The sequence below is a fragment of the Caloenas nicobarica genome, chromosome 17 (genome assembly GCF_036013445.1).
Source record: "Caloenas nicobarica isolate bCalNic1 chromosome 17, bCalNic1.hap1, whole genome shotgun sequence".
Lineage (NCBI taxonomy): Eukaryota > Metazoa > Chordata > Aves > Columbiformes > Columbidae > Caloenas > Caloenas nicobarica.
This window is the reverse complement of record NC_088261.1, coordinates 12241476-12311988: the sequence shown is the minus strand read 5'-3', so window position 1 is coordinate 12311988 and position 70513 is coordinate 12241476. Positions and strand designations below refer to the sequence as shown.

Below are 70513 nucleotides of genomic sequence, written 5' to 3'. Positions count from 1 at the left end.
TTTTATGTAATGTTTTTAGGTTTTCTTTTTTAAGATGGATTGGGTCGGTTTAGCTTTCTGGTTTAGTTTGGTTTAGGGTTGTTTAGGTGGTTTGTTATAGGAAGGTTGGCTTTAGGTTCTTTGGTTTGGGCAGGGTTTTTTGTTTGACGTTGGTTGTTTTGTTTTAGGCAGGTTGTGCGGGGCACGAGGGCCCTTCGTGGAGCAGGAGCAGCAGCCGGCAGCCAAAACAGCCCAAAGCAGCCCTGGCAAGGGGCCGTGCTTGGTGCTGCTGAGGAAGCCAAAACCCCCAGAGACACTTGCTGGCCCACATGGGGGACAAAAGCCTTCCTGCCCCAGCTGCAGGGCCCGAGAGGCCATCTCGGTGGTGCTGGAGCAGCAGGCAGGAACCGAGCCCAGAGGGACCAGAGGAGCCCTGACAAGCGGTCCTGCTCAGTGCTGCAGAGGAAGGAAAAAAGCCCCCAGGGACCAGCGCCAATCTGCCCTGGGGGAAGATTCCTTCCTGATCCCAGCACTGGCCATCGGCTATTGACTGTTCGCTGAGCATGTGAGCAAGACCTGGCTCCTCGTCCTACCAGCTGGTCATGCCTCCCAGGAGATTCCCAAGCTCTATTCTCCCTTGACCTGGAGCCATCTCAGGGGCTTCCAAGAGTGCCCATGGCCTGATCAACCTTCTGGGCAAGACTCCTTCCCAGGCCTGTGAGGACCCCGGGGGCACCAGAGCACTGGGACCCCTTGCAACATCTCTGCATCCTATTGCTTATGGCTGCTGCCACGGGCTCTGCAGTGGATGAAGACAGCGAGCTCTGCAGCGCTCCTCAAGAAGTCATTGCCCTGGTCCTGCCTCTGCTGTCCAGCTGAAAAGGGCTTCCATCCGTGAGATGAGCCTCGCAACAGAGAAGTTCCAGCAGCCTGCTCCAGCCTCTGCCCTTGGTCCTTTGGCCCCACCAAGTGATGCCACTGGCTCCTCCAGGGCTTCTCTGGGATGTCCTGGGGCTGCCCCAGGCCAGCTCTGGCTGTGGGCATGGGAGGACGCTGCAGTTTCTCCTGTCCCGGGGCCTTGTGACTGCTGTGATGCCAGGTGGTGGCCCTGTGACGTGGGGGTGACAGGGCCTCCAGGTGCAGCCCCCCCCACCTCCCTGCTCCCCAGCACCCTTTGGAGGAGCCCCTGGGGTGCTGTCCCCACGGGTCCCTGGGCCTCCTGGGCACTGTCCCTGCCCTTGGTGGCCAGGCGCTGGGCACAGCTGCTGAGTGTCCCTGACGCCTCCTTTGCCATTCTCATTATTGGTAAGTTCTTTGTAGATTGTTTCACATTGGTTGGTTTAGTTTGGTTGGTTCACATTGGCTCTTTCAGGTTGGTTGGTTCCAACTGCTTTGGTTTAGGTTGGTTGAGGTTATTTGTTTGAGGTTGGCTTAGGTCAATTGGTTTAGATTGTCTGAGGCTGGTTGGTTGCTTGAGGTCCATTGTTTAGAGTCAGTTGGTTTTGGATGCTTTTTTAATGCTTTTTTAGGTTGTTTGTAAGTAGTTTGTTTCTAGCTTCTTTGGTTCTGGCTTCTTTGTATCTTCTTAGTTTGTAGCTGCTTTGTTTCTACTTTCTTTTGAGTCAGCTTTTGTGTTTCTACCTTCTTTATTTCTACACTGTTTGAATGTTCATTTCAGTTGTTTGTTTTAGCTCAGTATATATTAGTTGTTTTCAGGTGGGTTTTTCTTTAGGCTGGTTGTTTGAGGGGTGAATTTTCAGTTGTTTGTTTCATGCTGAATTTGTTTATAGGTGATTTCTATGTTGTTTGTAGGGTGTGTGTTTGTAGGTCATCTAAGGTTGGTTGGTTTCTGTTGTTGAAGGTTGGTGATGTTTGGTCTAGGTTACTTTTCTTAGGCTGGTTGGTTTAGGTGATACAGGGAATTAACTAACACTTAAAGAACTAACACTTAAAGAGCTAAGGAGCTAACACTTAGAGAGCTAACCCTTAACCCACATCACAATTGCCTAGCCTTGCTTAGCTTTGTGTAACCTATCGTATGAGAAACGGGAGGTTGCTGACGACTTCACAGGCCTTGCAAAGATAAAAAACCTTGGGTGCATCCTTGGTGCATCTTTGGGTGAACTAGATAACAGAAGCTTGGGCACAGGACAGGAGATACGCCAGTTCTAACCAACTCATCAGTTTGAGTCCCAGACAGCTCAGCACACCAAGCCAGAGGTGAACGTGTACAGCAAAGAAGATCCCGGTTCACGAAGAAGACCCCGGTTCACGAAGAAGACCCGCGTTCACGACCACTGCACAGGCGCAACCAGGAGGGGCCGGAGGTGGAGACTATGGAAATGATTTCCTGGAACTCATTGTAATAAGAACCGCCTTCTCGGGGACAGGTTATGAATATGTATAGGCGTTCCTAGAACTTTCATGAATATGTAACACTTTACAGCATTTATCCAAGCTCACAGCTACTGGAAATTTACACAGGTCTTAGGCGGAATTATTCCCCCATGTGTCCAGCATTCTAAATAAACATATCTCTTCACAACCTCGCAGGTTGTAAGGTCATTTCCGTGCCTCATAGGTTTGTTGGGTTAGCTCGGTTTAGGTTCCTTAGTTTAGGTTGCTGGCTTTAGGCTGTTTTATGTCATTTTGTGAAGGTTGATTTGTGTTGTTTTGTGTAGGCTGTTTTTTCTTTTTTTTTCTTAGGTTGTTTGGTCTATGCTGTTTAAGGAAGGTTCTTTCGGTTTGGTTAGTTAGCATGTTAGTTTGGTTTAGGTTTTTGGTTTAGATAGGTTCAGGTTGTTCAGGTTGTTTCAGATTGTTTTTCTGAAGGGTTTTTGACTGTGGTTGTTATGAAGTCATTAGCACTTAAAAGAATGAATCCTGGTAGCAAATCCTAACCCAAGGATATGTAAATAGGTGGAAGAGTTTCTGGTCAGTCTAGTCTTTTAAGAAAGAGAAGAACGATTTGAAGAACCCTTGATCAGGAGTTCTTGCAGCTTATACCTTCTGGCACGTGCACAGTTAGTTGAGTCTTCTTTAACATCTATCTTGAGACTGATGTGTACAGCGTCCTTTAGCAGAACTTTGCTCATTATACACTCATTATTATACTAAACATGACACCCCCAGGAGGGAAGAGCCAGGCCCAGCCTGAGACCCCTCCTCAGGGAGCCCGCCTAGTGCTAAAATGGTTGTGTCACCGATATGCAAATGTGTCGCCAATTGGCTCTTTAGGACTGGCCTGAGGGTGTGAATGTAGTGATGAGATTTTGTCTATAATGGCTGTTCCTCTTCCTGCTGGCGTGCCGGCTTTGTTCCAGCATGCAGACGTGCACGACTCTGCAATGAAGGACATCTCGTCTTTGTGTGTAAAACTGGGCTCAGTCGCAGCCCGGGAAAGACCCCTGGGTTTGGGACAACACGGGGCCTTCCCCGCTGCCCCAGGGCCGGGCCCGGCACCGCCGGGGGGAAACGCGTTCGGCCGCGGCCGAGGGACGGTCCCCGCGCCCGCCCGGCCCCGCGGGAGGTGCCCGGGGCGGGGGAGGCGGAGGCGGGACCCGCCGGACCCGCCACCAACCGCACCGCGCCGGGTCGCCCCGTCCGGGCGGACTGCGCGGGACCCCCCGCTCACCCGTTTGCCTTTCCCGGTTTCACGGCCTCTTGAGCGCTCTCTTCGAAGTCCTTCTCAGCTTTCCCTTGCGGTCCGTGTTGGCGATCGGTCCCGTGCCGGTATTCAGCCCTTGCTGGAGTTTACCGCCCGCTCTGGGCTGCGTTCCCAAGCAACCCGACGGCGGACGGGGGGAGGGGGAGGGAAGGACGAGGGGGCGACGCGGATGAGCCCGGCCCCGCAGGCAGGAGCGGCAGCACGGCGCGGTGCCGCCCGGTGCCACCCGCATCGAGCCGCCCGAGTCTTTCATGCTCCGCCCGGCTTCACGGCCTCCGGCCCCCGGGCTCGCCGACGGAGGGGCCGCGGAAGCGCGGACGCGGGGTACCTGGCCCTGGGGCGACGGAAACGACCCGCGGGCGTCCCGGAGGCGCCTCCCCCGCTGCCGCCCTCGGAAGAGCCTCCGCCCGCGGGGCCGCGCCCGAACACCCGCCGCCACCAGCCGGGGTTTCCCTCAGCAGCCCGGCACCGAACCCGCGAGCACAGCCGGGCCGGCCGCTGCCGCGGACACGACCCACCAAAGGCGGCATCGGCGGCGGAGCCCTCCCGTCCGCGGTCCCTCGGGGGCAGCTGCGGGGGGAGCGGAGCCGCCGCCGCGCACCAGCCCCGAACGCCCGGAGCCCTTTCCGTGCGGGGCTGCTCTGCCGAGCGAGCTGCTCCGCGACAGCAAAGAGGTGCCGGGTGGGTCCCTCGGGGGAGCCGCCCCCCCGTGTCCGGAGGCCTCTGCTCTCGCCGCTCGCACCTGCCGCCCCGTCGCGGCTGCTCACGGCTTCCTCCTCCGGGCTGAGCGGCCTCGGCCGGCGGGGGTCGGTCCCACCGCTGCCGCCAGCGCTGCCCGAGGACGCTTCTTTGCCTCGGGGTCGCGCCGTCCTCGTCCGCCCTCCCCGTCGGTGACAGCGGACCGCCGTGGGGGCGGGCGCAGTGCGGGGAGAGGCGGGTGGTGGCGGCGGGGACGCGGCGGTTCCGGCACCGGGCAGCGCGTCCGGCCGAGAGAAGCGGCGGAGGCGGCGACCTCGGGCGGGGCGGGGGGGACGCGGCGCTGCCGGGGCCGCCCGCGGGGTCACCTCGCCGTGCCCGGGGGCAGCGACGGTGGCGGGAGCGGGGCGGAGCGGTCAGCACTTGTGTTTTACTGCCCTGCGTTTTCGAGATTGAAGCGAATCTGATCCGAGGGCCGCCCTGTCCCGCTTCTCCTGGCCGGGGGGTGGGTGATTTATTTTCACTCCCTGCTTTAGTTTAAAACCTCTTTTCAAGATGACATGCCTAATGCCTTACAAAGATTGGAACCTTCTCTATGGGTTTTGTCTAAATAGCATCTACTTGGAGCCTAAATGCAGAGCAGCTGCTAAGACTTGAGTAACAATGAAATTTTGTTTAGGCCTTGAGAATGAGTCGACCAAAGAAACATGCGAGATGCCACAAGGATGAGAAGCTCTCTCATCAGCTCAAAATGTGACTGGAGTTTGATAACAGCAGTCTTAGAGCTACTTGGAGGACATCCTGGGTATTTCTTGAAACATCACCAAGACTGGTCAGCAGAATGATGTCCTGAGATGACTCAATACTGAGTATGGACAATGGGAGTCAGGGGCTTTCACCCCCAAACCACCACCAGAGACTTAGCGCCTGCACAGAAATAACAACGGGACGCAGGGAAGTTACAGTGCGTGCTTCAGCATGATGTTGTGAATACACGTTAGGGAGGTTAAGCTTTGTATGAGATGAGTTTTGGTTCCTTCTGACATCTAAGAATCCCCGGCAAATTCCTTTTGGGTGTGCTGGTTTAATCCAGCATCCAGACTTGCTCAACTCTGTGAGAAAACAATATCTCATCTGTGAGCGCTATTTGGTGGTTTTTGCACTCCGGTAATGGACTCGCAGCTTTAGCGACAACATTTCTGAGATTTCAGAGTATAAATGTTCCGTCTCGTGCAAGAGTTCCTTTATTCTCATTGGTTTCGACAGGAAGAAAGGGAGAACAATTTTCTGTCGGGGTTTGTTTTTCCATCCCCAACGCCCTCACGTGCACACACGTCTGTGCCGCGACCTGGTGGGCGCCCCGGCCCCCCTGCCCCGGCCCCCCCGCCGGCTCCGCCGCCCGGGGGTTGTTCCCCCGGCTGGTGGGGACCGTGTGGAGGCGACGGCCCCAGCGCGACCCACCCGGCTCCTGGTACGAGTTCGCGGCCCCAGAGGCTTTGGGCCCGGGCGGCCTCGCTGGGTCTGGGTGCTCGACGGCTCCCGGGATTGCAGTGCAGGGGGCGTTTGGGGTTTGGGGTGGTTTTTGGTACTTTGAGGGGTGGGAGTGCGGGCTCGAGGCAGTGAGCAAAAGAGATAAAAAAGGTAAATGAAAAGAAGGACAAAGAATACGAATAAATGAATCGAAAGCTAAAGACACCGTAGTAAGAAAGAAAGGGGGCGCGGGTGGGGCGGGTGTTTCACGGAACTCTCGGGGGGCCATGCTCAGGATGACTGTTAATCTGTGGCTCTCTGTTAATTGTTGGCAGAATGATGAGCACATACATCAACCCACGGATAGGGCATATGAGGAATCATTTCAGAACCTGTAATTAGGATACAAATGGATAATTGGCGGTAGAGTCATACAGATTAATTTTCACTGGCATTAATTAACATCTACGGGGTAAAGGTTTTGCATTAAGATAATTAATTTAGCAGAAGTTCAGCGAGGTGGCTGGTCAAATAACCTGAGGTCAGCACTAGAAGTCTAATTGTGCTCAACGGCCAGTCTGGCGCACCGATTCACAAATAGTATAATATCTACTATAGGTCTGGGCACATTAACATTGATTTCGCACAATTAGAGCAGGCCAGTCATGATCATTGAATCTTCATGCTGCACAGATCCACAAATAGCATAATATATACTATAGGTGTGGTCACAATCAATGAGAAATTCTCACGACTAGATCTACAGATAATGAGGTTTATTAAAGCAACGGGTGCAAGTTCTTTGAGATGCTGTTAAATACACTGTCTGCAAAAACACACTTGAGATGCAAAAATACGCTTTAGTTGAAATCAGATGTTAGTTGCAAGAAATAAGTATTGGTACCATACATACATATACAAATTCTGAGATGACTATAAAATGCTGTTAATGTGATTCCAAAATACAAGCTCGAAGTCCAAACTTGGTATAACTAAGTGCACAAATCTTACCCAAGAGCATCCTTCTGAGGGCAGGGAAGATGGGCTCGGCCTATCCGATCCCAGGCTCAGCCTGTCAACTGCTCCCACAAGTTCTTTATGCTGTTCCCTTAACTTCTCTGTGATGGTGCCTTCCCCCACCCTTCCTCTATTCTTAGGGAATTTTATACCATTTGCTACGTTTAGGTGGAGCTTGAGTGACTCAAGACATACATACCTTTGTTATGGATTGGTTTAGAAATCCTCGCTTCCATTGTTAAGGTAAAAACCTCCCTGCACATGCTTCAAGGTGGGTTGGGGGTGGGTGCTCTTGGAGATGGAGATGTGTGTTGGGATTATAATGAGATTATAATGAGCAACCATTATCCATTGGACAAATTTCTGGTTCAGTAACTAGCATTTTCAGACAGAAATTAACATTTATCCTTTTTAATGGACAGCAGCTGTACCTCATCTGCAAACCTGACAGCAGCTCCACCATCTGGTGACAGCACCCGTGCGTTGTTACAACAGGCCCAGCCACGACACCTTCACCTCACTCCGACCCCCATGTCTTTTATCTGATCCCACACTGAGCTTCCTCAGGCGCCACCAATGGAGAACGCAGGCCGGGGCTGTGGGGTGGAATCACAGAGAACAGATTTCTTCAACCCTGCACAGCTGCCTTTGATGCTGAAGGTGTGGATATAGCTTTGTTCTCAGTAAGTGTATCCTTGGTATTTAGTTCCAATAACTCGCCCTCTCAGTAATTCTTCCACAGAAGGTCACATTAATAAACACTTACTTACCTGAGAACAAGCTCCAGGTGGGGAACAGAACCATCCTATTGAACATGATGAACAGTAACTAACTAAGACTTCCCTCTCGACTGAGAACAAAGAATTAGAGTAGTAAACAACGGTGACGATAAACGAAAACAATCAACAACGTGGGACGATGGATTAATTGGATAAGAATAACATCAGTGCAGGGAATTGTGAAATGCTACGGAATGAAATAATCGAACCTCACCGAGCGAAAGTTAATATCAGATCTAACAATCCAAAGGCAATTAATTACTGACGATGCCGGCACCGGTTCGGTCACCGCAAGCGCCGCGGGGGGTCACGGTGCGCTCGGCAGCCGGGTGCCTGCCCAGGGGTGCCCGGGCCAGCTCAGGCCGCAGCCCGGCCCCGCTCCCCAGGGCTGTGCTGCGCCCTCGCGGGGGCCCCGGCCCCGGCCCACGGACACGGCGGCGCCGGGGCCGGTCCCGGGTTCCTCAGGGCGGCCGAACCGGCGCTGCCGCCGGGCTCAAAGCAGCGCCCGCGGCCCGCCCCGCGGCCCAGCGCCGGCCAATGAGCGCCGGCAGCGGCGCAGGCCCTCGGCGGGGATTGGTCAGCGCCGCTGCAGGGCTCGGCCTGTCAGGGAGCGGCCGGAATCGGCCCCTCAGCCCCGGGCCGGGAAGCGGCGGCCCATGGAGAGCACGGGGAGGGGGCGGCGTGGGCCGGGGCGGCTCCGCTCCCCGCGCCGGGCCCGGGCCGTGCGGCCCGCGGGTCCCCGGGCCCCGCTCCCCGGTGCCCCACCCCGCGCTGCCCCCCCCGGGCCAGGGTGCGTGTCCGTGTCCCGGCCTGGCCCCCCGGGCAGCGCCCCCCGGCAGTGGCTTCGTGCAGCACCGGGCGCCCCCGGCCGACACGAGCGACTCGGCCCCGCCCTCGCCGCAGCCTCGAGTGGGCGCCGGAGCAGGACGGGGGCGTTGGGGGGCGGCCCCCAGAGCCCCCCCAGCCGGGCCCTGCGGCCCTTCCCGGCCCAGCCCGAGGGCCCCGGGCCGGGGCAGCCGGGGCCAAGGCCGGCGGGGCAGCGGGCAGGGCCGCAGCCGGGCAGAGGCCCCGGGAGGGGACAGCGCCGGGGACACGGGTGTCCGCACAGCGGCCGCAGCCGGTGCCGCTGCCGTGGGGCACGCACACAAACCAGCCCAGGCAGGTGGCGCCTGCACGGGGACTGCCGTGTCCTCTTCCAGCCTGATCGGAGGCACAAACATCTTTTAGAAACCCCTAAGCACAGCGTAACAAGGGATATATAATATATTCTATTATAATATATATAATATAACAGAAACCTCAGAGAGCTCTACAGAGACCGGGCACGAGGCAAAGCGGGATGTCCTTGGCTTGCAAGCTGGGAAAGCGGAATGTTCCAGTAGATGAAGAAAGAGCTGCGGGACTTTTGCTGAGTAGCAGCACAAAATAACAAAATGCACGCTCAAGAAATTAAGTCAAGAAGCCGACACCGGGAGCACCAGAGACCACAGATGGACTGCCGGCAAAGGGCGGGGTTATGGAAATAGTTTATGTATCATGCATTGACTAAGTGGTAGAAACAAACGAACATGCAATAGGTATATGTAATAAATACCAAGAAGTGTGAATCACACATGCTCGAAGCGGCAAAAGGGGGGGCTTTGTCCCCCCCGCCACAGCGATAGTGCTGTTAGAGCTGTCACACTGCATGAAGGAGACTGAGGGAATCTAAAGGCATCGCCAGTGGATCCATAGTTCTAATGAAGCTGGGAAATTAAACCACAATTTTTTTTAATAGACTTATCCTGTAGTAAAGAGTTCTAAGAGACTTCTTAGTAAATTTACCGTGCTAGTTTTCGAGGTCATGGGAGAGAAAGAAAGGAAGGCCGTTTTTTGAAACCAGTGGAATGCCAAATTTGGAACAAAGTTTTAATAACTGAATTCTCGTATTTGCCAGAAAGCCCTATACCTCTCTTAGGTCAATATTTGTTAAGTAAATTGTAAGCTCAAATAACATTTTCTGAGAGTTCTGTTTAGTTGCATGTCCTCCAAGAAGCTGCTTGGATGGTGCAGATGTGCTTGCTACAAGTGAGAAATCACCAAGGAAATTTCGAATGCTGTATTTCCGTTAGTATTGGCAGCCAATGTTTCAGTAAAGCCAACACTGCACTGATAGAACTGAAATAGGACTTCGAGCCGGTAAGGAAAAGCAATATCCAATAAACATGAAAGCAAAAATGGAGTGAGAGAGTTTGATTAACAAGTTTATGACAACCTTACAGGCTGACTGCATTCGATTGGACTTGAATATTTGTCTATTTATAGCTACAACATAGAAACAACCTGTGACTATTGTGGGACAATATGATGAGAAAGCAAACAGATTGATATATTTGGAATGGATTTCTCCCCACACTCTTTCTGTAAAACTATTACTCAGCCTCTATAATTGATTATTGCTCTGATCAAAAAAGGCAGAGAGCGGATTCAGGTTTTAAGAGGCCATGACCCATCTGTCATATATGTACCATTTGTGAAATCTGATTTTGATTTTTTTTATTCGCAATCTATGTCCTTGGAAATTGCACAAGCTGATTTTTTTAACAGCACAGCTTTTGGCATGCCTAAATGTAAATTGCTACAGAATCTGCATGTCTTTGACATCTGGCCACAGACCATAATTGTATTTGGTCCGATCCCACATGCTCACACAGTTTTGTTGATGGTTCAGGGAAGTCTCATAAAGCTGTAGTGGTCTGGCGTGAAGATAACGATTGGCATCATTCCGTTAAAATTATTGATGGTTCAACTCAATTAGTAGAACTTGGCACAGCTTTAGATTCCTTAGAGCTTTTTAAGGAGGAACATCTGAATCTGATTTGTGATTCTGAATACGTAGCCAAGGTCCTCCAGTGCATCCCTGTGGGGGACTACGGTGGGTCCCTGGATTCCCTGACGGAGGGCATGGGAACAGGGATCAGCCTTGAAGATATTAAGGCCTACCCGTGAGAAAGATGGGAGTAAAGGAGTATCCGGAGATATTAAGGTGTACCCGTGAGAGAGAAGGGATGTACCCGTGAGAGGGAAGGGAGTAGAAGAGTAACACTGATGATAGCAAAATTAGCCAATGAGATGTTACTGCTGTAACATGTAACCAATAGTGAAGAGACACATGAATTGGTAAAACTGTATAAAAATGCACTTGTGGCAATAAATGGCACCTACTACTTTCATCCTGGAAGAACTTGGTCTATGTCATTTGTCCATCTCAACCGCGTCACATCCCTTCTGCTTTTCTTAAAGAAATGTCGCAACAGCAGCTCTTTGAAATGTTTATATCATTGCAAACTGTACTACAGCTTCGCAGACACCCGCTGTTTGTTACTCATATACGCTCTCACACAACTTTAGCAGGTCCCATAACAGAAGGAAATGCAGTTGCGGACTCTTGCACTGTAGCTACAGTCTGCTTGCAGTCTGCCAGGGCTCCACATGCTTTTTTCCATCAAAATGCTGCTGCTTTAAAAAAGGATGTTTGATCAGCCCCTCTAACAAGCGAAGGACATAGTTCGCTCTTGCCTGGAATGTCAAGGCCTTATTATAAATTCACCGTCCCTTGGAGTTGACCCTCACGGGCTCACAGCTGATGCCATTTGACAGACTGAGGTTACGTCTCATCTTTTGACCATTTGAAACATGTACCCGTTTCTATAGATACGTTTTCAGGTATGCTTTGTGCATCTGCTCACACTAGTGAGAAAAGCAAGGGTGCTCAGTGCCACTGGACCCGCTGCTTTGCTGTGCTGGGTGTGCCACAACAGATTAAACTGATAACGGTCCTGGCTACGCTGCCAAATCCATGCAAGATTTTTTACAGCAACAGGTGTTTCACATGTCACAGGTATTCCACATTCTCCCACTGGACAGGCTATTGTTGAACGGGCGCATTCTACTCTGAAACATCTGTTATTAAAACACCTTTACATGTATGCACCCAACTAAACGCCCATGTGTCTGCAAACGCAGACATGAAGGCATATGCGGGTACAAACATGCGTACGTCTACAAGGACGACCCTCGTGTTTATGCGTGTGAAGGCACGCACATCTGTGTGCACAACCGCAAACTGACAGGTGTGGGCTGGCGGCGGCTTTTTCTTAACCGGCGGCAGCACCGAGCGCGGTGCGATCGCCCCACGGGGCAGCACCAGCGCGGAGCGGCCGCGGCAGCTGCAGTACCGGGCTCGGGCCACCAGGTGGCAGCAGCGAGAGCAACGAGGGAGACCCATCGCGCATGCGCAGTTCCAGCGCGGCTGTACCGGGTTTTCCGCGCGGGGCAGCGCAGAGCGCGTTCACACGGGGCCGGTTTTGAGATGCGGTGGCGAATTGTTCTCACCATGGGGCAGCACAAACGATGTTTACAGAGCGCCACTGCGCACGGGCCGGTTTCCAGCTGTAGTACTGAATTGTAGGCAGCAGACGACAACAGACACCATGGCAAATGGGAGCCAGCGCGCATCGCCCCCTGCGAGCTGCAGTACGAACTTTTTGCAACAGGTGGCAGAACAAGCCGTGTTCGAAGGGTGCCACTGAGCATGCGCAGACCGTGAGCGGCTGCACTGCAGCTCACTGAGCAGGCGGCAGCAGAGAACGTGCTCCCTTGGCGTGACTTGAGCAGCTGCAGGGTCCCTGGAGCTGCAGGCACCGTGGCTCTGTGAACCCTAAATCTAAACGTAACTGTATACCCTATTGGCAGCCTGGTCCTTGGGCTCAAATGCCCACATGCGTGGGTGGCTGAGATCAGAAAGGTGTCCCTGGAGCTGTAGGATTTGTGGCTCTTAGAACCCTAACACTAGCCCTTATTGCACCCAGCGACTGGGGCTCAGCACACAGAATCACAGAATAGTTAGTGCTGGAAGGGACCTCTGCAGATCATCCAGTCCAACCCACCTGCTAAAGCAGGGTCACCAGAGCACATCACACAGGGTCGGTCCAGGCAGGTTTTGAGTGTCTCCAGAGAAGGAGACTTCACAACCTCTCTGGCAGCCTGTTCCAGGCTCTGGCACCTCAAATTAAAAAGTTTCTCCTCACATTTAGATGGAACCTCCTATGCTTCACTCTGTGCCCATTGCCCCATATCCTATCATTGTGCACCACTGAAAATAGTCTCGTCCCATCCTTTCGACATCCACCTTTCAGATATCTGTAAGCATTCCCCTCTCAGCCTTCTCTTCTCTGGGCTGAACAGACCCAGCTCGCCTCATAAGAAAGATGCTCCAGGCCCCTAATCACCTATGCAGCCCACTCTGGAACTCCCTACAGTTATTCCTTGTCCTTGTTAAACTGGGGAGCCCAGAACTGGATGCAGTGTGCCAGATGTGGCCTCACCAGGGCAGAGTAGAGGGGAAGGACAATGTCCCTCGACTTGCTGGTCACACTTTTCCTAATGCACCCCAGGATACCGTGGTCCTTCTTGGCCACAAGGGCACACTGTTGACTCATGGTCAACCTGTTGTTGACCCACACTCCCAGGTCCTTCTCTGCAGAGCTGCTTTCCAGAAGGCCCACCCCTAACCTGTACTGGTGCCTGGGGTTGTTCCTCACCAGGGGCAGGACGCTACACTTGCCCTTGTTGAACTTCATTAGGTTCTTCTCTGCCCAGTCCTCCAGCCTGCCCAGGTCTCGCTGGATGGCAGCACAGCCTCTGGTGTGTCAGCCCTTCCTCCCAGTTTGGTATCATCAGCAAACTTGCTGGGGGTGCACTCAGCCTCTTCCTCCAGGTCATTGATGAACAGGTTGAACAGGACTGGACCTAATACTGATGCCCAGGGAACCCCACTAATGCATGGGTCCTCACGTGTGTGGGCTGCCCACATGAGAAAAGTGTGGCATTCCATCTAAAGCCACACTTTCCCTGGAGCTGTAGGATTTGTGGCTCTTGGAACTCTAAACCTAACACTACCCCTGTGCCTAATTGAACCCAGAGATGGGTCACAGGTCTGCACATGCATGGGTAGCCCAGATGAGAAAGGTGCCTTGGGAGCAATGTTGGTGCAGTTCTGTGTTCTCCTTGGCAAGCCTTTTGTAGCCCCAGTGTCCCTGGAGCTGTAGGATTTGTGGATCTTGGAACCCTAACCATACCTCTACCCCTAATTGCACCCAGAGACTGGGACTCAGGTCCCCATATGCATGGGTGGCCCAGATGAGAAAAGTGTGCAAGGAGCAACATTGGTGGCAGTACTGTGCTCTCCTTGGCATGCCTTTTGCAGATGCAGTTTCCCTGGAGCTGCAGGATTTCTGGCTCTCAAAGCTCTTCAACTAACTCTAACCCTACCCCTCATTGTAGCCAGCAACTGGGGCTCTGGTCCCCATGGGCGTGGGTTGCCCAGATGAGAAAGGTGTGCAGTGAGTAATGCTGGTGCAGTGCTGTGCTCTCCTTGGCATGCCTTTTGCAGCCCCAGTGTCACTGGAGCTGTGGATTTGTGGCTCTCAGAACCCTAACCCTACCCCTAACTGCACACAGCGACTACAGCTCATGTCACCATGGGTCACAGAGTTTATAAAGCTGTGCAGGGAGAAATGCTGGTGCAATGCCATGCGCTCCTTGGCATACCTCTTGTAGCCCCAGTGTCCCTGGAGCTACGTGCTTTGTGCCATTCAGAACGCTAACTCTACCCCTAACGGCACCCAGTGGCTGGGGTTCAGGTCACCACATGCGTGGGTGATGCAGACGAGAAAGATGTGCAGGGAGCAATTTTGGTGCAGTGCAATGCTCTCCTTTTGCACTCCTATCTTGTTCTTGCTGTCAGGCTCTTGGGGATAGGAGTTTCAGCTGCAGAGTCACACACTGATCTTGTGTGTCCTTTCCTGCCGGTGTGTCCACGGGAACAGGTGTCCCAGCTTTCCTCTGACCTGGGGGGCTGTGGGTAATGAAGTCTGTGCAGCCGGGGAATGAGCTGAATCTCCCTAAATCAAATGCCATCATCAGGACACTTGGGTATCTCCTTGAGGTTTCCTTCCAAACTCTGAGCTTCTGTCCAGGATGCAGACCTGTCCTATGTCATCTTCGTGTTATCTGAAAGCCCCATGGAGAAGTGCAAAGATGCTACAACAGAGAAATCCTTTTGGCTTTGTGAAATGAGCCGTGTGTGTCCTGGGCTGCAAGTGTGGTGCAGAGACCTTAGGAAAGGCGAGACATGTTGTGGTCTGATGTGCATCCCTCCGCAATCAGCAGTGCCTGGTGGCTTTTCGGGGTAACATGGGAGTGTCATCAGCCTCCACCTCAGAAAGGTGCCAGCCCAGGGCAGCTGGAGCAAGACGGAGGGACAGACCAGCTGCCCTCACTCTGCACCAACCCACAGGCCCCCTCTGGTCTCGCAGGACTCGCTCTGTTCTCCCTGAGTGCAGCAGAAATGCTGAGGGTTCCTGACATCCGAGAACTAAGCCACAGGGTGGGAGGGGAGAAGCAGTTGTAAAAACCCAAACCTCATTCTGCAGTCCTGGTTCCTTATCACTGGCAGTGCAGATGCTGACAGGCCCTTCTGCACCAGGAGCGGTTCCATCAGACACAGCTGGACCCCAGGACTGGCCCCTGTCCCCGTTCCCATGGCCCCTGCTGCAGAGCCGGGCCGACTCCTCGGCAGCCAGCGGGCACAGGGCTGTGGCTGTGTGAATGAGGAGTCATGCCCTCTGTGTGTTTGAACAAAAAGAAAGCCCCCCCAGGGATTCTTTTTTTTTTTCCCTGAGTTCCTTCCTCCAAGGCCCTTTTGGAGCTGCAGGGGCAGCTCCTGCGTGCACGGGTGGAGGGGAAAACAGTCCCAGCAAGGCAGCAGTGCGAGGGACCACCAGTGCTTGGTCTTCTGGAGCTTCTTCTCTTTCCACTTCCACACTCTGCTTCTGTATTTGTGCAAGGCCTGAGTGCTCCGGCAGCCTGGTCACCATCCTGCTGTGTGGCAGAGCTGTGAGCGCAGGCAGGGACAGGCAATGGGCACTGCTGTGACAGAGCTGGACTCAGAACAGCCTTTCCAGAAAGAAAGCTGATCTTGTCAGGGCAGGGCCTGAAGGTTTAGGTCTGTCCCCATTTGCCAAAGCTGGTGGGGAAGAAGACTGGCCTGGCTGAACAGAGAGCTTCAGCTGCAACCCAGGAAACAAAGGGCAATATATAACGTGTGGAAGAAGGGGCAGGCAACTCAGGACTACAAGGATGCCATGAAGCTGCACAGGGAAAAAATTAGAAGGGCCAAAGCACAACTAGAGCTGAGCCTGGCTACTGCTGTAGTAGGGAACAAAAGATGTTTCTATAAATACATCAGCAACGAAAGAAGGGCAAGAATCTCCACCCTCTGATGGATGCGGGGGAAACACAGTGACAGAGGACAAGGGAATGGCTGAGGTACTAAACGCTTTCTTGGCCTCAGTCTTCAACAATAAGACCAGTTGTGCTCCAGGTACACAGCCCCCGAGACAGAAGACAGGGACAGCGAGCAAAATGAAGCCCCCATAATACAAGGGGAAATGTTTGGTGACCTGCTCCACCATTTGGACACACACAAGTCTATGGGGCCAGATGGGATCCATCCAGGATACTGAGGGAGCTGGGGTAGGTGCTCACTAAGCTCACCATCATTCATCCTTACCTTTATTACTTTTACAGCTACTGGAGAGTGTCCAGAGGAGGACCACAAAGTTAATGAAGGGTTTAGAGGGGAAGCTGTATGAGGAGCAGCTAAAGTCACCTGGTTTGTTCAGCTGGAGCAGAGACTCAGGGGAGACCTCATCACAGTCCACAGCTTCGTCACCAGGGGAGGAGCGGCAGGGCTGAGCTCTTCTCTCTGTGACAGGGACAGACCCCAGGGAATGGCAGGAAGATGTGCCAGGGGAGGGGCAGTTGGACACAAGGAAAAGGTTCTTCACCCAGAGGTGCTGGACACTGGAACAGGCTCCCCAGGGAGGTGTCCCGGCCCCAACCTGACAGTGCTCAAGAAGAGACTGGACAACGTCCTCAGACACACGGGGTGACCTGTGGGGTGTCCTGTGCAGGGACAGGAGTTGGACTCCATTATCTTTGTGGGTCTCTTCCAACTCAAGATATTCTATGATTCTGTGGTTCTATGATCATGTGCTATCTGCTCTGGTGAACTTGCTTTAACAGAGGGATGGGAGTAGATGATCTCCAGAGGTCCCATCCTACCCCAAGCATTCTGTTACCTCACACCCTCTAGCACTTTCGGGCCATGACACCCACCTCCAGGGTCATGTCCCCACTTCCCTCCCTTCCCAAACTCACTTCAAGGGTGAGAATCCACCTCCACTCCCCCAAAAAATGAGGTTTGGCCCCTTCTTTCTTCCCAATAGACACTAGAATGCTTCTGGTGACACTGGTTTGCACTGGGACAACCCTAAGGTAGATTTGGGAAGGGAGCAAGAGGCTGTTACTGCCGCTTCTGCAGCCCTTTTTAGGGGTTACACCCCCCGGCAACTGCCTAGGATCCCCACCCTGCTGCCCATGGGGGACCCTCCTACCGCACACCAGGACCTATCAGCTAGGACTGGGGCCGCACCTGCCCACACCCCTGGGGTATTTTCACACCTCCAAGATGCCAGGTAAGGTTAAAAAAAAAACCAACAACAAAGTTAATTTTAGCACTCAGGGACAGGGTGGGGTGTGACTTGTCTGGGGACCCAAGTGGTGACACATGAGCTTGGGGATGCTTCTACGTTCCCCACCCACCACGGGAACCGCAGCAGCCCCAGGATGACACCCCCAAGCACACCTGCATGAGGTGGAGGTGATGCTCAGATGGGTGGTCCTGGACCCTCACATGTGTCCCCACATCCCCCCCTCCATGGGTGGTACCACCTTGGGGCCCCCTCAGTGTCTCCCCCACCAAAGCCACCACACCTGCTCTCCACCCCACCGCCCTTTGTCCCCTTTCCCATGAGGAGGGTTGGAAGGAGGCATGGATGAACCTCCGTGCTGATATTTTACCCCGGGGGTGGGGACAAGGACAAATTCTCCCACATGCATCACCCATCGGACTTGCACCCTTGGGGTGATCCGATGGCAGTTCCTAATTGCTCACTCAGCAATTAACTCATCTTGAAAGTTTCCCTTTCTGTTTTGAGGGTGTTTTTGGAGTGATTTGCATCCTGCCACCAGCTCTGTCCCTCAGCCAAGCCCACATCTCCCCAGCGGGGCACTGGACCACTTTGTGTGTCTCCAGCAGTCTGTGGAAACAGGCAAGTGACAATAAAATTAGTGTTTTATTCAACTGTTAAAAGTGCTGTTGCAAACAGCCATGCAGGGAGGAAGAAGATGGTAGATATCCTGGTGTCTGCCACCCCCAGAACCCCACCCATGCCCGTGTCCTCCCCCACTCGCTGCTGGCTCTTGGGTGGATCCACTCAGGTGTTGACAATGTGGGTCAGTAGCTGGATGTGGATCCGGGGAGGAAGGAGAGATGGCAGTGAGATGGAGGGGTTGTCCCCACTGCAGTGGGTGGGGGGACACAGCGTCAGGGTCCTGGAGATGTGGCACCCACCTCCTGCGAGGTGTTCACCTTCTCCAGGTTGACGTTAGTCCTGGGGGTCTCCAAGGCTGTGGGGGTGGAAGGAGAGGTGGCGTGGACACCCAGAAGTTCCACTGGTGCCACAGCCCACCCATCCAGCTGCCATCCACCTCCCCCTGCCCCGTTACTTTCCCACGTAGCTCCAGGGTTGCTGGCGGTGAAGCCGTGGTAGTCATGCCAGTTTTCATCTACATTGCAATACGGGTCTAAGTAGGAGGTCCACTTATTTCTCCGTGGTGGGACAGGGATGGATGAGAACAGGTGTGGTCCCCATAATGATGCATTTGCCTGTACTTTTCCTTCGGCCTCTGAGCCCACACCATGAAGATGGTGAAGATGGTGATGGTCATGACCAACCTGGCCACTGGCACTCCTACTGCCACCCTCATCTTGCTGAACTGTGAGCTGTAGGCGCTGTCTTGGTACCAGAATGCCACCTGATCTGAGCACCTGGTGGGGACACACAGGAGGTGAAGGTGATGCTGGCTTCACCCCAGATCTAGAGGGGACACAAGGTCTGGGGAGTGGATGCACAGTGGGGTGCTTACCGCCATTCTAGTCCCAAGTGTGCCAATGTTCATGTACCATGGATGCAGAGGTAAGGGTGAGCAGATCATTTGTCACATCTGGTGATGCAGATGACACCAGTGACGGTGACATGTGGGGATTAGTAGGACTCGCAAAGCTCCAGGATGTAGCTGTTGCACAGACCTAAGGGTGGAGACACATGGCTCAAGGTGTGCAGGGATGTGGCTTGCGGGGTTCTGGGGTGGGGACAAATGTCCTGTGGGGTCCCTTATTCTTCCAACCTCTTGCACACCATGGTTGGCAACATTGGTAAATGTAGGCTTGAAACAAAGTATCTGGGATGGAGAGAGCAGCTGCTGGTGGGAACCCTTGAACTCAGGTCCCTCCCAGAAAGGACGTTGCCCTGGTGCCAACTGACATGTGGGGACTCACCACCAGCATCACTCAGTTTTTTCCTTGACAGTTTTCATTGCAGCTGGTGTAGTTGTCAAAGCCGCTGGCAACGTTCTTGAAGATACTCTCCACCATCTTGTTGGCTGTGGTGCTGGTGGGCACCTTCAGGATGACCATGTATTCCAGCACAATGCTGCCCTGGCTGCAAGGAGAAGGGGCACCAGTGACTCAGTCATCCCACACTGCAGGGAACCCAACTGGGACCATTTTGGGGTTCCCAGTGTGGAGGGACAGTGTGGCCACCATTACATGGGGCTGGACCATCCTGGAGGAGACCTAGGGACGTGATATGGCTTGTAGGGCTGTGGATGCCCCACCCTTGGAGAGCATCACCTTTAATTGACCCTCCATGGGTGCCTTCACCCCAAATCACCCTGCCAGAGCAGATGGAGGGGGTCAGCACCCCATGAGGACACACCACCCAGCCCCAGGTGGGCACTCACATCAGTTTGTGGATGACCACATCTTGGTAGCCCTCTGTGTGCTTGTAAACCTCCCTCATCTGGAAGACAAAGAGAAACCACGGGGAGACCTGGGCATCAGCCCCATCTTGCCCTGAATGTCCCCCCAACATGTCCCCCAGCATGGGGGGCATCGCTGTGCCCTGACCCGCTCCGTGGAGTCCTTCTTGAAATCCTTGAAAGCTGCAAAGGACTTCTCTGCTAGGTCATCTGTGAAATTCCTGTTTTCAACCTTCACCTTCACCTCCACCATCGCATTCACTGTCACTTCTTCAAGCAGAAGGAGACCCGTAAGTGATAGACCCAGGTGTCCCCATCCCACTCCCTGTGCCCTTGGTCATGGGACCAGGTCAATCCCTCCATGGTGACCCCATTCCCAGGTTGGTCCCTCTGAGGTGACCCAACCCCCTTCCCAGGTGAGTCCCTCAGTGTGGCCCCATTCCCACATTGGTCTCTCAATGGTGGCCCCGTTCCTGGATCTGTCCCTCTGTGGTGACCCCAACCCCATTCCAGGGTCAGTCCCTCCATGGTGGCCCCATTCCCAGGCTGGTCCCTCTGTGGTGGCCCCATTCCCAGGCTGGTCCTTCTGAGGTGACCTCAGACCAGATCCTGAGTTGGTGACCCCCAAAGCAGGCCCAGTGTGGTACAGCACACCATGGGATGGCTCCCTACCATCTTGGACCCCGATGATCTCCTTGGCAAACTGGCACTCAAGGCCCTGGAAATTTTCAGGGCATTGGCATCCACTGTTGACCCAGGTGCCACCATTTTGGCAAATAGCTGTCTCACAATAGGTGCTGTAGTACACGCCAGGACACCAGCACTTGATGCTGTCCCACATGGCCCCATTCTGGCATTGACGTGGAAGAGGTACCCCAGGACATGCATGCTGTAACACAGCCCAGAGAAACCCCAGAGGTGCAAGAGAATGCTTGGGGCATGGTGAGAGGTCAAGGAGTAGGGACATGGCCAGGTGGTGCCACCAAGAAGGAGGACTCACCTGGACTGGTGGTGGTTGCTGCAGTGGTGGTGGTTGTAGTAGTGGTGATGGTCATAGTAATTGAGGTGGGAATCGTGGTCGTAGTAACAGGGACAGTGGTGGTGGTGGTCATAGTGGTAGGTACAGTGGTGGTGGTTGTAATGGTGGGGCTGGGGGTGCTGGTTATAGTGGTAGGGATGGTGTGGGGTATGGTCACAGTGGCAGGGATGGTGGTGGTGGTGGTCACAGTGGTGGTGATCACAGAGACACGCTGTGTCAAGGAATGCCCAACACTCACTTCCAAGGTCCATGAGACTCCTCTGGGCATGTCCCAGCACCTCCAAGACCCTGTCCTATCCCCACCAGCCCTGGCCGTGGCTTGTCCCCACTGTGGAGTGAGACCGGGAACAGAAGCAGGGTGGGGACAGGGGAATGGGGACGTAGGATGGGGACACACGATGAGGACATGGGATGAGGACATGAGACGAGGATATGGGACATGGGATGGGGATGTGGGATACAGGATTAGGATGTGGAACATGGGATGGGGACATGGGACATGATGTGGGGATGTGGGACAAGGGATTAGGACACGGGATGAAGATTTTGGACTTGGGATGGGGATGTGGGACATGGGACGAGGACATGGGACATGGGATGGAGACGTGGGACATGGGATGAGGATATGGGACAGACCTGGGAGGTAGCACCAGGCCAGGGACATCAGATGACACCCATATATCCCCTGCCACAACCAGTCTCCTACAGAGTACTTGGGGACCCGACCAATCCCGTGTAGCCCCTGTCTGCTCCGCATCCTGATGCCACCACAGAGGGGACACAGAGAAGGGACATTTTGGCCACATTTGGGGCCATGGTGGCTGAGGGTCATGGTGGTGACAATCTATGGGGTGCTGGTGTACTCACAATATCCTCACCCAGGGCTGGGAGCAGTTCCTGGTAGGAAGCCATCCATTGCCCAGATGTCATTGAGGTCACCTGGGGGTGTCACCAAGCAAGGGACACAGACAGACAATTCCTTGAGCAGGTGTCACACTCCCCATGTCAGGCGATGTGGCCCAGCAGGTGACAAAGGGTCCCATATGGGGACACAGGGGTGGGAAGGGATGAGCTCAGGTGGTCCCTAAGTGTGAGGGGACACTGGGACACCCTCATGGGGTGGCAGTGCTGTGTGGGGAGGCTGCAATGTCATGGAGTAATGCTGCTGTGGGGTGGCCCTGCCATGGGTGACAGTGTCACGGGGTGACAGGGCCGGGGGCTGTGCAAGATTTTGGGGTGGATCCATGCAGTTTTGGGGACAATCCATGTGAGTTTGGGTCTGTGTGAGATTTTGGGGTGAATCTCTTCAGGCTTGGGGCACAAGGACAGTTGGGGTGAAATCCATATGAATTTGGGGGTGAATCCATGTGAATTTGGGGGTCAATCCACAGGGATTTGGGAGTCATGTCACTTTTGGAGTGGATCCACATGGTTTTGGGGTGGATTCATGTGGTTTTGGGGTACAGTGACACTTGGGGGTGGCTCCATGGGTTTCTGGGGTGCAGCACCCATTTTGCAGTGAATCCGTGCAGGATTGGGGGCTGAGCTGGATGTTCCCCCCACTCAAGACCCCTCCGGGCCCCACAGGAAGGTGCTGAGACCCAAATGAGTCACCCCCGCCTGAGTCACTCCCCCCTGGGGCTGGGGGGTTTGGGGAGCGGGGGCAGATGCCGGGGGGGTCGTGCTGGGGTCCACAATAAGGACTCGTTTTTGGGGTGCAGTGGGACACGCACGTGCATGGCTGGGGGGGGGTGAGTGCACCCCTGTGTCTCACACTCGTGTCCGTGCCCGTGACGGGATGTGTGGCCCCCCAACCCCGGCGTCCCACTGTCTGCTCCAGCCCCGCCCGTGAATAATCCCCTTCCCGACGCCTTGTTTGGGTGGAAAAGCAGTAAATTTGGGTTTCTGAGGAAATTCCTCTCCCCTTACTCCTTTCACTGCTCCCCCCGCCCCCGCTGACACAATGGCCAATTTTGGGCAAAATAACGCCGGAAAAAGGTTATTTTCCAGTATATTTCTGGGCTGCAGGTTTGGGGTGGCACAACTCATGGTCCGCGACCCGCCCCCCCAGTTCCCCTCAACCCCTTTACGAGCCCCTGGGGAATCCCCATAAGGGTGGGTACCAGTGGGTCTCTGCGGGATCTATGGGACACTGGGAGCATGGGTGGGCGTTGGGCCCGATCCTGGCGCCGTTTCAGCCCGGGTTATTTTTACCCCGGGGTGGTTTGGCCACCGTCCCCGCCCCCTCGCCCCCTCCGTCCGGAATCGTCTCTCGGAAGGACCCAGGCGTCCGGGCAGCGCACCCAGTGTCCCGCCCCGCCCTCCTCTCTGGCCAAGAGAACCCAGGCGTCCGGACACCCGCCGCCGCCGCCGCCGCGGGTTCGGGCTCACTCAGCGCCCTGGGAAGGGACCCAGGCGTCCGGGCAGCCCCCGCCCCCGCCCGTGTCGGCTCCACGCGCCTGAGCCTCACTCAGCCCTGGGAAAAGAACCCAGGCGTCCGGGCACCGCGGGGTTTCCCAGCCCCCCCGCGGTGTCACCGCAGCCACCGCGTCACCCCGCAGGAAGGGGCTCTGGCGTCGCCCTGGGGAGAAACCCGGGTTCGAGGAGGCGGTGACACCCTGATCGGATGCCTGGGTCCTCTGAGATCTGTGACACCCCGTCAGGTCACCCGCCCCCCCATAACGCCACCAAAGGGCCACCCGTGGGGATGGGGGGATGTGGGGGACGTGGGGGACACTAGATGCCACTGAGGACATGGGACACATGTGGAGACACAGAGGGGACGCAGGAGACGTGAGGGGGACACACTGGGGACATGGGGGAGCACAGGAGACAAAGGAGGCCACTGGGGACATGAGGGAGGCACTGGGAACACGGCACACAGGGAGGGGCATGGGGACACGAGTTGGTGACACACACACCCCCTCCCCTGGCCCCTCCCTCTGCCCTTTAAAGCCGCTGCCAGGGCCGGATGCCGCCCAGAGCCAGGAGCAGCAGCACTGAGTGGGACTGGGGACACTGGGACGCAGGTACAATAGGGACACTGGGACGCAGGTACAATACCGGGACCGACACTGGGAGACTGGGAATGACACTGGGACCAAGACCGAGACATTGGGACTGAAACTGGGGACCAAGGCTAAAACCAGGATACTGGAACCGACACTGGGACCAACACCAGGACCAATATCGGGATACTGGTACCGACACCAGGGTTGATACTGGGGGAGCGGAACCAACACTGGGCCTGAGACTGGGACACTGGGATTGAGACCAACAGGTAAAGGAGCAATAGGACTAGGACTGGAACCAGCACCGGGATTGGGACTGGGGCCAGCACTGTAACTGGTATTGGAATGAGCACTAGAACTGGGATTAGGATGAGCACCAGGATTGGGAGCAGCATTGGGACTGGAATCAGTACTGGGGTCACCATTGGGGTCACGTTGGTGAACTCAGTGACCTCCAGATACCTGGGTCCACTGGGAGGGACTTGGGTCATCAAGGTCACACCAGTGACCCCCAGACGCTTGGATCCCTCCAGGATGCGGGTGGTCCCGGCGGCTCTGGTGGCCCTGGCCTGGGTGGCCCTGGTGGGTGCCAGGATACCAGCGACAGGACGGGTGGCCCAGCTGGTGGCTGATTTCGGGCTGAGGCTCTTCCGGGAGGCAGTGGGACACCGAGGGGACACCAACGTCATCTTCGCCCCTCACGGGGCCACCACTGTTCTGCTGGCCCTTCAGCTGGCCACCGGCAGGCATGGCCGTCACCAGCTTGAGGGTGCCATGGGCTTCAGTATCAATGGTGAGGGTTCTCAGGGTCCTTGTCCCCATGGTGGGGTCCCCACCGCCATGTAGGACACTTTGGGATCCTTGTGCCCATTGTGGGGACCCCATCCCCACACCAGCTCACCCATGGGTGTCCCAATCCCGATCCTGGATCTCCCACAGGTGTCCCCACACTAGGTCACCTGTGGGTGTCCCCATGCCAGGTCGCCCATGGGTGCCCCCATCCCCACATTTTGACTCAGTTTCCCTGAACCCACAGATCCAGGGGTGGTGGCAGAGCTCTGGGTGCTGCGCCGGGCACTGAGGGGACCCGGACATCTCCTGGCTGTGGCCGAGGGGCTTTTTGTGGGGCAGGGGCTGACGCTGACCCCTGGCTTCGTCCCCCTCTTCACCCGCACCCTCGGCCCCCGGCGCCTGGCCAGGGTCAACTTCCAACGCGGAGAGGGGGCCCGTGCCCTCCTCAACGCCTGGGTGCAGGAGCGGACGCAGGGTGAGACCCTGGGGGGCTCGGGGTGGGGGTGCCTGGACTCCTGGGTTCCTTGGGAATGGGGGTGCTGGGTGCCTGGACGCCTGGGTCCCCCTCCACCACAGAAGGGGACTCCAGGAGCACCCTTGTCCCCTCAGGGCGGATCCGGGGGCTGCTGCCCCCTGGTGCGGTCGGTGCCAGCACCCGCCTGGTCCTGGCTAGCGCCCTCTACTTCAGGGGGGCCTGGAGGAGCCCCTTCCCCACCCTCGCCACCCGCCCCCGCCCCTTCCACAGACCAGATGGCACCACAGTGACTGTCCCCATGATGGAGAAGACAGCCAAGTTCAACTACGGTGAGACCCCTGGCCCCCAGACGCCTGGGTCCCCTGTGTCACCCCAGCCTCCGCATGTCACCTTGAAGTCCCTTATGTCACCCTGCTTGAACCCCCCACCCCATCTCCCGGATGCCTGGATCCCCCCATGTCACGCTGGTTCCCCTGTGTCACCCTGCTTGACCCTCACACCCCATCTCCCAAATGCCTGGGTCCCATCATGTCACCCTGGGTCCCCAATGTCACCTTACTGACCCTCCTGCCCTCCCACCTCCTGGACACCTGGGTCCCCTCTGATGCCACCGTGTCTCCGCAGGGGACTTCGAGACGCTGGGAGGGGTCCCCTATGAGGTGGTGGAGGTCCCCTGCGCTGGGGGGGAGGTGGCCATGCTTCTGGTGGCCCTGACCTGGCGGGATGTCCCCATTGTCACCCTCACCCGCCTCCTTGATGCCCAACTTGTCACCACCTGGGTCACCAACATGACCCCTGTGACCCGTGTCCTCATCCTGCCCCGGTGAGTCTGGACGCTGGGGTCCCCTTTGGTGTGGGGAGGGGGAATTCTTGTGTCCCTGGGTGGGGGAGATGGGTGAGTCCCTTATGGATGTGGGGGGGACCCCTGGATTCCTGCATCCCCCTAGGGATATAGGGGGGCCCCCCAGATCCCTGGATGCCCTTGAGCGGCGATGATGGATGGGTCCCCTTGGAGATGTGGGGTGGGTGGCTCCAAAAGCCTGGGTCCCCTATGGATGTGGGGAGGGTCCCCCAGATGCCTGGGTCCCCTTGGGGGGCAGAGGGGATTCCTGGGTGGGGGAGGGGATGGGTGGGTCCCCCTTGAGATGTGGGGGGGGTCCCCCAGATGCCTGGGTCCCCTGTGAACTCCACCGCCCCTCAGCTTCTCCCTAGAGACCAGCTGGGACCTCAAGGCACCACTAAAGTCCTTGGGGGTCCATGCTCCTTTTGACCCCAACGCTGCTGATTTCACCCCACTCTCAGGTAAAAGTTGAGGGTCCCTGGGTGGGTGGTGGGGGGAGCCAGGCGTCCAAGGACCCCCCTCACTCACCTCTCACCCCTGGATCAGCTGAGGAGCCCCTCGTCCTGGGCCAAGTCCTGCAGAAGGTGAGGATGGAGGTGACAGAGAATGGCACCGAGGTGACATCGGCCACTGGTGAGTGACACGGGGGGGCCAAGATGCCTGGGTCCCTGCAATGGGGAGGGCCAGACACCTGGGTCCCTTTGGGAGGGGAGTGCCTGGACACCTGGGTCCCTTGGGGCTGGGGGTGCCTGGAGGGAGGGGTCTCACTGCTCACGCCCTCCCCTCCAGCTGCCATCATATATTCCCGCATGGCGCCCCTGGAAATCCTCCTGGATCGGCCCTTCCTCTTCCTCGTGCGCCACAACCCCACTGGTATGGGGGGACATGGGGAGGGTGGGAGTTGAGGGGCTGGGGGGAGGTGCCTGGGACACATGGATGTGGGGCTGGGGGAGTTTCGTGTCCCCTAGATCTGGGTTTGGGGGTCCATCCCCTTGGATGTGGGTCTTGGGAGGCTTCACACCCATGGATGTGCGTCTTGGGGGGCTTCATGTCCCATGGATCTGGGTTGAGGAGCTTCATACCTTATCGATGTGGGTCTTGGGGGACTCCATGCCCCACGTCTGGGAGGCTCTGTCCCCCCTTGCTTTGGGTCTGGGCGGCTCCCTGACCCCTCTCTCCCCCACAGGCACCATCCTCTTCGTGGGGCAGGTGACAGAGCCTTGAGTGCCCCAAGGCAGGGTCAGCTCCACGGCGATGTCACCCCCATAGTGGGACCAGCCCCACGGCAGGGTCAGCCCTACAGCGGGGTCAGCCCCATGGCATGATGGGCCCCCCCATGGGGGGATGTGGGGTTGGGAGAGCTGTAATTTATTGGGGAGAGTATTACATTGGGGGGAGCCAATCCCCACGTCCCGGTGTTGGGGCCCACCATGACATCCCAGTACTGGGGTCAACCACCACATCCTGATATTGGGGTCAACCCCCCATCAGGACGTTGGGGGTCAACCATCATGTCCCAGTGTCGGGGTCAATCATCACATCCTGGTGTTGAGGTCAACAACCTGTCACGGTGTTGGGGTCAGCCCTCCATCATGTCATGGAGTTGGGGTCAACCACCACATCCCCATGTTGGAGTCCACCATCACATTCTGATTTTGGGGTCAGCCCCTCATCACAGTGTTGGGGTCAACACCCCTGTCCCAACACGGTGGTCCCAATGTCGGGGTCAGGTTTGGGCATTCAGGGGGTTCGGGGTGTTTGGTTTGGGTCAAAATAAAGAGATTCTGGTAACAATGTGGGCTGAGCTGGGGTGGGGGACCCCAAATTGTGCCTGTCATCCCCAAATCTGTCCCCAAGGATCACTAACTGCCCCAGTCACCCTCAAAACTACCCCCAGGGACCCCAGATTACCCCCATGACAACCCCAAATCTGCTCCCCCCACCATGGTGACGGACACTGGGGTGCCCCTCTCTTGCTGTCGCCGTGTAAACTCACCATCATCGCCATGGAAACAGCCCCTCGTCGGTTGTCCTGTTGCCATGGTGACCGGAGTTCCCCTGCCCCCCATCGCCACCCTGTTGCTATGGTGACAGGAAGACACGCCCCCATCCCACCCCCCACCCCGTCACCAGGGAGGGAACCCCCGGGCTCCCCGCCCCCCACTGCCAAGGGACCCCCCCCGTTGCCATGGAAACACCACCCCCGCGACCGCGTCCCGCGCGTCCCGCCCGCTGCCCTCTCCCGTTGCCCGGGCAACAGCCCCGCCCTGACCCCGCCCCCCGGCAGCCCCGCCCTCCGGGAAGCTGCGGCGCATGCGCAGTGAGGCCGGTGCTGGAACAGCGCGAGTCTGACCCCACTGGCCCCAGGGCCTGCCCTGGGCTGGGCCCCAGCGGCCCCCGTTTGTGAGGGAAAGGCTGAGGGTGTTGTGTGCCTAGGCTTTAGGAAAGCCTTTGACACTGTGTCCCACGGCATTCTCCTGGAGAAACTGGCAGCTCATGGCTTGGATGGGCGTATTCCTCCCTGGGTAAAGAACCGGCTGGAGGGCCGGGCCCAGAGAGCTGTGAATGGAGCTGGAGCCAGTTGGGGGCCGGTCATGAGTGCTGTTTGCCAGGGCCCAGTTCTGGGGCCAGTTCTGTTTAACATCTTGATCAATTATGTGGATCAGGGATCGAGTGCACCCTCAGTAAGTTCAGAGATGCCACCAGGTTGGGTGGAGTTGTGATAAATACAAGGAATTTGTTCATTAAAGTGCCTTTGTTGGATCTTGGGAACAATTTCTTCCCCAAAGGGCTGTGGGGCATTGGAACAGGCTGCCCAGGGCAGTGGTGGAGTCACCATCCCTGGAGGGGTTGGACAGACGGAGATGAGGTTCTCAGGGACATGGGGCAGTGCCAGGGGTGGGGGAACGGTTGGACTTGATGATCTTGAGGGTCTTTTCCAACCAAAATTATCCTATGATGCTCTAAAACGAACATTGCAAACATGCCTGTCATCATTTTTTTTAATCTTTCTTTGGATTTTCTTAGTGGGAGAACACATTTCTGCATGTATGTTCTCTTGAGGGCTGGAGGGAATATAATTAAAACTGATTCTGAGATTTTATTCCAATATCTTTCATATTTCAGTAACTAGACTTGCCGAAAACCAGAGGGGGATGTACTGTTCACATTTTGTCCTTCAAGAATTCAGGGAGATACTTTGCATTTTTTGGTGCTGCTTCTTGATTTTTGGACTTGATTATCCTACTATTTTAAAATTGCATGCTACCTGAGGATTTCCTATCAAAAGGCAAGTAAGAATAAATGGTCAGTATGAAATCATAAGATCTAAATCTATACAGTTAAAACAGAAAACATTACTGTGCGCACATTTTCCTATGGGGATAGAAGAAAAGCTATAGAAATAATGTACTGCAATAGCCATTTGAAATGCTGAGAAACACTCCAGTGACACCTAAATATATTCCCTGTTTTCATTGTAATACTCCAGCTCTGAATGGAGCAAGCAGAATATGGAGATCCAGTAATACCACACTAGACCATGCTGAATTCTCAATAAAACCTACTAAACTCATTAAAATATCCACTTCCCATACAGCATTTTTGTCAGTATGTAAGATACAGGAGCATACAAACCACATCAACTGTGTCTCACCTCAGCTGAAAAACATTTGACAAAGTGAGTGCAAGATTGCAGTGGCCAAGCAATATTATTACAGACAAGGGCAAGACCTCAATTGTAAGAAAATCAAGAGCTCGGTGTAATAGGAAGCTGCAAATACAGTGTTCTTCACTTACAGTAGCTGCAAGATTTTATTAATTTCTTTTTTTTTTTTTTTAATCCATTGCTGGGTTGGGGTTGTTTTTTGTTTGGGGTTTTTTTGTTTTGTTTTCCCTGCATTTGAGTTGTATTAAACCACTTGGCCTACCTGGTGTTGAACTGTGCTTGTATTCTAGCTTGTGCTGTGGATTCTTCCTGCAAAGAAGAAAACAGTAAAAGCCCAATTCACCACTGTGTTCCACAGTTAAGAAGCTCTGAACTCCCTGGTATTTTATGTTTGTTTTCTTTTTTTTTTAATAAAATTCTGTGACCAGTGCCTCAGCGCAGTCTCTCAGCTTATAGAATGTGAAAAAAAAAAAAAAAAGGTTAAAAAAGAGTTCCTATTCATTCGGCATTAAAAAAATACAGATGGCTGATCAAAAGAGATGAGAGAGTTTCCAAAGTTGTGAGATGCATTTGTTGAGCATGATAAGAACCCATCCAATTATTTAGTCTCATTAAAAATGAATCCAGAACATAGCTCCTGGTGCATTAAGCACGATGCATGCACAGTGCATCACAGGTCAGACACACCCAGATGAAGCTTCCCTGTTCTGCAACATAAAGCTACAAATTAAATAGTTTTGAAAATCAAATAATTTGGAAAGAACTGCTTTTCTCAAAGAATCACAGGGAGAGGCCCCAGAAAGATTCTTCAGAGGGACCACTCATTTCTGCAGTATGCTGCTGCAGTCTAGCAAATTCAATTTACAAGCATGTAGGACTTCTATAAAAACATAGCATGAAAGCAATGAAAGAAAATATGAAGTCCATGTACTCTTGGATTTGCAATACATGTTCCTCTCGTGATCCAGGTCATTAACACACCTATTAATCCTCCCCCCGTTATCCAGTGCTGCTCTACTGCTTTAACGTAGTCCAACTTGCATTGTGCTAATAGGCCTTGTTAGTATATCAGAGGCTTTTCTCAGAGCCGCATGTTAAAATAATCTCAACCTGATGTATTCTTGTGCAGAAAATTTAAGAAATTTCTAACTTTGGAAGAAAACCCGTTCAGTTGCTCTGATTAGGTTTTATCAAGCTCTTCTGCTGTGCCACTTCTTGGAGCTGAGCTCACGGCTTGGCCACAGCAACAGCTGCTCTGCTACCGCCCACAGGGCAGCGTGGCAGGGACATCGGGGCCACAGGGCAGGGGGAGTCAACTAATATCCTGACAAAAACCTCCTCTTGTAAGGAAATGGTGTGGTGACGAGCAAAGCCAGGAGCGTCCACCTGTATTGCTCGGTGGGTATGCATCAGCTGCTGGTAAGCCTTGTGCTGAAATGGCCACAGATGAGTCTTATGAGACTTTATTAGAGGGGAGAAAAATGATTCCTGAAGGAGAGACTTGTACAGCTCTTGGAGGCAAACTCTGTGGTGTTGCCAAAGGGGGATTTTTTTGTGCTCTTGTGAAGTTGTTCCATCTCCGCACCCTCACGTGAGCACACAGCTACTCTGCATCGATGCCCAGCTGGGGTGAAGGCTCCTTAGAAACGCGGGATTTCTGCCGAGATTGCTACGCAGTCTGACTGCCCTGGCAACTGCTCTCTCACATGGCAGCAGCAGGTCAATAAGGTAAGCACTTCCCTGGAAGTCTTTAAAAGACGTATAGATTCTTAGGGACATGGTTTGATGCCAGAGTTAGGTTAATGGTTGGATTTGAGGATTTTGAAGGTCTCTTCCAACCAAAACAATTCTATGGTTCTATATTGCCTAGTGAAAGGCAGCTGTTGGTGTTCCACTCAGCCACTGTGTAAAGCAGCACTGCATAGGTTGTTTAGTGCCTCCATGTCACAGAGGAGTGATTTAGGATTCTGCTCACTGCAGAACAATGTTTAGATTTCTCAAAGAAAAATGTGACTCAAAAAGAGTTCGGTGGCGGGTTCACTCTATTATTTACTGCATGGGGGAAATATGCCAAGCCGAATGCTGCTGGCCTTCTCTCCAGAAGCCTGTACCCGTTCACAAAGCAAACGCTCAGGCGTCTTCCCTCCCTGATAACTGTTCACTCCGGAGTCTGTATTTTAGAATTCCAGAGGCAAACTTTCAGGTGAGGCCTAATAACTGTATGCAAAGCGGACTTTCAGGAAACAAAATTCTCAGAAATAAAAAACAAAAAAAGGAATAGAATAGCAGGAGGGCTGGCTCAAGCTGGGTACCTGCGCAGAGGTCCAACCTAAGCAGAGGAAACCATTGACTTTTATCTCTTTACGGACCATTCACACCATGATTCAGTCCAACAGCAATGTTTCACTTTGGGGTCTCCTTGCTTCTCATTGGATCTTTTTCACTGATCTCACATGTGCCTTTGTTTAGTTCAGCTGTAGACACTGTTTATAGCCCATGGTCTTCCAGGTACTGTTTGTCTGAATAAATCCTTTTCTTCTCAGCAAAGTGCAAAACAGGCCCCGTTCTGCAGATGTCTGTAATGTCTCCATGTTAGCCTTGTATTGTTATTTTTTTCCCCAGTCAGTTCCATTCTTTCCAGCAAAGTGTGAACTAGACCTTATCTTGAAAGTGTTCGGTGTAGTTTGCAGTTGCTTTCGGTAAATATGAGCAGAATTTTACAGCTTAAGATTTTAGCAAAGATTATTTACAAAGTTTTCTTTTACAGCAAAGATTTTAGCTGACTAAGTAACATGAAGCAGAAAGTATATTAAAAATCACACAACCTTATACTTCTAGATGATTCATTATATCTAGTATGCATTTACTTAAGCTAAATGATTGATATGAAACATAAATTGGGCTCATCCACTGATGTGTGAGTAGTAAAACCATCGCCATACAGCTGGTTATTTAGCAGAGCAAGCTCAAAGCGGCCTCACCCGGGGTGTCATATTTATAAAATAAAGTGGTTGGCTCGCAGTCAAATTGCAGACAGTGGGAAAGGTCTGCACGAGACTCCCTGCGCCCACAACCCATCGGCGTTCAGTGCGCTGTTCTGCTTCCCTGTGGGTCTCCTGAAAGGAGCTCTTGGCCTGGCTGCAGCCCAGGCCTTTCCCCGCTCTGGAGTCTGAACCAAACTGCTGCTGCTCTGGCTGGGGAGGGTGGAGGGAGTGCATCCAGCACACTCCAGTTCCTCCAAAACCTTCTCAGCTCTCACAGGCATCAAAGCAAACATAGTGAAAGACAGTGGCTTTGTTGGGGGTAACTCTATTCTCCACCGAGTTTGATGGGTTTGGGTAACTGCCTTCAGACAAAGCCGTGCCAAGAGCCCATAACTTAAATAACCTCATTTGGTGCTTCCAGAAGGTGTTGGCCTTGACCACTTGCATCTCAGGTAGACACCGGTTCTGCATCAGGGTCACACACCCCATTGCTGGGCTTATGCTGCAGTGTGCTCAGCTGGTGTTCACTGTTCCAGGGGCGGCCAAGAGTCAATCTACAGGGAAATAAAAAGCAGGAAACTATCACTGGCTGATTGACGGAAGGGGACCATGACTGTATTTTTAAGTCTGAATTTTCTACTGAAATCTGGCATCTCTGGCTGGTTTGGATCCTGCCACCTCTGGCTTTGGAGTCCAGCATGGTCTGGAGCACAGTTGGCTTCGTTCCAGCCAAGGGACCACTACAGTTTTTTAATTAATCAAGAGATGTGTGAACTGTAGCAGGCAAGAAAGAATTTCACTTTTCCTGCTGTTGGAGTGTTGGCTCTTGGGCCCACCCAAAGACTGGACTATACCTGACTGCTATATAGCGTGTCCCACCTGGGAGCCTGGGGCTGGGCTTGGTTGGTGGTGAGTGATTTAACAAGTGAAAGGAAACAATTCACTGGTGCAGCATCACTAAAATGACCAAAAACCAACAGAAGAGGGAGAAAAGTCACCTAGTCCCGCTCCTTGTGTTGCCAAACCTAATGGGTTTCTCCAGCCTGCTTTAAAACCAGCCAAACCCTCCTCGACCTTGCCTGTCAGAAAGACCTTCTGGGCTTCCATCTGACCCTCCATGGCCGCACTACAAGCCAAGGCCATGAGTTCCACATTAACCATGCGAGGTACAAAACGTGCTCCTGCCACCCTCTTCCTGGCATGCAGACTGTCACCGTACTGTCCCCGTATTTCCTTCAGGCCAAGCAGCCCCCAGTGCTGCGAGCCGGGGCGGCTGTGGGGCCGCCGGCTCCCTCCTAATGCTTCCCCCGGGCCGTGGGCGCTGAATCACTCACGGGGCGTTTGGGCTACAGGTTTTCCTCCCACATGGTGCCGGTGCAGACACTGTGACCGCCCCACAGCGATGCTCCTCTGCCCATCAGCCCTTCCCGGAGCGGCGGCGCGGTTTTCTGCTGGCACCGGAGGAGCGAGAGCGGCGCTGCCGTAATTCCTCCCACCGATGGTCCCTCAGGGCCTCACCTCACGGTGACACAGGCGGTTAGTGGCTCAGCAGTCCCGCGGGGACACGTTGAAATTTACCCCCGGGCGTACGAACAGACCCCGGAGCCCCCGGACCCTCCTCCGGCGGCGCCGCAGGCGGCACTGAGCCCCGCGGCCCCGGCCCGCCCGCTGCCAGCAGAACCGCCCCCGGGGAGGAGCCGGGGCGGGGCGGGCCGGGCCCGGGGCGGGGCGGGCCGGGCCCGGGGCGGGGCGGGCCGGGCCCGGGGCGGGGCGGGCCGGGCCCGGGGCGGGGCGGGCCGGGCCCGGGGCGGGGCGGGCCGGGCCCGGGGCGGGGCGGGCCGGGCCCGGGGCGGGGCGGGCCGGGCCCGGGGCGGGGCGGGCCGGAGCGGGTCCCCCGGCTGGGCGGGGAACGCGGGCTCGGCCGGGCCGCAGCCCGGAGCCGGGCGGCCGCGGTGTGGGCTGCGCTGCCGCCTGCGTGCGGCCCGGCGGGTCAGGTCTGGGTCGGAAGGGACTGTTCCTGAAGGGACAACCCCCGCTTGCGGTTTGTGTCTGGAAATAAAGGTCTGGCTCTGGCTGCATCCCTCGGGTCATCCCCTCCCTTGGCTCACAGGCCGCCTGTGCAGAAACGAGCAGCCCCGGTTCAAGTCCTGGTTGTAAAGTTACTGTTAGATGTATTTTATTTATGTACTAACAGCTGTACATCTAATTGACTAATTGAATTCTGATTGAATAATCAATTCTGAAGTATTTTTCACCCAGGTATATCTTCAATGCTCTGGTTTGGGGAGTTTTTGTGGTGGGGTTTTTTTTTGTGCTGAAAAATTGCTTTAAAATGGTTTTAAATAGGTGTCTTGCTAGCTTGTGTTCTGCTGGCATGTGTATGTGTAACACCACCACCCCCTCCCAAAAAAATCCAGATCCACCTCACCCTGAAACTGAAGTCTAGTTCTGGACCCCTTGAATCCCTTTGAATGACGAGTCATTTTCTTGTGGGCAAAGTGGATCCAGACGTGTATCTTGTGTACTGAACTGGCCAGTACACACATTTCTTGTAAATCTCAGCTACCCAGGTCACATTCTCTGTCAGTGTTGGAATAAGAATTTCATGTAAGATGGATTGATATCTGCATGCTGGTGGGATTTTATTTGGGAGATCACAGATGGCCTTCAGCTTGGAGGATCAAATTTAACCACAATTCTAAAACAGAAAATGAGAACTAGAAATATATATATATATATCATTTTTTTTTTCCCCATTGACCAGCTTCAAGGTTTCTAAGTGAATTGGCCTCTGTGTTCCTTGTGCCTCTCTTGTCACAGCAAAGTCAGGACTACCCACATGTATAAGTTTAGGCATGTGTCAGAGACTTTGCAGGACTGGAGGCAGGTTGATGAATAGCAAGGAGAGATTTTCCTTCTAAAAGAATAAACTTGTGGCTTTTATTCTTTTATTCATGTTCCTGTCTGTCTTTCAATCCTGGAAGGTGTCCCACATCTCTTAATCGTGGACCAAGTGCTTTCCTGGAGAGGACGGCACGGCAGGCTGGCCCTCTGTCCCTGGGAGTGACCCTCAGAGCTGGTCTGGTTTTCTCGAGCAACTGCATTCTTCTGCAGAATTTAAGCCCTTCCATGATTTAATGTTGGTTCTGCAGAGCTTGTAATCAGGGGGGTGCCCAGGGCTGCGCTGGTGGGGTGTGCGGGTGTTGAGAGCTCGGCTGTGCCTGTGCTGCCCGCTGCAGCCATGGCTCCTCCGTTCACACACGAATGAAATCTGAGCACAGTCCCCGTTAATAGCTGTTCTCGAGCCATAGGAAAGTGAATGCTGAGACTGAGCTACTTAATCTGAAACTGCTTTTTCTTCCAGAGAAAATGCTGCATGAGATTAAAAGCCTTGTCATCGAGGAACCAAAGTACTGTCTGGATGTTACCTCTACTTAGAGGAATTTTCACAGGAGTGAGGGGGAAAAAGACAATGTCTCTCAAGAAAACTAATTGCCTCTCAAGAGAAAATCTGAAGAAGATACTAATATTGTAACTAGAAGGCAGAAAACAGAACAAGTGAGAAAGACTGTGTCTGAGGAATGTCAGGCAGAAGCTGGAGAGGGGTGTGTGGTACCAGAAAGAGTGACCAGTCTGAAAGCAAGACTTAGAAGACCCTTCCAAAAGCAGTGGAGAGAAATCTGTTGCAAATGAGCAGGTTGGCTTCGGTTTCAGAGTTTCTTGTTGCAGTGGAGCAATTGCCGAAATACTTCCTTCAAAGGTATGCCGAAGTATCTGTGTTTTAAAATAATTTAGCAAAGGCAAAGGGAGATGTGTAGTTTATTAGTAATTTCAATCATGAGTTGTGTGTTTTAGAAAAACAAATCGATTGAAGCTTTTTCTGTATTTTCTTAAAACCCCCCTTAACCTGCATTTACCTTAAACAAGTGGCAATACAAGGGCTGTTGTTAATTTCTGGGCACTGTTACCCTGAGTATTTTGGATGTGAGTGTTCATATCCCACTGAAAGAGGAAAAACTAACATTAGAAACCCTCAACCTGATACAATAGCTTTAAGTCATTTAAACCAGACGCAAAAGATGTTTCCATGATCCTATTTTTTAAGAACAAAAATACATGCTTTAGACAATTATGATTAATTGGAAGAAAACACACTACCTAATCTGAACATTACTTTAAAGAGGATTTAATATTTAAGCAAGCTGGGAAGGGGTTTTGTTGGCCAGAAATCCATCAGCACTTGAGTCTTTAAGGGAACCCATTTTTGTAACACTGAATGGGTATTTTTAATTATAACACCATTTCCTCTAAGCAGGAGAAGATTATTCTCTGTATGCTAGCACTCAGCTATTCACACCCACACAGACGTAGGCAATTACTGGTTGGCCGGTGGCCTCTGAAGACATGTATCTCCTTTTGTTCAGAGATTCTCCAGCTTCAGCAAGCGCCCAGATGTCACAGCAGAAATGTAGGATCCTGAAAAGAAGTCAGGAAGTTACAAAGGATGAGTGGGCAAGTAAGAGGCGAAAGCCTGCATCCCATCTGTCCTAAATGAACTGCTCAGCTCCAGGCTGATGGCACAGGCCAGCTGCAGTTCAGGGTCTCGGGCACAAATCTTCTGCAGTAAGGTATTTATCCCTCGCAGGGAAATGAATGAGAGGAGGTCTCTGTTACTTAGTTCAGTAAAGGGAAAAGAAACTTCTCTTGAGATCTGTTTGCCTTTTCTGGAGGATGGACTTGAGCAGAAAGGCGAAGAGTGCACTAATAGGCTGAGGGGATGAGGGAATCGGTTCCACTTTGTTTAACTCAGTAACTGTTTTGTTGGGGGTTTGAAGCCTTGTTCCCAGCGGGCATGCCGTAATTCCTTCCCCTCTCTCTCTCTGGCCTGTTAATTGTGCCGATGTTGCTCCAGATTTACAGAAGGTGGAACATCCACCATTAAGGGGAGGTTCTCGCCTTAGGATGCCCGCAGCCTCTAGCTTGGCCTTGCCCTTGGTCCGTGAGAGCCACGGCTCCGACCGCAAACCTGAGTGAGCAGGGGATGCGGATATAGGACTTTTGCAGGGAGCACCCGAGCCGCTGGGCTGCCGGACAGGGTGAGACCCACGTCAGCCAATTCCTCTTTTAGCTCCAAGTGCTTTTTGATAGAGATGCAGGTCTCCTGGGAACTGTGGGAATGTGCTCCTGTGTCTGGAAAAGATGCCCGAGTTCCTGGCGTAAGAAGGGCACTGGGATTTCGAGGTCAGAGTTGAGGCAGGTATGGAAGATGGCAGTAGCTGTGATCTAGTAGAAAAATGTCTTTTTGTATATTCAAGCAGATTTTTTTTCTCCTCTGCTAATCCAGTGTGGAATATGAGTCAAAATCTGCTTGTCATCCTAGGACTGCAGGATTGTTTGGTTAGTTACCTCCCAGATATTTCTCATTCCAGTGTTTTTCTATTCCCTGTTGAAAACATGTCAAGCTGATTCAAAATGTTTAATGCAAATTATAATGAAAACCATATGTCTTATGTTAAGGGTGACTGTGCAAAAGCTTTCAGCTGAGTCAAGGTTAGCACGCGATTGCACGCATGTGCGTGTATGCTGTGCACGCGGCCGGCACAGGTCACTGAGCTGCACCAGGCAGCATCCCTCCTCCTTCTGCATTAGAACCAGATTTAGGAGATGCGTTGAAAGGGCCTCTGAAAGCCCTTTGTTAAATGTCTGCCACCAGTGTGATGGGAGGCCTGGGGTGTTTTCCTAGTTCATTATGGAGTTTGCTCCTTTTCTATGTATTGCGGTGTTATCCCTGCCAGAGATGATGTTTTCCAACTCCTAAAAGTACTTCTGACCAGCCTATCCATTTCCCTTCAAGCAGGCTGAAGAGTACTGCCAGGTATATGAAAAATCTCCTGAGGTGACACTACGTGCTTCCTTATAGAAGGTACTAGTCCACAGGTGGATTTACACATACATTTTATAAAATTGTCATGTGCAAATTGAGTATCATATTATACAACTATCTGTATTTTTTGAACATCCAGTCTCAGTGTTTCTAATGAGCCTGGTGTAGCAAAGTAGCATCCTTCAGACTCTGATTGAAAACCTTTTTGTTTGAAGAGGAAGATAAGTTGCCCAGACTGTTCCCTTCTGCTCCAGGAACATATGTTCCTCCTAACAAAGGTAATTTCAGGCTGAGAAGATAAAAGTGGTAGGAGCCATTTTTAAGGTATTGTTAGAACAGTTCAAACTGCATATACAAGCACAAAAAATAATTAGGTCAGCCTGCTTTCTGTATGAAGAATCTCCTTTAAGATATAAAAAGCAGGAAAAGAAAAACAAAGAACTTGCAATGCTCTTTGTCTGTTCCAACATCCGTTTGTGTCTGCTCTGCAAATGAATTAAAAACAATTAAGAAAAACACAAACTGAGATGATAGTGATATGCAGGATCTACATGATGGCTCTCAGACAATCTCAGTAATTAGTCCGTAGTGATTGTGTGTTTAGAGACACAGCATACACCAGTCATGCTTCATATTTATTTTGAGATCTGCAGTGCTTATAGTTTGCATTACTGCAATTCAGATTACTGCCAAAACTATAGTATTTAGATGAGATCGGACAACTGCTGAACATGATAAATTTTGATTATTTGATAACAAACCTTCTTCCAAAGAAGAGTAAGCAAGTTAGATGAGCAAAAATGAAGATAGTAGGTTGGTGCAAAAGTAATCGTGGCTTTTGCATTGTTGAAATTTGCCATTTGATATTGGAGTACATTCTTAAATAAATGTGGTTATGTTATGCATCATTTTAATGTGCTTTTCTCGCTTTATAGTTTTTTGCTACTGACTTATTACTTGCTCTTTATTTTATCTTTATTTTAGACTATGGAAATTATGTTAGAAAAAAAGCAAATTCAAGTTCAAAATGGGTCGTAAAGCAGCAGAGTCAACTTGCAACATCAACAATGCATTTGGCCCAGAAACTGCTAACGAACATACAGTGCAGTGGTGGTGGTGGTTCAAGAAGTTTCGCAAAGGAGATGAGAGCCTTGAAGGTGAGGAGCGTAGTGACCAACCATTGGAAGTTGACAACAACCAGTTGAGAGCAATCATTGAAGCTGATCCTCTTCCAACTACACGAGAAGTTGCTTGTATCAGGAATAGTGTGGCCAGCAGGACTGGAGGAGTGATCGTGCCACTGTACTCGGTGCTGGTGAGGCCCCATCTTGAATACTGTGTTCAGTTTTGGGCCCCTCATCATAAGAAGGACGTTGAAATACTAGAAAGAGTTCAGAGGGGGCGATGAAGCTGGGGAAGGGGCTGGAGCACAAGTGTGATGGGAGCGTCTGAGGGACCTGGGGGGTTCACCTGGAGAACAGGAGCTGAGGGGAGACCTTCTGATCTCTGAACTGCCTGAAAGGAGCTTGGAGCCAGGGGGGGTCGGGCTCTGCTCCCCAGGAACAAGCGCCAGGACCAGAGGAAACGGCCTCAAGTTGTGCCACGGGAGGTTTAGATTGGATATTAGGAACAATTTCTTCCTGGAAAGGGTTGTCAGCATTGGAACAGGCTGCCCAGGGCAGTGGTGGAGTCACCGTCCCTGGAGGGGTTTAAAAGGTGTTTAGACGAGGTTCCAAGGGACATGGTTTAGTGCTGGAGTTGGGTTGTGGTTGGACTCGACGATCCTGAGTGTCTCTTCCAACTGAAATGTTTCTATGATTCTAACTCAACGTTGACCATTCTATGGTTTTCACCATTTGAAGAAAATGGGAAATGTGAAAAAACTCCATAAGTAGGTGCCTCATGAGCTGACCAAAAATTTTTAAAAATCGTCCTTTTGAAGTGTCCTCTTATTCTATGCGACAACAAACCATTTCTCAATCAGATTGTGATGTGCGACGAAAAGTGGATTGTATACGACAACCAGCAACAACCAGCTCAGTGGCTGGACCAAGAAGAACCTCGAATGCACTTCCCAAAGTCAAACTTGCACCAAAAAAATGTCATGGTCACTGTTTGGTTGCCTGCTACAGACAACAGAAGAGCTTTTGTTTCATAGTTCTGTGGTATTTATATTTTTATGTTCAAGCCTTCTCTTTTGATGGCTGGATTTGCCTTTTTCCATATTTTTTTAAAACCAAGCCTTTCATTAAAGTTTAGAAGACCAACTTCCATGAGAGGATGCAGGCAGCAGCATAGTAGTGCAGGAAGGCAAACCAAGGGAGCAAGTGAGGAACACACCTCAAGAAGCTGGCGGGCCTTGCGGAGAGCGATTGCTTTCAAGCACACAGTTGACAGTCATATTATTCAATAATGAGTGGGAAAAGAAAGGTAGATATGTATGAGGGAAACAGGAAGGAAGAAAGAAAAGGCTGAGCTTTGTTTACTTGAATACCAGTGGTGTTTGAACTATGTCTAAGCAAAAGAATAGCTGACAACAACAGCCGAAGCACCCACTATGCCAAAGGCAGAAAAGAGCAGTGGCTCAAACAAAGTCTGTTTTTACTGCATGCTGTGATCAGGCTGCTTGCTGGGAAGCATGAAAATAGTCTAAGAGCAAACCTCCATGGACAGGGATTTGTCCGCAGGCCTGGCCAGGGAAGGCTGAAACGTGGTTCTTTTGGCACTAGGCCAGGCTGCAGTCCTCTCGTTACCTAATGTCATCAGAGGTTCAGGGAATGTGGATGATCTGATCGCGTCACTGGGAACCGTGCTGTCCACAGAGAAACATGAAACTAGCTGAGGTTTCCATGTAATTTAGACTGAGAGCCCCATAGTCAGTGAAAGGATGTTCAGTGGCTGATGACTTCAGGCCTTTCTTCCCAGCCACTCACAGTTATCTGTCTGTTTTAGTGTTTAAGTAACTTTGTGTGTAAAATAAGGCACATAATGTGTTCCATGATGAAGATAATCTCATGTGCTTTAAGTGTTTTGTTCCCCTCCAGCTATGGACCTTATGGTTGGAATAATGAATCCTTATCCTACAAGTCCAGAGCCAGCCCACCTGCTTCCCGTGAAAAGGACCCTTTGTCAACACTGTGCAAAAACCAGCTGAGTCCTGCTAACATCCATTAGAACTCCAGGGCTTCTTCAGCCAGCAGCAGCAACTCAGGGTCGTGCAAAGGAAGCAACAGCAGCCCAGTGATGAGGCGAGTCTTTATTTCAGCATCCTGGTGTTCAGCACACTGACTCACCTTCTCTGTACTCTACTGTGGCATCAGCTGTCTGGGTTGCTGAGCAGGTCATCTTGCCTTCTCAGCATAGGTGTGACTCCTTGTATTGGTGGCTCGACAGTCAACAGGATGCTCCATCTTGTGTAAGAGCTTTATTGTTTCAGCACTGTGAACTTCAAGGTTACTTTTAGTCAGAGCCCTTTGTAGTTGGTTTTCCCTCCAAGGCAGGCTCCTTCATGTGCTTTCATACCATCAAGTCTCATGTGGATTTACTGGTTCTTTTGTAAAAGGGACCTTTCGCTTTGGAGAGAGTTGAGTGGGGTAGTAGAGTCCACCGGGTTGAAAGCAAGCCAAGGTTGGAAACGCCAGGTGCCCTGTAAGGCCTGTCCTTCAGAACCACCAAAGGAGTGGATGAAGAAGAGAGCCATGAAATGGGAGCAGTTCCTATGATTCCAGTGGCTGTTTTACCTGGATAGAGGGAAACTTACTGCTATTATCTTGGATGGTGGGGAATCCCTGAAATGCAGTATCCCACTAGACAAGGTGCATGAGGTGTTCAAATCAAAATGGGAATCACCAGGAACATTCAAGGGCCTGAGTGCCTTCAGAACCATTGGACAAGCAAACAACTCATCATTTGAGGCCATGATCACAGTGAAAGAAATCTCTAAAAACATCAAAGAGATAAACAAAAAAGCAGTGCAAGGACCAGACGGACTAAGTTTGAGGGATCTTATTAAAATAGATCGGCATTACACCCAGTTGATGGAATTATTCAATCTATGGATGGTATCTGGTATAATACCGGATGTTGTGAAAGAATGTTGGACTGTGTTAATATCTAAATAGGCCCTGCTGGAATGCCAAAATGACATCAACAATTGGTGGCTAATGCCAAAATGACATCAACAATTGGCGGCCAATTACCATCGGATCAACCACCTTGAGCTTGTTCTCAAGATTTTTAACAGTGAGAGTGACCAAGGCATGCCCCATCAGCTCGTGACAGAGAAGTTTTATGAGATCATCAGGATATGCTGAAAATTTGAAATCATTACAACTCTTAATGCAAAGGGTAAGAAGAGAGAAGCAACCCTTGAGGGTGTTCCTCATTGATCTAGCTAAAGCCTTAGACACCATGAGCCATTCTCATATTATGGCCCTTAAACAGTGTGGACCAACATATTGTTGCCCTGATTAAAAACACGTACCATAACAGCATTACTTGCATTGACTTGACTTGTATTGACTTGACTTGACTTGACTTGACTTGACTTGACTTGACTTGACTTGACTTGTATTGACTTGTATTGACTTGTATTGACCTGTATTGACTTGTATTGGCAGTCGAATCCCACTGGAATTCGGATTGGTGTAAAAAACTGCAGTCCAGCGTCTCCAATATTATTTATCATTAGACCCTCTGCTATGGAAACTGGAGGAGCAAGGAGAAGGATTCCTACACTGTGCGAGAAATGTATCAGTCATGGCCTTTGCATATGAGTAGGTATTGTTTATGGGAAGGAATGGGAAAAAAATTGAAATTTTAGGTCTTTTGTGATCTAACTTGCCTCAAAGTACAGGGAGAAAAGTGCCACAGTTTTTACATGCAGCCAACTAAAGATTAATATAAAATCAATGACTGTGATTTTTGGACAATTAATGACACCCTTTTGAATATGATTGAACCTGATGATTCAGAAAAGTACTTAGGGTTACATGTGCATCCGTGGTCAGGAATATCAAAACCAGAACTTTTGGAAAAAGTGAAAGGATGGATTTAAAAAATTGAAAAGTCAGCATTTAAGTCTCTTGTGAAATGTGACATCTTGAATGGATATGCTATTCTGTGACTGAACCAATTAGCTGATCAAGCCGAGGTAAAAATTACATACCTAGAAAACCTTGACTTGACAATTTTAATGGCTGTCAAGGAATGGTTACATCTACCACCAAGTACCGGTGACGGCATCCTGTATTCCAGCACTAGGAATGGTGGACTGGATATAACTAGACTCTGGGGATTGATCCCTAGTGTGTAAGCCCAAAGACTGCATAGAATTGCAGTGTCTTCAGATGAAAAAATAAGAACTATTGTGAAGCATGAAGGTACTGAGAAAGAATTGGAAAAATATTGGGTTGCAGCGAAAGGATATAAAATTCCATCTATATGGGACCCAAGAGTAGTTCTCATTATATCAGAGGAACCGGGCAGTGAAGAACCACTTTCGTAATGGGAGACACCCACTCTGAAAATCATTTTTCCAAGGCCTGGTAACTGGAGAAAACAAGAATTTGTCAACTGGACCAAGCTTCCCTCCCAGGGCCATGGGATTACGAATTTTGAGAGGGATAAAATCAGTAATAAATGGATTGAATTTTACAGAGGCATTCCCCACAGAAAGCTCATTACTGCGTTACAATTAAGGGCAAATGTCCACCCAATGAGAGAATTTTTGGCAAAGGGTAGACAAGGAACTGAACTGAAATCATGCCAGCATTGCCAGGCACAAATTGAGACTTGTGCACATATAATTGGATTTTGTCCTGCAGCTAAGGATGCTAGAATTAAAAACCATAATGAATAATGTGAAATTCTGATTGGCGAGGTTAAAAAGAAAGAATGGGTAGTATTTCAAGAAGTAAATAATGCCTGGTTTGACATACAGTGAGCAACTGTTTCTTGTCGGGATGTGGAGAGACCCAATTCAGTTTATAAATCTTTTTCATCATCAGTACGCTTCTTGGACAGAATTGCCCCAAAATCATCACTCTTCCATATCTTTTCTCCTTTTTTTCTGACGTAATGGGGAGGTGGCATAGGGGAATAGTTTCTTTTTTTATCCAAAGATGGCCAAGGAGCAGATTCCAGGTTGATGCAAAGGCACAAAGGAAGCCAGAATTTTTATGTGGTGTTGTGCTGGTTTAACTGAAAATGGGTTAATTTTCTTCATGCAGTTAGAAACCTTTCTTTTTCATAGCTAGCACAGTCATTATTTGGAGTTAGTCTGAGAACAAGAGATAACATCCAACACAGAGCTAATGTTCTGAATTGCTCTGGTCTGAGAGCCAAGGACACTCTGAGCTCTGCCCACAGGCCTGAGGCAGCGAGGAAGGGGATGGATGGACAGAGCTGGACAGACACCCAGACTGAGCAATAGGAGTATTCCAGCCCATTAGCGTCATGGTCATTATTTAAGGAGTCAGGGCCTTCCAGTTTGCTCTCTGGCTCTTCCGCTGTCTCTCTCGCTCTTGCTTGCTCTGGGGCGCAGCCGGGGGAGTTTCGGTTGGGGCATTTAGTTCGACTTTTTGCTGTTTTGCAGAGGCCTCTGAGCCTTGCTGCCTTTCTCTTTTTTTCTCCTCTCTTTGGGATCAGCTGTTTCGGGGCCAGGGTGCTGCCTTCCTGGGACTGGCTGCTTAGTGTGGACAGAGTTCATGGGGAATTGCCTTGAGTATCTTTTATATTTACTAGTAGTGTATTAGTATTTTGTTATTTTATTAAACTGTGTTTATCTCAATCCAAGTTTCTCCCTTCCCTGTTGATTCTCTCCCTTCTTTGGGGAGAGTGGGGGGGGAGGCGGTGAGTGAGCAGCTGTCGTGGTTGTATTGCCAGCTGGGGTTAAACCACGACAGGTGTGCACTGACACAGCACCGTTACCTGCATTTCCAGTCTCTGGAGTCCCAACTGTGCTGCAGGGCCTGGAGTTCTGAGTTACCTTCATCTGCCCTGCATGACAGCATGTACAATGCAACTACCACAGTCAAAAAGTTGGTTTTGATTCTCTTCGCAGCCTGAAGCACCACATGGGTCAGGAGACAAGCCAGGATACCCAGTGAGGACTCACACTTTTCTGCACTTAAAGTTCAGGTGTTCCGGGGAATCTCAGGTGACATGGCATGCCAATTCCTGGGTGCAAGGAGCTGGTCCAGTGCCTTGTCTCCATTTCTGTAATGGTGGCTTTGATGCCTGGCTGATGTGCAGACTGTACATGGATGCTGACAACTATTGAGCAACCTGCTCTGAAAGAATTAACAAGATGGGCTGCTCTTTTTGGAAGTGTGTTAGGATAGCAAAAAAGGACGTGGTTTGTGATGAATTAAAAGGGATGCAAAAGTTGTTGTCAGGGCTATTTGAGGGTACTTGTAAAGCAGCCCTGCACCTTATGTGAATTAATTCTGTGTTCAGGGAGAACCTGTAGCTTTTTCTAATTTGAAAACGTGAAGGGGAAGGAAAGACAGCACCATTCAGGCTGGAAGGAACCTTGGGAAGTGTCTTGACCAACCTCCTGCTCAAAGCAGGGTCAGGCCAGATTACTCAGGGCTTTATTCAAACACATCTTGGGCACTTTCTGGGACAGAGTGGGTGCACACTCCATGGGAAACAACTTGCAGTTCTTTACTATCCTCATGATGACCACCAGTGCTCTCCCCACATCCAGCAATCCTGTCTTTTCATCACAGAAAGGAAAGAGGATGGAGAAGTGCAATCTACCGTGGGTAAACCCAGTCACCTTCTCTTTCAGAGAAATGGGGTCCAAGTGGACATGTTCTGGAGCTGAGCCTTTAGTCCTGCTGCTCATCCATTGGCCATTTTTGAAAAGTGCATGCAATATGTGAGTGCTGCCAGTGGTCAGGGAGTCCCCCAGTCTCCATGACCTTTCATAGAGGATGACGAGTGGCCTCACTGACATCGTCCTGCTGTCTCAGCTCCCTGGGTTGCTGCCTCTCCTGTCTCAGAGACTGGTAAGGATTGCATTAGTTCAAGTGACCTCTGACTTGATCCCCATCCACTACTGGTTATTCTCCTCCAGATTCCTGCCTCCAGTCACAGAGGCTTGGGAGGCCTTCCTGGTAAAAACAGAGGAGAAGAACACACAGAGGATATCACCTCTATCCCTTAATAAATTCAGCAGTGGTCAGACAGTATCTTTGTTTCTCGTTTAATTCTTCCTGAAGTAGTAACAGCTCATTATGGTGCCCCTGAATTGTTTTACAGGTTTAGACTGGGTTTCAATGCAGACTGTTGCTGTGCTTGGAGGATGCTGTCCTCGAAGACCAGATTAATTAATTTCTGCCACCATGCCTTATCTGTTTATTCCACCCATGTCACAGCTCTGTCTCCAACACTAATGGCTTCAGCTCACCCCGTCAGGTCCCTGGCTGAGGACATTGCCTCACATTTGGGCTGAACCACCCCAGCTGTGGCACCAGCCCAGCTCTGACCTGCCACAAGGAAACCTGGTACCAAGTGTCCAAGAGCCCATGTGTGCAAAGGCTTTGCTTCAGCATAGAGACATGACATGGTCAAAAGATTGCTGTCTTTCTAGCCCTAGGACTCCAAACCCTAATGCCTAAATTCATTCAACTGAAGATATCCCCTCCAGCTTAGAGAAACCAGCTCCTTTGCTGTAACCTTCCTGGTGTCCTGTCTAATGATGGGACAAGAAAATATGATTCTTATGACCAAATGTGTTTCTAATAGGAAAAATGCCACTGCTGGAAAGAATTGTCTCTGCAGAGGTGAGAGAAGGAACATCACTGATTACTTCAGCCCATTTCACAGGAGCTTCCCCTGGAGCCCCAGGGACAACTCAAGGGACCCCGGAGGGGACATTAAAATGTCTTGGGCCACTCCTGTGCTGCTGAGCTGGGCTGCGCTCCTGGCACAGAGGGAGCTCATGGCAAGCGGCAGCGCTGCAGCGAGACAGCTCTGCCCAGGAGCAGCTCCTCTGCAAAGCGCAGCAGGGCTGGGGGCTCTGCCTGCAGCACCGAGGGGAGAGGAGCTGGGCAGAGAGAGGGAAACGCAGTCTGGGGTGGTGAGACAGCTGAGAGCTCACTGGAGGAGAAAGCTTCACAGTCCTTAACACAATAAGTCTCTGGCTGAACAGCAGTGCAGATGAGCATCCTGCAATTGTCTTACAGAGCTGAAACATCCCATGGTTGGTGTAGAGGAGAATGATGTGCTCCTCAGCAGGGATTCCTTGCATGGACAGGGCACGACAGCTGCCTTCTCCCAGCTGCAGGGATGTAATGCCAGGTGTGCAGACAGGGGTGCCCAGGGCTGTCCTGCAGAGCAGGGTCCCTGCACCCCAGGGGCCGTGCACTGCAGCAGGGACTCTGCTGCTGGCCAGGGTCAGCGCTCAGCCTGCCCAGGGAGCTCCCCATGGTGTTGTGAGAGAAGCTGTGGGTGGAAGGAGTGGCCCCAGGCAGGGCAGGACAGGGTCTTTCTGCTGTTGAGAGGAAACTGCTTGGGTGCGAACTGCTCACAGTTCCAGCTCACTCCTAGGACATTTGCACAGGGTCATTCTGAAGGATATTGAGGCAGCATTTATCTAACAGGGGAGAATTTTATGCTTTGAGTTTTACCATTCTTGGTTGGTTGGGTGGGCACTGGGAGTTGGGAATTTATTCCTCTGCTTTGGAGAAGGCACTGAGACCTCAGTTCTCCTTAGGACTTGTCTGAGCTGCTCCTGAGCCCCTGCACACACAGAGATGCCCCTGGGCAGTGCCCGGTGCCAGGAGGCGTCTGCCGGGCAGAGCTGAGCACACAGCGGGTGAATTTGGCTCTATGAGCAGTGACAGGGAGGAGACCCAGGGACAGAGAAACAGCTCCCAGCAGAGACAGCTCCAGGCAGCAGACACATGGGCAGGGGGTGAGAGGGAGCTACTACCAGAAACGATGTGGGAGGGGGGATTCAGGAACCCCCCTGCAGCCCCATGCAGTGCACACACATGGGTCTCCTCTCCTTCCCAGCAGAGCCCCTGCCCCAAGGCCATGGGGTCCAGGCCATGAGTCACCACCTGGGCAGCTGGACCTCCTGGAATGTGGTACACAAAAAAAGGTGTTGAAAGCACTTGCCCTACAGTGACATCATGTGAGTGGCAGCAGCACAGCCAGGTAAGGAGAAGGTTTCGCAGCATGCCCATCTGCCTTTCTATCCTTGCTTTATTTTTTTGGAGCACTGCAGTGTTCTTCCCTGTTTCTCCACCTGTCCACGGTGCTCTTAGTCTCTGGGGTTGGGGTGGGGATGTGAGTAAATTTTTGTTCTGATACTGACTCCAGGGGTCCTGCCCCAGAGGTATCTTCATGGGAACTAGATGCCCAAGCTGCATTTTAAGCTGTGATGAACCATGTCATTCAGTTGGTAGTAATGGAGAATGAGCTGACACATCCTTCATTCAGGGTGGGGGTTTTCTATGAGAAATGGCATGTTTTTTTCCTCAAAGAAGTCTCACCAAAACTGTCATTGTTTTCTCCTCCTGTGACAGGTCCTCATGCGCAGAGGCAGCAAATGTCCAAGAGCAGCTCCATCAGGCAGTTCCTCCTCCTGGCGTTCACAGACACACGGGAGCTGCAGCTCTTGCACTTCTGGCTCTTCCTGGGCATCTCCCTGGCTGCCCTCCTGGGCAACGGCCTCATCATCACCACCATAGCCTGTGACCAGCACCTCCACACCCCCATGTACTTCTTCCTCCTCAACCTCTCCCTCCTCGACCTGGGCTCCATCTCCATCACTGTCCCCAAATCCATGGTCAGTTCCCTTTCAGACACCAGGACAATTTCCTACTCAGGATGTTCTGCCCGTGTTTGGTTTTTTTTTCTGTTCATTTTTGATGTCAGTACAATTTTTCGTTTTCACAGTCATGTCCTATGACTGCTACATTGCCATCTGCAAACCCCTGCACTACGGGACCCTCCTGGGCAGCAGAGCTTGTGTCCACATGGCAGCAGCTGCCTGGGCCAGTGGGTTTCTCACTGCTCTGCTGCACACAACAAATACATTTTCACTACCACTCTGCAAGGGCAATGCTCTGGACCAGTTCTCCTGTGAAATCCTCCAGATCTTCAAGCTCTCCTGCTCACACTCCTCCCTCAGGGAATTTGAGCTCGTCATGTTTAATGCTTTTGTATTTTGGTGGTGTTTTGTTTTTATTGTGCTGTCCTATGTGCAGATCTTCAGGGCTGTGCTGAGGATCCCCTCTGAGCAGGGACGGCACAAAGCCTTTTCCACGTGCCTCCCTCACCTGGCCGTGGTCTCCCTGTTTATTGGCACTGGCACGTTTGCCTATGTGAAGCCTCCCTCCATCTCTTCCCCATCACTGGACTGGGTGGTGGCAGTTCTGTACTCCGTGGTGCCTCCAGCGGTGATCCCCCCTCATCTACAGCATGAGGAACCAGGAGCTGAAGGAGTGCATTAGGAAAGTTATTGAAGAGATGGTTCTCAATAGTGGTAAATTTTGCATCACTCTTTGCAGGCTTGTCCTTTGTTTGCTGTTTTATAATTTTTGTTATCATTATCTGCATTGTTACGAGTTTTTATTAGTTTCCTACATAAATGTTTTAATCCCTCTTACTTCTCTCAAGGAATGAACCTGCTCTGTCTAATCTGGATCTGATATAAAAGTATGCCTCTCACTGGGATAGATCTGACACTCTCATAGCATCTCTGAAATAAAATGGGATCACCCCAGTGCACTGACTGATGTTTGGGCTCTTCTTCCAAAGCTGATGTCAACAACAAGCCCCAGGAATTTCACCCCCAAAGGGCCTACTTTTCCTTTGGATTGGAAGAGAAAAGCTCATGGTCCCATTGGTAGTTGTTAGAGACCAAGGGGGTTGGATTTTGGACTCACCCATTGGTGTGTGGTGACCATGGAAATGGTGAACAGTCAGTGAGGTACGTACCCAGGGCTTTCTCAGATATGACAGTGCAGAAGAAATTCTCCAGGAAGGTAATCTGGAGCTTCCTGGAGAGCCTTGGTGTTCTATGGGGACAACATGTGCCTTGGAAGAAAGCAGTGACTGAAGCCCCACTAAGTGAGAGATCACCCAAGTTGGAGTCACGCAAACAAAAAGTTCTAAATACCAGTATGTGCAAGGAAAAATAGATGGATATCCCCAACCATACTCAGAAAACAGCACCTTTGCAGCCACCACACCAACAAGAGAATACAGACAACCATGGACAACACAACTGTCCCCATCCGGTTCCTTTCTCAGGCTGATCTGGTGTGAAGGTCAAGAATGTTCTGTTGATCCTCTGCAGCACTTACCCATGGGCACACACACTCACAGTCCCACCAGTGTGGGCCTGAGTTTGGGTCTTCCCAGGTGTCCTACCCAGTCTTGGAGATGTTACTCATTTGGCAACTTCAGCGTTGTGTCTCTCCACATCCTGGTGTCCTCCTCCTCCAGCCAGCCCCAATTGGAGCTGGCCAGCAAAGCATGGATGTACATTCACACACACATACACACACACTAATCAGCTCACACAGCTAATAGCCAGGAGGAGTTTAATAAGAAGGCAGGATACACCATGGTGATCAGGCAGAGGGTTTGAACAGATCAGCACCGAGCAGCTCCTTCCTCACTGCAGTGGGCCCCTTGCATCCCTCTCCTCTCCCCATGCACAGGCTTCTTCCTCCCAGTCCACCTGGATCCCTCCCTTTCCGTGCCCCAGTCCCCTCCCTAATTAACAACTGCCACAAATTACTTTTTCCCCAGTGGTCTCAGGTTAGTTTCATTTGTACCATCATTTGGTAGTTGGGATGCCATGGCCAAGATCATCTGGGCCTTAAATGACATCACTGATGGGTTACCCTGGCACTGCTGGCCTTGCAAGGCTTGATGACCCAGAAGCTCCCAAGTACCCTTCCAGTTCTCCAAGCAGTTTGGCCTCTTCTCATGCCTCTGCTCGTCAGCCGCTTGTGACACCCAGCTGGGACATGTGGTCACACTGGTACTTCTAGTCCCTTCTCACAAGGTTCTCTGATACATGCCAGTTTCTCTTGACATGTCCCATATGTTACCATTTGATGTAGAGGTGTCTTCAACCAAAGGCAGGGCCTGACCAGGGGCTCACTCATCTGACTGCAGGCTTCACAGCTGGTGTTCTTGGTGACCTCATGATGCCAGCCTGCTCATGACCAATCACACTGCCATCATGAGGTGACCTCCAAGCAACAGCCAGACTACGTTGGTTTTACCCACATCTCCACTCCTTGAGCTATCATCTGTGTGATGCTGGGATTTGTGATACGCTTGGTGATGTCACAGCACCTCCCTGCTGCAATTCATAGAATCACAGAATCATTTTCATTGTAACAGACCCTCAAGATCATCAAGTCCAACCGTTAACCCAAAACTGGCACTAAACCATGTCCCTAAGAACATCATCTACACGTCTTTTAAACCCTCCAGGGATGGTAACAACCACTGCCCTGGGCAGCCTGTTCCAGTGGCTGACAACCCTTTCCATGAAGAAATTTTTTCCTAATATCCAATCTAAATCTCCCCTGGCAAAACTTGAGGCCGTTTCCTTTCGTTCTATCACTTGCTACTTGGGAGAAGAGACCAACACCCTCCATGCTCCAACCTCCTTCCAGGTAGTTGTAGAGAGCGAGAAGGTCTCCGCTCAGCCTCCTTTTCTCAAGGCTGAACAGCCTCAGTTCCCTCAGCCACTCCCCATCAGACTTGAGATCCAGACTCTTCACCAGCTTTGCTGCCCTTCTCTGAACTCTTTCCAGCACCTCAAGGTCTTTCTTGTCATGAGGGGCCCAAAACTGACCTCAGGATTGGAGGTGTGGCCTCCCCAGTGCCCAGTACAGGGGTATGATCCCTTCCTTAGTACCGCTGGCAACACTAGTGCTGATACAAGCCAGGACGCTGGTGGCCTTCTTGGCCACCTGGGCACAATACTGATTTATGTTCAGCCTCTGTTGGCCAGCACCCAACTGGATTTGACTCCGTTCACCACAACTCTTTGGGCCTGGCTATCCATCCAGTTCTTTACCCAACAAAGAGTAGACCGATCCAAGCCATGAGCTGCCAGTTTCTCCAGGAGAATGCTGTAGGAAACAGTGTCAAAGGCTTTCCTAAAGTCGAGGTACACAACATCCACAGCCTTTCCCTCATCCACTAAGCAGGTCACCTTGTCATAGAAGGAGATCAGACTGGTGAAGCAGAACCTGCCTTTCATAAACCCATGCTGACAGAGCCTGATCCCTTGGTTGTCTTGTATGTGCTGCGTGATGGCTCTCAGGATGATCTGTTCCATAACCTTCCCCAGCACCGAGGTCATAATGATAGGCCTGTAATTCCCTGGATCCTCCTTCTGGCCCTTCTTGTAGATTGGTATCACATTTGCCAACTTCCAGTGAACTGGGACCACCCTGGTGAGGCAGGACTGCTGATGAATGATGGAAAGTGTCTTGGTGAACACCACCACTGGCTCCCTCAGTACCCTTGGGTGAGTCCCATCTGGCCACATAGACTTGTGCATTTCTAAATTGTTTAGGAGGCTGCCCCATTTTCCATGGGATTATTTGGGCTTCATTCTGCTCCCTGTCCCTCTCTTCCAGTTCAGGAGGGTCAGTACCTGGAGCACAACTGGTCTTACTATTAAAGACTGAGGCAACGAAGTCATTTAGTACCTCAGCCTTTCCTTTGTCCTCTGTCACTATTTTTCCTCCGCCACATCCACCAGAGGGTGGAGATTCTCCCTAGCCCTCCATTTGCTGCTAATGTATTTACATAAATATTTTTTGTTCCCTTCTACAGCAGTAGCCAGGCCCAGTTCTAGTTGGGCTTTGGCCCTTCTAATTTTCTCACTGTGTAACTTCATGGCATCCTTGTAGTCCTCCTGAATTGCCTGACCCTTCTTCCATAGGTTATAAACTCTCCTTTTATTCCCGAGTTCCAGCCAAAGTTCTCTATTCAGCCAGGCCGGTCTTCCTCCCTGCCAGCTCGTCTTTTGGCACATGGGAACAGCCTGCTCCTGCACCTCTAAGATTTCCTTCCTGAAGAACAGGTCAGAGTCTGCCCTGCAGAAGTCCAAGGTAGCTGTTCTGCTGACCGCCCTCCTTCTCCAAGAATAGAAAACTGTATCATGATGGCTATGCCCAAGGTGACCTCCAAACAACACATTACCCACGAATTCTTCTCTGTTCACAAACAACAGGTCCAGTGGGGCACCTTCCTGCTAATCTTTCCTGTGATGATACAGTGCTGGCCACAACACGGAGTTCACCACAGATGTGATGAGGTGCTTTCTTCACAATTTTACATTTTCTGGCATCTTACAATTCACATCCTTTCCTCCGTTCTGAAAATCTCTTTCAGCAAAAAGGTGTTTACACCTCCTCATCTTATCTGATCGTTGTTTGATGTTACAACTGTCAATGGAACTTTAACGTGGCATATTGCTTACCAGATGCTAACAGAATAGGAAAGCCAAACAAAATATGCTCTCTTTTCTAAATGGTCTTAATATTTTGAATCAGTCCCCTCGTATACAGTCTAGGAGACAGAGAGCTTGGAAGGTGGTTCAGAAATGCCTTCTTTAAACAAGTGGGTCTCATTGGGATCCAAATAAAAGTTGGCTGATTTGAACAGCATCTAAGCTGCTCCTTACTTGTGCCTTTAGAGGTTTCCAGAGATTTCTAAGTTGAGCAACAGAGAGGACAAATGCTACTTGATGATGTCTGCAGTCACGGATAACAGAGTGGCAGAATGGTTGAGGTTGGAAGGGACCTCTGGAGGTCGTCTGGTGCAGCCCCCTGCTCAGGCTGGGACTCCCAGAGCTGATTGTCCAGGGCCATGTCCAGATGGCTTTTGTGTATCTCCAAAGGTGACGACTCCACAACTCCCTGGGCAATCTCTGCCAGGGCTCGGTCACCCAGGCAGTAAAAAACTGTTTCCTGATGCTCTGGGGGAAACTCCTGTGTTTCAGTTTGTGCCCATTGCCTCTGGTCCTGTCACTGGGCACCTCTGGAAAGAGCCTGGCTCCATCCTCTTGGCACCTTCCCTTCAGGGACTGATACACATTGATGAGATCCCCCGTGAGCCTTCTCTTCTCCGGGCTGAGCAGCCCCAGCTCTCTCAGCCTGTCCCCATTGGACAGACACTCCAGGCCCTTCATCATCGTCGTGACAGTCTGGTGAACTCTCTCTAGTATGTCCATGTCTCTCTTGCACAGGGAAGCCCAGAACTAGACACGGTTCTTCAGGAGTGGCCTCACCAGTGCTGAGGACAGGGGAACGATGACCTCCCTCGATCTGCTGGCAGCAGTCTCACTGTTTACAGAAGCTCTCATTCACCCCTGACTTCCCTGGAAAATAATTCTTATGTGTTTGTGGCTCCATCTACTTTTTTATACATATCAATGTTTATTTCTTTTTTTATTTCCTGAGCTATGACAAAAGGAAAAAATTAGATATCCCAGGCCTCGGGGTTGTTTCCCTTGTTAAAATACATTGGGACAAGCAAACTTGAATCTCAAGGTTAACTTACAGTGTAACGAAGTGAGAAAACATTGTAGATAGCAGACGATGAGAGGACACAATAAACCTGCTGCATTGACTATACCGCATGTGCAAAAAAAAAAAAAAAAAAGAAAAGAGTCTTCAGCCCACAGAGGAAAAGATTACTGGTAAAAGCTATTTTAAAGCTCTGCTCTCACTGTATAATTAATCAAATCCCATCTTCTTAAGAGACACTATTAAACTTCCTGGGAAGTTTTTAGTTGATGAAGGGTCAACCTTTGATATATTCCTTAGCTGCTTAGATTCACCTAACAAAAGGCAAGCCATTCTTGTTGGCCATTTGTCAACCTTAAGCGTGGGTTTTTTCCGTCTCTACTTCTACCAAACAGGATATAAAATATGGTGGCTCATCTTTGCCAGAGGAAGCACAAAGAGGAGCTGCCTTGTGGGCAAAAGACAGAGAGGCAGTGGGAGCACTTTACAAACCAGTGCCCGTGAAGTCTGAGAGCACCACTTGAAGGAAAGGCCGAGTTAAGAAGCAGGAGAGAGAGCATTTGGAGACAGAGCTTGGGGCAAAGCCCAGGCAGCAGAAAACCCTAGAAGAAGTAGTGACAAAACAGCAGGAAAGGTAGGAGGCCCAGGAGACCCAGGAGTTGGAGAGTGATGGTGACCAGGCTGCCCGCATGCTCCGCTTCCAAAATGAACCTGCTGCTGCAGAGGTGAGTCTTCCTGAAGTACGTCCTGGGGTGGTTCCAGCATCCCCGTTCCCCTGCAGTCCCCCGAAAGCTGTCATGACCCAGGCAGGGCCACGGGGACCCAGTCCAGGCCAGGCGTTCCATCGCCCCCAACCCCAGCTCCCCATGCAGGGTAGCGGCTGGGGCAGGAGAAGGTTTAACGACTGCGGTTTTCTGTCTCTTAGTGATCCAAAGACTCTTCCAGTGGAAGAAAGGTGATCCTCTCTGCAGCACGTCAAGATATGGTAAAGTGGGCGTCTGAAGTCACTGGTATCATATGGAAGAAATCCCGTTTCTGCCTACTGAGCAGGAGGGGAAGCAGGTGGTTAACTCAGGGGCAGGTGTTTGCATGGCACCCATCTACATAAGGCTTCAGATCACCTCACTGTCTGGTGTAAGTGCTCTTCGAAAGAAAAACAACCATCTGCTCAGAGCAAACAGGTACTTACAGCAGCACAGCAGCCTCAGCTGGGCTGACTCTTGCCGTCCCCCTTGGGAGGGTGTTCCTCCCCTTCCCCCATGCTCCTCCTGCGGACCCTGAGCCATTTCTCATGGCTGCCAGTGTCCAGCCCAGCCATGGCAGGGGCGGTGTGCCCAGCTGGGGTCCAGGCAGGTGGCCGGACCCACGGCTCCTTGGTCCCTCAGCCCAGCAGGCCAGGGATCCTCTCACCCGGGCCCCCCGCTGTCCCCATCACCCCCAAGTCCCCCATTGCGCCTGCCGCCTATGCCCCCATCACCCTGTGCTTTCCTCGGCTCCCTCCCAGGTCTCTGGTTGGCGCAGGGGCTCCTGGCACGGTGGTGACATGGGGGGAAAGCCCAGAGGGGTGGCAGGGCTGGATCTGTCCCCTATGCCTGCGCTGGCTGGGTGTCCCGAGGGGCCATGCCGTGGTGGGAGGGGGCGGTGAGGACCCTGTGGGTGGTGGGAAGGGGTGGCAAGGCCCCAGGGCCTGTGGGGAGACACCCCCGCTGTCATCCACACACCAAGACCCTGACCTGGGGCCCCTGGGCCTGAACAGTGGGCTTGGGTTCAGCTGGGCCTGGGGCTAAAGCCTACCCCATCAGCCCACCACGGCCACCATGTCATGGCCACCAGCTCCCCGCGGGCACTGGCGTCTGGGCCAGCACCACCGCTCCTGAGCCAGGAGCCCCAGGAGGTGACGGGGCCCCAGGGTGATGGAATTTGGCAGTGGACTTTGAGGTGCGGGGAGGAAAACTGGCAGCTCTTACACACCAGGAGGCGCTGTTTTCAATTCAAATAACCAAAATTCTCGTGATGTTCAAAGCCAGTTTGGTCCAAAGGACTCAAAAAGCCTCTGAAGGGAGTTGCATGTTCACAGGAGACAGCATTAGATGACCCATGATTGTTTCCGTGTCCAGTTCCGGTGTTTGAGAAGGCCCATAAGCAAAGCCCCGGTTTTCCATTAAAGATGGATTTCAGTCACAGCCTCCAGCTTCTCACGGGCAGAACCGTTGAGGGCTAAGAGGGAAACGAAGCCCCATCCAGAAGGCAGCCAGTGTTACCGAGTGTGAGCCACTGTGCCTGCTCAGGGCCAGGACACACCTCACAAGGCCATGCGGCCCCACCCCCCTTTGTGCGCTGGGGCCAGGACCGGGGGCTGAGGCCACACTCGCGCACCCCCGGCCGGCTGCAGACGCTGTGTCCGCTCTGCACGGTCAAGGGCGGCGGCAGCTGCTGGGAGGGAGCGACGTGCAGCCTCGGTGGCTGTTGGTGGCAGCGTGCGGCTGTTGGTGGCAGCGTGTGGCTGGCATCGCCGCAGCCATGAGCCAGCAGGGTGTGGGCCGGGGGCCCGGGGTGCGCAGCCGCCCCTCGCCCTGCCGGGGCCTGGCGCAGAAGGACAAGCGCGAGCGGCAGCTGGAGAGGGTGCGGGCTGAGCTGGAGGCCGAGCGACTCCGCGCCCAAGAGCTGCGCTGCCGCTTCACCGCTGCAACGCGTGAGCTGAAGGAGGCGGCAGAGCGGGACCGGCGGCTCCTGGCCAAACGGCTGCACTCCGCATGGGAGCAGTGGCAGGCACGGGAGCTGCAGCGGCTGCAGGAGCTCATCCGGCGGCAGCGGGCGGTGGAGATCCGCCAGCTGCTGCGCTCCAAGGAGGCTGAGCTGCGCGAGGCGCAGGGGATGCTGCAGCAGCAGCGCGGCAACGCCGTCCGTGAGGCACGGGACCTGCAGCGGCAGCTGGCCAGGGAGCTGGTGAGAGGAGCCTGGAGCAGCAGCCAGGCCCGCGCGGAGCTCCAGGACGTCCTCAGCAAGCTGCGCTGGGAGAGCAATGGCGAGCAGGCCGCCCGCATCCTCCGCCTGGAAGACCAGCTGCTGCAGCAGAGGAGACTCTTCCTAAAGTACATCTTGGAGCGGTTCGAGGGCGAGCAGCCCGCTTCCTGCACCGAGGCCAGGGCCTGGCACCGTCTGCACACCGGGGCCATCACGCCCTGCTCTTTGGAGAGCCTCATGGCATCTTACTCCCGCCATGGAGAAGGGCAGTGGAAAACTCACAAGAACTTCACAGAGGCTCGTCTCTGGGAGGAAGGGAACAGCGCACAGGTTTTGCAAGAGACTGTGGGGCAAGACTTGGCGCTGCGCTGCTTGGACTCCCCGCTGCAAGGAAGGACCGGCCGCGGGCGCTCGGTGGCACAGGCGGGTGTTGCGGCCGTAGAGCAGCAGCAGGACTGGCTGCCTGGGAGCACTTACGTCAGGCTGCTGGAGCAGAACGCCCACCTCCAGAGCATCCTGAAGGACCTCGAGCGGCAATGCAGTGTCCTTCAAGGGAACTGTCTGCTGAGGAAGGCAAGCTGTCCTCAAGTGCAGGAGGAAGTGGAGAGGCTCAAGCAGAAGGCTGCTAAGCTGGCTCTTGTTAGCAAGCAGCTGGAAGAAAGAGCCAGGCAACTGAGAGAGGCCATTTCACACCTGGGAACACCACAGTGCAGACAGCCCTGACCACCAGCGTGCCTCCGGAGCTACGGGACTCCTGGCAGCATGCAGATGACAAAATGAGTTCCTGCAGCAGCAGTGACAGCACACGCGCTTGACAAAGGACTCTGTGGCCGTGTGTTGGCTGACAGACTCAAGTCAGCCAGAAGTCTTGGCTCAATGTGTTGGAAACAACAAATAAAGGAATAATCTTTAGCCTCTTTATCTCTTGTTTGGGAGAACAAGTCTCTCAGCTTTGGTATGATGCTCATGCCCTGAGACGTGCGGTTGTCCATCTATTGCAGAGAGAAAGGGACCGTACCCAGCTACCCTCTCCCTGGCCCTGGTGGTGCATCAATCATGGTGAGCAGGGGAAAGAGCTTTCCGCTGTCCCCGCCTTTGACTCTTCCCCCTAACCACGTGTTAGTGAATAGTGTGAGGTCCCACGGGCCACCCCCAACCCCTCATAATTAGAATAGGATAGAATAGAAGAGAATAGAATAGAATAGAATCATTTAGGCTGGAAAAGACCTTTATGATCATGGAGTCCAACTGTAAACCCAACACTGGCAAGTCTGCCACTGAACCATGTCCCGAAGTGCCACATCTACACGTCTTTTAAATAGCACCAGGGATGGTGGCTCAATCCCTTCCCTGGCTCACCTGTTCCAATGCTCAATAAGCCTTTGGGTAACAAGTGTTTCCTAATAACCAACCTCAACCTCCCCTCGTGCCACTCCAGGTCATTCCCTCTCCTCCTCTTGTTACAGCTACAAAGACCAGGCCCACCCTTCTCAGGGCTGCCCTGTAGGTTCTTAACACCTGCTCAGCTAATTGATGGCTGAAGGGTTTTGGTCTTTGTTGGCGGTGTGGATTATCCCCAGCAGCCAGCTCAGCCCCACACACTTGCTCCCTCCCCGCCTCCCCGTGGAATGAGGGAGAAAACAGGGAGGGCAAAAGCTGCAAGGGGAGACAGGGGAAATGCAGAGAGAGGTTGGATGTTGGAAGCCACACAGTGAGGAACTCAAGACTTCAAGAGGAGAAAATCAACAGAAAAAGATGTAAAAATCCTAATGGAAAAAAAAAACAACAAGGAGCTGGAAGAGAGTGACTGAGCAAGACTTGGGATCAGCCCAGTGCGTGGAGCAGCGGAACCCCATCCTTCACCTCCTGGCTGAAGCCTGCCTGGCCAGCAAAGGCTCTGAAGTGTCTCCTCCAGGGAGCATGCTGACACCTCGCACCACGTCTCACTACTCTGTCCTGGCTTTTGTGTTTCCTGAAAGCGTAAAGCAGTTTGGTCAAATGGCGCAGCTCCTGCTTGCGAGGCCCCTGCACGTGGCACCAGCTGCAACAACGGCACCCAGTGAAGGGCGGGTGGCATCAGGCGGCTGAAGTGGGTTTTTTCAAGAAGGCGAAAATGCCATTCAGTTTGTTCACACTGAGCCACATCTCGATGCTCGTGCATAGTTTGTGCTTGGATTCTGTTCAGCCCAAGCTCAGGGAGAGTTCAGTCATTCGAGTCTATCACCATTGCTTTGCTGGAATTCCTCCCAGTAACAGTACTAGACTGACTACTCCCATTTCTCTTCTGGATTTTCTGTATCAAATTGGTCTGTGATCTGACACTGTGCACTAACAAAGACAATAAATCCTCGGAAAAACCAGCAGCAGCAACAACAACAACAAAAACCCCACAGCACAGCCATGCCAGTCCCTCTGAACAATCCCAGTGCTGTCCATGGTGCAAGAAGAATTTGGAGCCTCTTCTTTCAGTTCACCTGCTAACAGCTTCCACGATTTTTACTGACCCTTTGCTAAGAAATTCTTTAAATCCTTTCCTCGTTGCATGTATACTGTAAAAAAAGATCTTCAGCCTACAGAGGAAAAGACTACTGTGGAAAATTATTTTAAAGCCCTGCTCTCGCTGTATAATTAATCAAATCTACATAAGCCTTCATATATTTATCTATTCCTTAGCTGCTTAGGTTCACCTAACAAAAGGCAAGGCGTTGTTGATCATTTGCCAACCTTATGCATGGTGCCACGAGAAAGGCACAGCTGTTTAGTGTGTCAATGAAAGCAGGAATTACTTCTACATAGGCAAAGTCAGGTCCCCAAAATATCAGGGCTTTTCAGAAAAAAACATCCCACAGAGGTTTGACAAAGGGACCCAATCTCTCGTAGTGCTGTCAAGCCTGCCTGGGCTCCGCCAGCAGCACTGCCACCCCCTGCGTGGAGTCCCCGCAGAGTGCGGGCAGGGTGAGGGTGCCCAACAGCCAGCAGTTTGGGGCTTCCTTCCCTCCTGCTGCACAGCCGCTCTCAGGCCCCTGTGACACGCTTTATGCCAAGCCAGGTGTCCGCAGAGGAGTTTTCGGAGATGTCCCTATCCCACCTCAGCTCCAGTCTGCCTTTCTAACCAGGAGCTGTCGAACAAAAGGCTCGGGAGCCCGAGCAGAGCTTTGGCAGAGTCCGGCTACCCAACTGCCCCCGTGTCTTTCCTCTCCCCAGGCACGGCTCCTGCCTGGGCTGTCATTGTCCCCGTGGCACACGGTGGTTCCTGCACAGCTCTGGCTGCCCCTGACAGCGCTGGCCTGGGCGCCCTGCAGTGCCCTGGCTGGGAGAGACCCCGGATGCTTCCCCCTGCAGCTCGGGTCCCCTGGGTGCCCAGCTCCCTCCTCCTCCCGCCCTCCTCCTCCCCGCTCCTGTCAGGGATGTGCAGCTGCGGCAGGGCTCAGCGCCAGGGACGCGGGGTGCAGGGGCACAAGGAGCAGGGCTGCAGCCGGGCCGGTACAGCAGAGCCTTGGAGAGGGCTGCCCTTGGAGCAGGGCTGAAGCTCCAGCCCTCTTCCCTGCAGGCCTTTCCCTGCCCCACCAGAGCTCACCCACTGCCGAGCGCAGCTTCCGCAGCCCCCAAGGAAAGACCCACGGTGTCAGATCCAGCGGTTTGCAGGTGGGGCTTTACTGATCAGAAGGAGGAGCTGGCGTTAACATCCTGGCAGGCCGGCACTGGCGCTTGTCACGCCGGAGGAGGCTCTTGCTGGATGTCTCTCTCGGGAGCCTCAGCGCCCCAGACGGTCTCCTGGCACTGGCCGATGTGGAGTAGATCTGCTCTCCAGAGCTGAGGAGTTGAATACAAAGCTCTGTAGTCTCGTATGCACAGAGTGTGCAGAGCAACAAGTCTAGTCACGACATATGTGGTGGGATCTGCATCTGTCTGGAGAGAGCAGGCCCATGCTCCCTGGGATGCAGTCCCACCCTGCTGCTCTCCGTGCCACCCACCAGGGCTGTCAGCAAAACACCCTCTTTGCCCAGCTCTGGCCTGAAGCTGCTCCACACTCACTTTTTCAGAGTTGAACACTCCAAAACGCAAAAACTCAACCGGGAATGATTTTCCCAATTGTTTTTCACTGTCCGTGGTACCTGGGCCTCCCATTGCTCTGGCTCTTCTTTCCAGGCCTTCGGCGGTGCCCCTGCTGCCCTTCTGCTCGCACTTGTTGCGCAAGGAGCCCCAGAGCTTGCGTCCTTCCTCCTCCATGCACGCGCGGGGCTGTGCCTGCAGGGCCACAGCAACGCAGCACCAGGCAGTGTTAGTGTCCCTGGCAGGGGCTGGGGGGATTTTAGTGCTCCCCCTCCCTCCTGCCCCTTCTTTTCAGCCTCTCCATCAGCCCTGCTTTGCTCACAGTCCTGACTGCAGAGCCTTTCTGCAATGACGCCTGAGCCAAGGGAGCGTGGGGCTGAAAGCAACCCGGCTGCTTGCTATCCCAGAGCAACCCGGCAGCACCGTAGCCGTTTACAAACACCACCATATCGAGCCTTTGGGACGTATCGGTCCTGCCCTCCTCTTCCCTGGCCTGGCAGCTTGGGGTGCAGCTTGGGGTGCAGCTTCCCGCAGGTGTTGGCTGCTGCGTGCCTCTTTCCCCAACCAACGCCACTGCAGCACTGCCAGCTCGCTGCAGACACACAGCGGGAGGAGGTGGTGTGAGCACAGGAGAGCACGCTCCAGCCGGGGCTCCCAGCTGGGCGCCAGCCGTGGCCGCAGAAGCGGCTCTGCCGAGAGGCCGGTGCCAGGAGAAGCGGCTCTCTCCCACGGTGCTGCGGGGAGCAGGAGGAAGGGCACTGCGGGAGAGGAAGCACTGCCCGTGTCTGGAGACATTTACCACTTGAGCTTGTCCTGCAGATCCAGCTGCTCATCCCTCTCCCCCCTGCTCTTGCGGGCCACCTGCCCCAGGATGCAGGTCACCACCTCCCGCAGGGCCCGGTGTGTCCGTGGGGAAAGGCTCCTGCCACAGCAAGGACAAAGTCTCCCTGGCTCTGCAGCTGGGACCGTCCTGCCTCTTCCCACACCCAGCCCCACACCTACGTGGCCCCGTTCTGGCCCACAGCCCCTTTGAGGCAGGAGGGCTTTCAAGCCCCTGCTTTGGCCCCGGCCGTCGGGTCTAACCCAGCCCTTTCCCGTGGCTGGAGAAACCCCCGGGTGCCCTGTGCGGCCCCGCGGCTCGGGGTTTGGCTCCCTGTGCCCACCCCACTGGCTCACCCCCCACTGCCCCAGGGCTCGGCTGGAGCGGGCACACTCGTACCGCTTAGGGGGGACAGTGTCGTCCTCAGGGACTGGGGGTGGCTCTTCTGCGGCCTCTCCCCAGTCCTCCATAATTGTCTTAATCTCCAGCAGGCTGCAGCTGGACCCCTCTGTCTCCACGCTGCTCAGGGAGCTGACTGATGAGCACTCGGAGGAGCTGGATTCCTGCACAGGAAGAGACTCTCATGCAACAGCCCCACACCCGGAGGGTGCTGCTTCCCAGCACGCAGACCCCAGAACACTTCTGGCTGGACCACACGGGACGGGGAGAACCGGGAGAAGGAGCTCAGCAAGCCCTTGGGGTGACCTCTGAGTGTCACCAGGGTTTCACTGCAACTCCCTGTCCTGCCTCTTGCTCAGGAAAGGCAGCATCACCCGCCCGGCTCTGCTGCAGCGACGCTGCTATGACGGCTTGGGTGCTAGAGGTACTTTGCAATCTCGGCCCCCCGGAGGAGAAAGTGCTCTTTTTCTGCAGGAGTCCCAAGTACCTGGCTCCTCTCCATCTCCTTTTGGCTCTCTCCTTTTCCTTTTGCATTGGGCGTCTCCTTTTCTGCCTTGGCCTTTGCTTTGATCGTTCCTGTGGATTGCCGTTTACTTTTTTCCCCTACCGCCAGCTCTGTTTTCTTCTTTTCCTCTTCCTCCAAGTATTTCCGGATGTATTGTGGAAGCTGCTCCTCCTTCTTCTTCTTCTCCCGTTTATTCTGGAAGGCAAACAAAATCCAAGGGCTGAGCTGTTTTCCTTCTTTCCCTCCCTTCTGCCCCTTCTCTTGTGCCTTGCTGTCCACGCTGGTTTGCTCCCAGGTTCCTGCAGGCTCCACCAAAGAGCCCGTCTGGAACGACCAGGGAGATAAGCGACCACCAGGCTACAAACCAGCCGGCAGCTGGCGAGCCCAGACAAGCCTTGCAGTCACACGGCCGACAGAAACAGCCCCAAGTGAGCTCTCTGGGTGTGTTTCCAGGCTACTGGAAGTGACAAGTATATTCTCAAATGACAGCGACCCTGCTCTCTTGAAGTAAACACCAAAGCAACTGGTCAGTGGTCCTGTGAACAGCCAGTGAAGAATCTTGTGAGCATTGGCGTGCGTGGAGTAATGCTGCTCTACAGTCCAGTACGACGCGCTCCTGCAGCGCCCCGTGTCAGGTACCTTTTCTCTCCTCTCAATACTTCTGGCAATGAAGTCTACTGTTCTGGGTCCGACCAGAGGCGGTAGCTTTCCTTTCTCCTCCTTTTTCTTCAAGCAGCTCTTCTGGATGGCCGGTAGCTGCCTGCAAAGACACAACAGGGTGTGTTGGCAGGAGTGCAGGAGGAGCTGGTTCTGCATCTTGTGCTTCCAAATGACACACCTGCTTCTGCAGCAGAACGCGCTCTACTTGCCTCCTTGTGATCAAGTCCCCAGACACAGAGAAGACCCCAAGGTCTCAGCCTTGGATGTGCGCAATAACCCCCCTACAACTCAGGATCCCCAGGTCTCGGCCCTCTCTTGCTGGAGCAACAAGAGGAACAGGGTCCTGTGCCCGGGGATAGCACTACACCCTTCAGGTCAGTGCACTGAAGTCTGCTCCTTGGTCAAATACCGAGCGCTCAAGGGCTGTACGAGCAAGTTGGGCACTGGGGACGCAGTGTCAAAAGGAGGAGGACACAACCCCACGAGAAAAACCATCCTGCCACTGAGCTCTCCTTAAGAAAGGCGTCAGCGTAGAAGAGGCTCCTGGTCAGTCAGGGCAATCCTCTGTGGTAACTAACTGCAGAACACTGTTCTCAGCAAACAGAAAGGTCGGGCTCATTTCAATCTGAAGGGAAAGCCAAAATGACCTTCTGCTCCTGGAAGGAGCATTTGCAGTTGGGTACTCAACAGATCTGCACATCGGGAGCAAAGCAAGCAATAGTGGTGCCAGCAGAGTCTGCCAAGAAGCTACAAGACTCTTGCCATGCCCGAGAAATCATTAGTTAGCCGGACGTGGGATAAGCACATTTGGGGTGTGTCCAGGAGAAACATCTCGCTCCCACAGAGACCAGAGCAGCGGGTCACCCTCACCCATTTATGCCAGTGTCTCACCTGGCGCGAGGCTCACTCCCCTCCGCTTTCTGATCCTGCTCTGGCTTCACAGTCAGCGCAGGTAACTGATTTGGAGAAAGCCTTGCTCGATGAAGGAGACGCTTCTCGGCAACATCCTCTAGAAACGGGAAATGAGACGATTCTTCAGAACAGCATCTCGGTGTTGTTCTGGGAACTGGGTGCCAATTGCGTGCCAGTTCCAACGAGAGTGACGTGTGGGTCTGCTCAGGGCTGTGGTAACACTGGTGAAGGTGGTCCTTTTCATCCCTTTGGAGGAAAGCCATGTTTCCTGGGGTGTTTAGGCCTTTTCTGACACTGTTTTTTTGTCCAGCTCCTCATGCCTACAGTGCATCATTATTCCCTTGTGGAAACTGTTTGGATGGCTTTCTCTCATCCTTGTGCTGAAACGGGGGGTTCCCTGGCAGACACCGGTGGTCTCCAGGAGCCATTCAGGGGAGGGGAATCATTTTGCTCAAGGGAAGCCGGCTCTGGGATTTCTGCATTGGTCCCCTGCACACAGATTTGCTGCTGGGGCAGGTTCACACCACAGGCATTGCTTCTGAGACATCTGAGCACATGATGGAAGCAGCACAGGCCGGGGAGTGGAGGGACGTGTCCTTCCACAGTCTCAGTGGCTGTTTGTGGTGCGGGACTGTCCTGAGACCTTGTTCCATGATGGGGCGCCAGAGCTTTACCATGATGGGTCCAGAGAGTCACAGGAGGAGCCTCTCCCTCTTCCAGGCGTCCTGGGGTAACCTCAGTTCTAATCCCCTCCGGACGCTGAGGAAGAAAACCCTGCAGCCCTCTGCCAGCAACCCGCTGGTCCCCAACCTTTCTTTCTACTGCCATCATCTTTTCCCTTCACATGTCCCGTCAGGTCTTTCCGTGTTGGCATTTTAGGCACGGTCTCAAGTTGGTACCTGAAGAGGAAGAAGGCACCAGGCTGAAGAAAGGACACTGCGTTGTTTCCCAAGGCAGCCCAACCCGGAGGGCCGCAGTAGAAACTCCAGTGCCGGGAGGGGCAGGCGAGAACCCGTCAGCCTGTGCCCGTGTTTTTCCGTCCTTCCTGTGAGAATGGTCGTCCTCCCATAAAACTCCCTTGCTGCTTCTGGGGAAATGATTCCGCTCATAGTGCACATGGAGAGCAGACTATGATCTAGTGCTCTGATTTTCCAACACCTTTTTGAATTCTGATCTTGCCCTCCAAGTTCCTTGTAGAGCCTCGCAGATTAATGCCTCTGCAGCTAAAAGCAGTCTCTCACACACTGTCCCACGTTCCTCCAAGTGAAGTCAAACTGAACAAGAGCAAGCACAGAGTTCCCTGCCAACAAGGCTTCTGAAACGCTCGGTCCTCAGGGCCGTCACGAGTACAGTTCTCAGGGGCGGGCAAGGCAGCTCTCCCAAGCATGAGCTGAGAAGCCGCTTGGTTGCTCAGCCAAGGGCTTGCAGGAGCAAACATACCATGGTAGGACGATAACACGTCCAGAAGAGGTCTGGGAAGCAGCGGTGTCATGGCGTGAGATGACCGAGTCCCTCATCTCTGGCATCTGCAAGGAGGACAGAGACAGATGACGGGAGGTGGGGACACTGTGAAGGGCTGGCTGCTCACTCTGCCTGAACCCATCGTCAGCAAAGAGCCAGAGCAGCCCAAGGGCTCTGGGCTCAGCAAGCCTTGCTCTGCCTGTGCCTCTGCTCCCGACCCCCAGAGTGGGGCACGCAGCACTCCCCACCATCAACGCCGGCCTTTGTCGCAAAGTGTGGCCCCTCTGGGGGTGGCTCTTGCAAAGCCAGGCCATTGCACGCAGGGGCAGTGCTGTGCAGAGAGCCTGCTGTGCTCCAGACCTCGAGGAGCCCAGGTGGCTGAACAAGGCATGGCCGGCCAGGAGAAAGCAACCCCCAGAAAGCATTTCAGAAGAAGCAGGAGTGGCGCTGGGGAAATGAAAATCCTACCTCAAGAAGAGCTTGCAACATCTCGTCAGTCCCATTCAGCCTTTTCAAAAAGTCTAAGTAAAATCTCATTTTTATGTCTTTTCCCTGGACAATCAGCATGCCCACGTCCCTCCAGACGATGGCAACATTCTGCCTGTTCTCTAGGCAGGCATGGAAAAGACAGGAGGTCCTTTCCATGCAAAGCTGCACGGTACCCTCAGAGACAGCGTTCTCTGAGGCTATCTGAGCATATGGCAGTTGCTCAAAATCTCGATGGCCTGAAAGACAAGAGAAGAGGAACACATGAACTTGCAGACCTGCTGGGCAGCCTGCAGTCAAAGGTCTGCAGCTTCCAGGCCCTCAGGCAATACTTTGGTAAGGAGCTGTCTGGCTGGGCGAGCACCTCTGAGGAGACGCCCGGCTTGTCCCTTCCTCTTCAAGTGGACAGTGAGGTGCAGAGCTGACAGCTGTGACTTCTCTGATAGGGAGAGCAAGAGTCTTAGGCACTTGGTGGGAAGAAGAGCCGTGACTGCAGGACAAGGTGGGGAGACAGGCGCCAGGTCCCATGGCAGGCTGGAGGGTGCCAGCCCATTGGAGCCCACACTTGGTGCTGTCTTTGTCATTAGAGAGAAATGCACCCCAAACACAGACCCAAGCTCTTGGTGCTCCCTGGGGTCCCACAACAGCTGCCCCAAAGGCAGTAGCGACTGGAAAGCGCAGGCATCGCAGTCACTGGGTTTTGGAAGGAACCGTCTTTTCCCCCTGGGTTTCCCCTGCCTTTCCCCCTCGCAAGGAGGCTGAGGGAGCTGGGAAGAGCCCCGGCATTTCCCTGGGTGAGGTCTGGTGCAGCGGAAAGAGGGAGCAAGAGTTGAAACATCATGGAACCAGAAGACAGCACAGCAACAAAACTGGAAGGGAACCTGTTGTTGAAGCAGGTCAGAGAGAGTGCACTCTTAGCTGTATTGTCCTCTGGTGATTATTCAAAAAGAATAGGTAGGCAGGGTCCTTTCCCAGCAGGCTGGTTTTGTCCAGTGAAGCTCTTGGCAGGACCGCGGCGGGTGGTTGGTGCTCCACTCAGTCACCTCTGCACAGCAGAGCAGCCTCCCCACCCTGCTCAAGGGCAAGCACCGCTTTCACTCTGCTTACCAGGAATGTCTATGCAACCACAGCAGAGCTCGTGGTCCTGCGCAACAGCGTTTTCAAGATGAAACACAGGTCTCTCCACAGCCACCAGATCCTGCTCCTCGAGGGCTACTCGCTTTCTGACAACTGCAAAAGTCCCAATTCCAGGAATGTGGACAGCCTGAAACAGAGGAGATGGTGGATCGGAAGAAGTCTTGGAGGGACAGACGGATGACTTGTCAGAGGATGTGGATGGTGCTTAGTGCCCTGCCCTGGCCTGAGGTACAAAGGAGCAAGGCGGGCTCTTTGGAAACCTTGGGAGAAGACAAACAGGGTCTGCGCTTTTCTCTCTCACCCCCCTTCAGCCATGAAGAACCAAATAGGTCAGGAAAAGCTGACAAACAGCCTCTGGCTCAATCAGATAAAAGGCAGGGGGTTCCCACACTTGGAAGAACCCCAGATGTGTCCCAGGCTTCCAGGCTTTCACATGCAACTCTGACCGGGGGGACTCCGGAAGCCCCAGAAAAAGTCCAGCCCTTTTTCTGACACTCGGCCTGGACCTTCTTGTACATCTGAATGGACAGGGAAGGTGTCCATCGCACTGTGTGCATTGCAGTGTTGTGCTGGGGCATTGCTCCTGCTTTTAAAGGAGAGGAAGAACAACTGCACTCAATGGCAAAGGGCTGTCAGGACTTCATCAGTGTTCATCAGGATGTGAGGGGGAGAAGGATTGAAATGAGCCCGACCTTTCTGTTTGCTGAGAACAGTGTTCTGCAGTTAGTTACCACAGAGGATTGCCCTGAGTAACCAGGAGCCTCTTCTACGCTGACGCCTTTCTTAAGGAGAGCTCAGCGGCAGGGTGGCTTTTCTCATGGGGTTGTGTCCTCCTCCTTTTGACACTGCATCCCCAGCACCCAACTTGCTCGTACAGCCCTTGAGCGCTCGGTATTTGAGACCAAGGAGCAGACTTCAGTGCACTGACCTGGAGGGTGTAGTGCTATCTCCAGGCACAGGACCCTGTTGCTCTCGTTGCTCCAGCAAGAGAGGGCCGAGACCTGGGGATCCTGAGTTGTAGGGGGGTTATTGCGCACATCCGAGGCTGAGACCTTGGGGTCTTCTCTGTGTCTGGGGACTTGATCACAAGGAGGCAAGTAGAGCGCGTTCTGCTGCAGAAGCAGGTGTGTCATTTGGAAGCACAAGATGCAGAACCAGCTCCTCCTGCACTCCTGCCAACACACCCTGTTGTGTCTTTGCAGGCAGCTACCGGCTATCCAGAGGAGCTGCTTGAAGAAAAAGGAGGAGAAAGGAAAGCTACCGCCTCTGGTCAGACCCAGAACAGTAGACTTCATTGCCAGAAGTATTGAGAGGAGAGAAAAGGTACCCAACACAAGACGCTGCAGGAGCTCGTCGTACTGGACTGTAGAGCAGCGTTGCTCCACGCACGCCAATGCTCACAAGATTCTTCACTGGGTGTTCACGGGACCACTGACCAGTTGCTTTGGTGTTTACTTCAAGAGAGCAGGGTCGCTGTCATTTGAGAATATACTTGTCACTTCCAGTAGTCTGAAAACACACGCAGAGAGCTCACTTGGGGCTGTTTCTGTTGGCCGTGTGACTGCAAGGCTTGTCTGGGCTCGCCAGCTCCCGGCTGGTTTGTAGCCTGGTGGTCGCTTATCTCCCTGGTCATTCCAGACGGGCTCTTTGGTGAAGCCTGCAGGAACCTGGGAGCAAACCAGCGTGGACAGCAAGGCACAAGAGAAGGGGCAGAAGGGAGGGAAAGAAGGAAAACAGCTCAGCCCTTGGATTTTGTTTGCCTTCCAGAATAAACGGGAGAAGAAGAAGAAGGAGGAGCAGCTTCCACAATACATCCGGAAATACTTGGAGGAAGAGGAAAAGAAGAAAACAGAGCTGGCGGTAGGGGAAAAAAGTAAACGGCAATCCACGGGAATGATCAAAGCAAAGGCCAAGGCAGAAATGGAGACGCCCAATGCAAAAGGGAAAGGAGAGAGCCAAAAGGAGATGGAGAGGAGCCAGGTACTTGGGACTCCTGCAGAAAAAGAGCACTTTCTCCTCCGGGGGGCCGAGATTGCAAAGTACCTCTAGCACCCAAGCTGTCATAGCAGCGTCACTGCAGCAGAGCCGGGCGGGTGATGCTGCCTTTCCTGAGCAAGAGGCAGGACAGGGAGTTGCAGTGAAACCCTGGTGACACTCAGAGGTCACCCCAAGGGCTTGCTGAGCTCCTTCTCCCGGTTCTCCCCGTCCCGTGTGGTCCAGCCAGAAGTGTTCTGGGGTCTGCGTGCTGGGAAGCAGCACCCTCCGGGTGTGGGGCTGTTGTATGAGAGTCTCTTCCTG

The 70513-nt window shown here is 52.8% G+C and overlaps 1 protein-coding gene and 1 long non-coding RNA gene across 2 annotated transcripts; both read left to right on the top strand.

Annotated features, from left to right (window-relative positions):
- Positions 1–20535: 20535 nt before the first annotated feature.
- LOC135995528 (plasminogen activator inhibitor 1-like) lies at positions 20536–26978 on the top strand. The gene is made up of 9 exons (XM_065646907.1): positions 20536–20993; positions 24180–24439; positions 24683–24913; positions 25048–25242; positions 25538–25736; positions 26115–26215; positions 26301–26387; positions 26544–26627; positions 26941–26978. Exons 1-9 carry the CDS (start codon positions 20536–20538, stop codon positions 26976–26978), a joined length of 1653 nt encoding a protein of 550 aa, XP_065502979.1.
- Positions 26979–36031: 9053 nt separating this feature from the next.
- LOC135995883 (uncharacterized) lies at positions 36032–39398 on the top strand. Its single transcript, XR_010607196.1, has 3 exons — positions 36032–36165; positions 38263–38328; positions 39274–39398. It is a non-coding gene; the product is annotated as an uncharacterized LOC135995883 (long non-coding RNA).
- The last annotated feature ends 31115 nt before the right edge of the window (positions 39399–70513 follow it).

What these genes read in the sequence shown, in the direction of transcription:
- LOC135995528 (XM_065646907.1), top strand. Translation starts at nt 20,536, where the DNA reads ATGGTGAGAGGTCAAGGAGTAGGGACATGGCCAGGTGGTGCCACCAAG. An exon ending in TGATTTCACCCCACTCTCAG is followed by an intron (nt 26,216 to 26,300) that starts GTAAAAGTTGAG and finishes CCCCTGGATCAG; the next exon opens with CTGAGGAGCCCCTCGTCCTG. An exon ending in CGAGGTGACATCGGCCACTG is followed by an intron (nt 26,388 to 26,543) that starts GTGAGTGACACG and finishes CCTCCCCTCCAG; the next exon opens with CTGCCATCATATATTCCCGC.